We start from the raw sequence: 64,580 nt of genomic DNA on the forward strand, positions 1-64,580 counted from the left end.
GTAACATAATGCAGACACATTTTCCGAATAGATTCTTAAATCATTGTTTTTTTAATGATTTACGGCTTGAACCATTACCATATTGCGCCAAGAAATACCCTTGTGTTCCATCTTCATCCGTCGAAGTAAAAGGGATATTTAGTAAGACCGGGTTAATTATCAAAGATAGATGCTCCAAAATTAAAGCAACAACGGTCGACAAGCTGATTTTTTTACATAAAAATACTGTGCATCACAAACGTATGTAAAAAGTGAGTAGAGCGCATTAAAAGCCTTAATATGTTGATTTGAATTCGGTCAAGGGTATCGATATATCGATGGAGGATACGAATACTATTGCAAATATCGGAAGTCACAACTAGCTAGAGGAGCATACACATGCATAAATTTATGCACACGAAAACTCTGGCAATGCTTTCTACTGAATTTTGTCCTTAGATGCCTTTGAGTCCCTATTTTATGTTTTCCTTTTGTATACAGTCATTTATGGATATACTCATACAATAATACAATACATTTCTCTGCCAATTATTCAGATGAAACCTGGTAAACCACGTCGTGTTATAGCTCGGATTTATGGCAGCGGTTTTTCCAGCGCCGAACTTACACACGAATGGTATGCACTCGACCACTTCAAATGCAAGTCGTGATTTTAATGTCAATGCAACATCGATTAGATTCTACAATTATTGCAAAAGTCATACATTTAAATATTCCTCTTATACCCGAGTCAATTTAGGAATGCCTGTCCATCCGTCCGTGCGCACGATAACACGCCCCCTCCCATACAGCAGTACTTTTCAAATATATACTCAAATTAACCACAAATTATGAACCCAAGAAAAGAAATATGACGCAGGTAAAATTTTGAAATATGACGGGCACCAGGTCCACGTTTGGGTAAATACATGTATCTTGTTAATGACTTTAATAAAACTCACCCGTGGTGGCCGTATTGCTCCCCACCTAACTTAGATCCGACACAAATATTACTCAGATCGGATAAAAGCCACGTCCACCCTTATTTGTTAAGACGAAATTCCCGACCGTCTATGTGATGTTAAAAGCTAAAAAATATATTGACCCTCGTATATGCGACATTTTTGCGAGAAAAGAAAACACAATTAGAAATGAAGAGCTTCCAAATGGTACAAGAAGATTTCGTTGTAAAAGATTTATTTTTGTTGTTGATATTTAATCTAATACGTTTTTTTTTCATTTTCTTTATTTATTGAATCTTTCTTGCATAAGAAACTAACATTAAGTTAACAAATCTTATGTGCCAGAGTATTATGTACCCTTGCCAGTGCTAAGAAACTAATTATTTGTTCAATGAGATGTATGTATTTATATGTACATATACAAGTATAATTAAATCGAAAGTGATGTGATGGCGAAGTGAATGAATGGAGGCAGCCAGAAAGGGCTACTTTCCAGACTCCCATTCTGGGTAGCTGGGAGCCGGACAGACCTAATTCCCAGTCTCCCTTAAAGCTTCCGTTGTCCTTAACGACGATTATGTGCGTTTACTTTTTTTTATTTTTGTTTTTTTTTATCTAATGGAATTGGATAGACGTAGCCAAAAAGACCCAGTGACCAGTCTCCCTTGAAACTGTGTATATCTCTTATGACGATAAAAGATTACTAAAAGTCGGAATTGCCGAGACTCCGTTGCCTTCGTGGACGGATGCTAGTGTGAGATGAGATAATCAAGGTAGTGCAGACTTCAAGATGTCCTTTTTTTCTCAATCGTTTATTAGAAGTAGATTTCGGGCAAGTTTATTGGGATGATGAGCTTTTGTAGGTATTTTTTGCTCAACCGTACGATTTCATCGGCTTCACGAGGTTTGCAAATGTCTCTGGAATGTTAGCGTTCTTTATACGAGGTGTGTTCAAAAAGTATCGCGAATTTTGTGCTTTTTTGATGCAAGAGCCAATTTTTGTTCTCCCACAAATCCGGGCGTTTCTGGCGGACTGCTTCCCGCAAATTCCGCATAACTTGCAGGTAATATTCCTAACCCTGTGGCAAGAGCTCATGATGCACAATGATGATGATGCCCCTGCAATCGAAGAAAGCGGCAAGCTAAACTTTTACATTCGACCGAACTTTGCGCGCTTTTTTCGGTCTTGATTCGTGCGGCAGCTTCCATTGAGATGATTGAGCTTTGGTTTCCATGGCCGAACTCGTCGGCATGAGACATGAGTACCAACATATCGCCACAAAAAAATCAAAATTCGAATATACGTAACCTGTGAAAATTCAAAATTCGCGATACTTTTTGAACACACCTCGTATGTATGCCATGGAGCTCCCGTAATTATCCAGAAGGCTTTAGAATGCACTCTCTGAAGTTGTTCGATATTTGAAGGCGTAGCAGTTCCCCACGTTTCTTTACCATATGTCCATATTGGTTTCAGCATGGCTCTATATAGTAGCACTTTGTACTCTAGAGGTAATGCTGATTTCGAATTAAGCATCCAATATAGGTATTTCATTTTAAGCTTGATATTAGTCACTTTCTTTTCAATATGATTCCGCCATGTGAGTCTTCTTTCTAAGTGAATTTCAAGATATTTTATTTAATTTTTTTGTGATAAATTCTGACAATTAATTGTAACTGCAGGACAAGTTTCTTTCCTTAGACTGAAAATAATATGCACGAATTTGGTGTCATTAATCTTTATTTTCATGTTTTTTAAGCTATGCTTCTATTGCATAGACTTATTGGCCAGTATGAGGTCGCTTGGCTTAAATCTTTCACAGGTTTACCAATCATAGTGTTTCGAGATAATTTCCAAGCTTTCGGGTGGCAGGCAGTACGAAAGTTTGTGTTAAATATGTGTGATATATGAAGAACGGCAATATTGGGAAGCTCTTCTAGCATATTTGGGGTGATTTTGTCGTAATCTGGTGCTTTTTTGGTTTAAGTTGATTAATAACTGAAACTATATTATATGTTGGTTGCAATATGTCTAGTGGTACACAAGTACTTGCAGGAGATTGATTGGGAGTGAAGACAGTTTGCAGATGCTCAGCAAATATTCACCTCTTTTCAGAATCCGTACTTAGCCAGTCACCATTCTCTAGTCTAATTGGTGATTCGTACTGTATGGGCCGATTTATATTTTTTGTTGTTTGTTCTAATAAGTTACGTTAGAAAATAGCATCACATTGGGCGCAAAAGTATTTAAAACAATTATGAATTAGTCCTTCAATAAAAAAAATATTTAATAAATAAAAATAATAGTAGCTGAAACATGCATAAATCCTCTGAAAGACTGGTGGCTCCCACAACGCGTACCCATTAATATGCATCAACATTCACAATTTCCTCAAACCTTACTCTCCACCATTTATTCCAGCTTGTCACCCATCTACATAAGCACGAGTATATCTAATCCTGACATTCAGTGCTACAAACTGTTCAAACACGCTTGCAAATTGTTAACCACATGCCCGCTTACCGCTATTGTTTCGCTCATATGTAGCTCATCGAAGCTAATACAGGCTATGCATGTGTATATATGTGCGTACTATAGTATATATCCTTTACATTTCAACTTTGGCACTGAAGGCTGTGGAGGACAACTTTACACAAAGTGTCAAACTGGTATATCTCTTTCACAGTATACCGCGTACGCGTTTGGAGCACCGAAGCACCGAGCGCCGCGCCATTAAGCGCTTGATTGGTTTGTGGGCAACAAACGTCGAAACGACGGGCAAACTGAATCTGAGCAAAGGCAAAATTAATGACTTGAAAGGTACTAAATGGTGGTCATTGCGATGCTGTACTACCACAAATACTGCTTTCAAAAACCCTTCAGCAAACGCTTCTTCTTTTGCTAGCACTACTAGTTTGTGTTTGAATATTGGCAACAATCTGGAATTTATGGCATTACACGAAATGGCCAATCTGTGAGTGTGGAAACAAATGAATCGCTTGCAACGCCAGCAGCAACGATTTTATCGATTTGCCTGGGCAGCGAGGACTTGGTCTCGCTATAATGTGAAGTCTGCATGTTGTCATAAACTTAATAGAGTTGTGTATGTTTGCTTCTGATTGGAATTTATGAAAAGAAAGATTTTACATATATACGTACTAATATTTATACGTACATGTGAAACCGTCAAATTTGTTTGTTATTTGTAATTGATTACATAGGAGTATGTAGGTGTAATGAATATTTGTAATTGGTGAGAATAAGTAAGTGTTTGAGTCATTAATTAAACAATTACAATGGTGTCAAAAACGTTGTATTATTTATTCACTAACCACCGACACGTGCACATACATATGTACTTATATGTATGCATATAAGTTTACATGCATAGCTAACAAAAAGGACCCTGCCGGCAACTCAGCTACTTTTTATTGCACCTTAATCTAACTACTTCACAATTGGAGGTGGTTTATACTTGGATTATTTTAATGGCTGGCTGTTATACCATAGCATTGTCCGACTCTGTATGACTTTTCAACTGGAGCATTTCAGAGCATTTCTCTGAGTGTAACTTCCTGAACATATAGTATTTTAACATTTGTCCTATTTTATTTCCTTGTCTGATAAATTGTGTTCACGCAGGTGTTTGTCCCGCTTATGTATCAGTGCGATCCCGATCCAATCACATGTTTGGCGTTTAGATTTGCCTCCATGCAGAGCCTGCAAGCTCCATTGGGGTATATTCTCAGGTTAGTAAGATAATAATTCAATCTACCTACAATAGCCTGTTAGAATTCCCGTGATGATTCTAAAATTATTATTATTTAATTTCTGTCAATATTTAAATAGGTTTAAGTTAAAGCTACCGATGATTGATTTCGATTGCGATAGGCTTAGTATGTTCTTCTTCGTCTTTCCTCTACATCCTGAATAGCAAGGAAAAAGATACCCTTTCCAAGGTCTCCAAATGGCTCTGGGTCCATGAATGGGGATATGACGTCTGTGTGGATAGGACGTTTATTTTTATAATTTTTAAAGCAGAGTGTTCATTTCATACGCAAAACAAAATAGCAAATATGTAAAAAAGTTCTGCAAATAAGAAATAAAAAACAAACAACAGTAAAACTCTCTTTAAACAGGGATAAAAAAATATGTGAAAAGTAGCAAATTCACTGCACAAAATATGGCATGAAATATTTTTATTTTGGGGAAATTCTGCATTACATTGCAGTTGACTTATAATTAGGCCATAAAAGTAAAAACAAAGTCATTTTCGTAGTCGACTACCGAATTTCTTATAGGGCATATTCAAAGTGCAATATTTCTTTGCTCCTATATGGGCATACCAATAAACTGAAACTGTTATTTAAATGGTGTAGAAATTTAATTGAATGATCAGAGGTGGACGGCGTCAGTCTACTGGGAAAACGTTTATTGCTTCATATGTAGGCGTATAAAAACGTGTAGTTAATATTATTTCTATCACAGTCAATGAACTATTTCCGCTAAAAACCAGAAGAGCTGAAATAGCTGAAGATCTTTACCGACTTTCATCACGCGAGATTCGGCGAAGATAAACTCAAGTAAATTCCATCTGCAGACAAAACAAATATTTGTCGCCAGTAACTGTGAAAAGCTGTAGAAACTTAAGAGGCCGTCAAACATGGCATGGTGTTTCAGCAAAACTGTTAAATGTAATCATTTCAGAGAGTAATTGCTTTCCGAAAGTACTCAAAAAGTAACTTGCTTACCAAAGTGCAGATCGCCTCCGCTGGGCTTGGGCAGCGGCCTTAAAGCCGAACGTTAACCGCCTTTGCTTCCCATTTTGAACTATCCCTTTTTGTTTATACAAATTATTTGGATTTCGGATCTTTGGGCTGGTGGTTGCGGTATTCTGCTACATGTACATATTGGGGTGAAATCTAGCAGGAATAGCTAGTAGGTTAATGTCGTTACTGACCCGCTTGTCATAACTTGGCTGGCCTCGGAATACGTTCCAAAACCATCGCCATACGGTTGGTGGTGTAGATGCAGTTGAGATGACTCCCGCCTTTACCTCCGGTCTGGCTCAGAAAGCAAGCCTCATTAGGGCATGCGTCAACCTTCGTATGGATTGCCTTCCACGGCATAAATAAACATGAGATCATTAAAAAGCAAGAAGAATTGGCGTCCTTTATCTCCGTGGTTTTTATAAGGGTGATAGAGAGAAAGCTGAACCTCCTTGTTAAGAAAACGCAAGGGCTCTCAAACGGATTGTCTACACCGGCGAGCGTTTGGCTACTATGAGCATGTCCAGAAGCGCCTTATTTAGGGAGATTTGGAGGGCAGCTAACACTCTACCCCGGAGGAGATGGAGTAAATACTCCGCTAGTCTCGGCCTCGGGCCTCTCGGTGAAACAAATCATCATCAATAGTTGAGAGAGGGTAGTCCGTAAGGTCTAACAAACCGATGCTAGAGGTATGCCCTGCAAATCTAGTATTGTTGGAAGGAGTTAGACCCTTGGTAGAAAAAACTCCTGTGGTTATGGATGCAGAATTTGTAGCGTTAGAGGTTAACAGTGCTGGCGACGTACTTTCGTCTGTGTGATCCGTCATCAACATAGAGATTCGGAGAGTGTGAGCGTTAACCTAGGGTACTTGGGAAGATTACTACTCTTCAGATAAATGTTCATCACGCTAAGGTGGCATCCACCGATTTACTACTCCACCTCAAGAAAAGATTTAGTCCTGACTAAGGAGACCCAGCTGAGTAGTATAGTATTTCCGAAATCAGGACGAAAAGCCACAAACTAAGGGTGCCAGTAAATAAAGCGCCTCATCAGGAAGAGCTTGAAGCTTTTATTTTGCTTAATTTCAGCAATGAAAACATTGCAACTGTGGGCCTGGAAGAATCTGCCGGAAAACTATGGCTGATGTCGACCCATATTGCATGGAAAGTTAAGGGAAGCCACCTCCTGTTGGGAAAAATCGAATATTAATGCAAGAGGATCCCTTATCCGTGTAATATTTTTGATGAAATACTATTTCTAATCTTTATCTAAAAAACATAGCGATTAACATTATTGCGTTGGAGGTACCACGGACAAGATTCTAAGTGTATGCGGCTACACATTACTCCTAACTTCTTAAATAAAAAATGTATGATTGAATTTTTCCTACAATGTAATAGCTGTTCTTAATGGTTCAAACTTTTTCGGAGGTTACTATTTGGACGCTCCAAATGCTCCAAACTATTTGGACGCAGCTGAATAAAAAACCAAAAAAAAAGCCCTTAGTGATGACGAAATACCTGGTAACCCGCATAGTGATTTCATTAAAAATTATAAAAAATTGCTCGGGAAACATGATGAAATGTAAATGTGGATTCCTCAGAGAATTATGTACTCCGTTTTCACAGAGTATTTACGCCCTCGTAAGTTTATTTCAATATTTGTGCTGCACAATTTGGCAAAAAGCCATCGAGTTGATCATTTTTAGGACTTCATTTCTGGGAAAAAGCCAAACTGTTTCATTGCACTACATTTTCAGCATATTGACTCTATTCGGCGCCCTGCAACGATTGTCTTTTCCCGAAACTACAGCGCTGCAAGTCAATCTATTGAAGCCATCCAACCCACTTTGACCACCACAACATTCCTACAGCTTATTTGTGTTCGTTTAAAAACTTGGAAAAGCATGTAGAAATTTGTATCAAATAAAAAAGCGAATATACTGATTATTAAAAAATTATTTGTCACAAAATGTACAATTTTTTTCTACTTGTGAAAAGTTGAAATTTTAAAGTTAATTCCAATAATACTAAATCCGAAATGGGTATGTTGTGATAATATCTGAAAATTTACAAGTTCTCTAGCTCCATTTAATTTCAAAACCAGTATTTGGTCGATAGTTTTACCTCCTGAAATATTTTAAATTATTTTTTTAACACCATGTATAAGTGTATATATATGTGGGTACTTATATACATGTACTTTTTCTTAGTGGGGCATTTCGCCGAGCTCCTCATCCAAATTGTGCTATGCATGTTGATGTCATTCCACAAATGGGGAGCCCAATAGTGCGTACTCCGCGCAGCAGATGATTTCTTTTATGACAGAAGTACACTCGGAGGTTTGTCATTACCTCGTGAAGGGCGACTGCTATTAGAAAAAAACCTTTTCTATCCTTTGATATTTCATTTCCGCAATGTGTTTCAACAGGCGGCCGCCGTAGCCGAATGGATTGGTGCGTGATTACCATTCGGAATTCACAGAGAGAACGTTGGTTCGAATCTCGATGAAACCAAAATTAATAAAAACATTTTTCTAATAGCGGTCGCCCCTCGGCAGGCAATGGCAAACCTCCGAGTGTATTTCTGCCAATATCTGCCGTTCGGAGTCGGCTTGAAACTGTAGGTCCCTCCATTTGTGGAATAACATCAAGACGCAGACCACAAATAGGAGGAGGAGTTCGGCCAAACACCCAAAAGGGGTGTACGCGCCAATTATATATATAATGTGTTTCAACCTGTGCACGTTCTTTGCCTAGCCCGCGGGCGCAGAATTTTAAAGCTCTCACAGAGATTAGATCACACACACAGGGCAAAAGCTCTCAATGCACTCTGAACTATTAAAGTCTGTTTTCTAATGCTCGCTAAAATGTTGATTCACTACTGTTGACAGCGAAGGCGCTAAAATTTATGCATGCGATGGGAAGAAATATGAGTGGGAAGAAAAATTTGTATTTTCCGAAAACTATTTCGGTAACATAAAGTGTTTACTCTGTAAATTTAGAATAAAACGCGAGAAGTATTAGGCATTATCCTACTGGCCATCGCAGTTACGAAGCTGTAGCTGCTAGACAGCGAAAACGCCTAATTTGACGATTAAATAAGCCTTTTTCTCACAAGAGCAACATATTACTGATTCTTCGGGTGAAATAACAGGCGTAGACTGTTTTCGATGAAAGGCCAGCTTTGTTGTGGCCATAGCGCTTGCAAAACAATGCAGACCAAAACAATCTTTCAGTACTCTCGAACCTGAAAATCGAATCTCTCATCAAATTCTCGAAACGAATTAATTCTTTGACCAAAATCTACAATAAAAATCTCGGCTAGGTGGGGAAATCATATAACATAATGAGCTCTAGGGCAACACAACGGACCCAACTTGCGGTCTACGTGGCACTCCGATGCGGGGTCACCCTTAAACCAACCAACCAACCAAAACAATGCAGATGACGGAATTTTTTTAAAGTGTTGTATCAACACAATATTTTACATTCAAGATCATTGCAAAGGAGCAGAACAAAGATAGCAATTTCATCTTGACCTTTAAGAAAAATTACTTGTTTTAATGGAAAATAGGTATATTAATTTCAAAATAACGCAAATGCAATCCATTTTTGTTTTTTTTTTGTGTTTTGTGTGCACGAGTTTTTTATAAATAAAATTTAGTAACAACTGTAACAACTAATTAATAATTTTTCCACTTTTATATATTAAAGCGATAGCTTTCGGGCTTTCGACTTAATCAACAGAATTAAAATAATTATATTTAGGGACAGTTTTTCATTGCTATTTTAACTATGCTTTCCACTTAAACTAAGTTTAAATATCCAATGTCGCAGGCTCACTTTAAAAAATTCACCACAGTTAAACCAGCACAGAAAAACTACCCCTAAATTGGAGAAATTCCACCCCACAAAAGTATATCAATCCTTCTTTAAATAAGTTTATTTGGCACAGAAGGACTATTTTCTCCACAAAATGTCCGTTTGAACTGCTTGAGCGACTGTGTGCACTGCTTTAACGTCATCTAAGGTTTGAGTACCAGATTTCAGGACATTTTAGGCATTTTCGAACATTCCTGCACTCAGCAAGTTCCAAAAATATTCCCAAATATTATTGAGGCATTTTTCATGCTAACAAATATCCCTACATGCGCGTAATTTAATGAATTCAGCACTAGGTAGAAATCTCTCCAAAGGATATCGTAAAAACTGCAGCAACGCTAAGGTTTGCGTCTGAATAAAAATAAGAGTATTTTTGGGCAGGTGGCGAGGCAAAAGGATGAAAACTGCTTTACACGACAATGGCTTCTTCCCTTGCCGCTTTAAAATAACTCGCCCAATACCGCTTATCACCTAATGCTGCGAGTTTAACAAAATATTCAACTGGATCAATCGTTAAAAAAACTTGGGGTCTGAGGGCTGTTATTTGCTGGCACACAGATTTAGCCAGTGTTTACAAATTCCAGCCAACGCGTGCATATGAAAAGGAGCTGAAAAATGCATCCCACTAATAAAAACATGAAAGGCTCTATATATGCTTACATACATCTATTAGCCTTTTAAATTATCATTAAAACAAAATGTAGAAACTCCGCCAAACCACAAAACCCAGAGTTTTTAGCGTATTTCAAAATACCATTTCGAAGACATTTAAAATTTTTTTTAATTTTCCTTTTTATATAGCAATGGAGTTTGGAGCTTTTCTACATCCTGGTAGATAAGTACATACTATATCTGCTGAGAAAATGTTTTGTGAAATATTTAGTACCCATGCCGTATACGCAATATTTACAAAATTCAGCCTCTAAGTTTTTCATATAATTTCTTGCAAGAAATAAGAAAAAAAATAAATTATTGACTTAGGTCCCACCGAGACTTGAACTCGGATCGCTGGATTCAGAGTCCAGAGTGCTGGCCATTACACCATGGAACCATTTAACGGTACACCTGTTATCAAAAGTATTTATTGCAACAGATAGGCAACATAAATGTTAACGAATAGATAACAGAAAAGTGCATTCTTGCTGGTATCGATTGAGGATGCAGGTAAACCAGGATTGCCAACAATTTCAATTCACTTTCGGTCAGCGTACTTTCTATGCGCGCTGTCGCATAAAAAGAATTTTGAGAATACTGCGAATATAAATGTCCCTATTATTTCCTTAATTGCATTCTTTTTCATACCTGCCGACGTAATAAAAAAACACAAGCATTTATATTTGCATGCATATTTAATAACTTTTATTGAATGCTTGAGTATTTAATACTTTTAATAATGAATATGATTTATTAAGTGTGTTACATTGAAGCAAAAATCACTTTTTAAGTGCATTAATTTATGTTAGTAATAAATTTATGTTGGTTATCGTGCATAGCATTGCCAATTTTCAATTGGAGGATATAATTTTCAATTACTATCATTTGCACGATTTAATTCAAAGCAGTCGAGGTGAGCACAGCTACGCCGCGTTCATAGAAACTATGTTGATCTTGACCGGCAGCTACCGCCAAATCAACGGTGAACAAAAGCTCAGTTCGCGTGGAGTTCAAGTACACCGGCAAAGTAAGTTTGCTAACGCGAGTATCAGTAGACGCCCTGCAAATAGTGAACAAAACAAAAAAAAAAAATTGTTAAAAAATAATCCTATACAAAACGATTTGAAACAAAATCAACGACTTATACTTACTTGACCCATTTGAGTATAGTGAGCGGCAAGTCCATCATAATTGTCGAGGCCAATAGTAGCTCATTACTCTTGCACTGTGCGCCTTGCAATTTCAATCCTGTCACTCCAAAACTGCTATCCTTTTGATCGGGATTTAAGCCCGACTCGGTGATGGTTACTTCTAAGGCTAATTCCTCTAGCGACCAGCTGTTAGCCTGTGCTACGCATTGGCGCGTTGCAGTGATGTAAGCTTCAGGATTCAATAAGCCACCCAACCAAACAGGGAATGTCTGCAGAATATGGTGTAATATAACAACAAAACAAAATAATTTATAATAAAATTGCTTAATTTGCACTCACCTGTAACTCCTTGGCTCCTGCTTGCGACACTAGTTTGGACACTTTTTGCAACTGCTGCACACGATTACTGAAATCAGTAATCCACTGTATAACGGTGCAACCCAGTGGCACGGTATAACGCTTCCAACCTATTGGTATTATGCCACGAACTAACTCTGACAGCATTGATCGATGATGGTTGGTCTGTTTCTTTTCGCCTTGACAAATCAACACTACATCCTGCAGATCGGAAATGACAGTTGTCAACAATTTAGCTCCAGAAGTGACCTCACGTTCGAAGTAACGGTACAACGGATCTTTGATATTCTCTACAGTACGCTTAAGCACAGGTAAATTTTTGGGTAAGAGCTCTAACCAAGCAGTTGCCGAATTGTGCAATGCCTTCATCCACGATGGGCGTCCATCTTCTTGCCGTGTCGCATTGGCATTAGCCGCCTCGGCGTGCTCCTCCACACTGTAGGCCAGCTCGTCGTCATCCTCCAGCTGTTGCATCTTCAATAGCTTGCTCACCAAATTTGTGCCGCGTGTTGTTAGCAACACCTTTTCCGCATTGTTGGGCAATCCGAGCCACGAAGGCGTCTGGCGGTCGGACAAATTCTCAATCCACTTCAAGAAGTGATCTCGACGTGTGCCGTCGGGCATGGTGATATGTCGCTGACCGCCGGCGCCGCCATCAACATTGGCCACAAGAGCGAAATCGCTTTCGAAGCTGCGCGCAGTGAATAGTTTTTTCAAGAATGAGGTCAGCAAGCGCTGATCGAAGTCATTGTCAATTTTACCGCCGTAGATGGATTGCGACAATAGTGTAACCAATGCATCCCATGGCACCTTCTCCGGCGGCAAATTTGTGCGACCCATTGCGGTCGTGTCGATCCAGGTGTCCAGCGTGTCGCACGCGACGCGCAGATCCGACTCATTGAACTCGTACTTTTTGGCCCAGCCAAGTGGCACATAGCGCAGACGCTCCTGCACGATGGCATGGAACCATGCCAGCAAGAAGTAAAGGCGTGCACGTTCGCTAGGTGTTTTCATCATGCGCGCCGCTGGCACCGTCGAGAAAGTGCGCAGTAAGTTAGCGCGAATGCCTGGCGGCGGTTCGAAAACGAAAATGCGGCCGGCGCGCAACAAGTTGACCGGCACCTTGGGATTGATCTCCATGGTGAGGAACAATCTGAAGCCAGAATGTGGCTGCAGGGAGTGAAGCTTCTTCTCCAATTGTACCAACCATTGCGGCGCCAAGTGAACGTTCTTCAACAGCACCCAGCGACCGCTCTTGCAGGCCATGTTGATGGCGCGCTCGGCCTGATTGAAGCCTTCAGCCGAACCAATGGCAATGCTCGAGATCTGTTTGTTCAGCTCAGCAGCCAAGTCGTCCACACGTCCGGAGGCGTCAAAGCCGGGCACTGAGCACAGTAATGCGGGTGTGTTGCAGTTCAACTGTTTGTCCACAACAGCGGCCAAGTCTAGTTCTTTCTCGGCGTTCGGCATGAAATCAAGGCCTAATACAGCATCGACCACCTTATGAGCAGCGGCAATAACCCGATCCGGTCGGAAAGCTTGTATCAGTAACAGCTGGTGAATAGAGCTAACGATGGGTGTGAGTGCCTTTGACTCATCCCACAATTGCGGTACACACTGCTCAGGTGAGCTTTGCTGCAACCAGGCGCCGATTTCGGGCATCGATCTGAGTTTTTCGATCAACTTGCGGAAGATGGGTAAACGTGATTGTAAGCGATTGACACTTTCTATTTGCTCTGCTGAAAGACCATCTACAGGCGTCGAAGATGCAAGAAGACCCTCGCGGCTGCGTAAGAAGAAATTGAATTCAGAATCCAGATTCTGTTCGGAAGTGCCTTTAAGATGAATCTTGCACATCAGCAATGCAAAAGTGAGCCGATCATTATGTAGCATGCCACGCGCCACGCGTTCATAGCAGACCTGAAATCGAAGAAAAATAATGATTATTTTTAGAGATACAAATTTTAAAGCTCTATTTTACGAGGTTTGATCTATTTTCCCTAACAAAATATAACTAACCTGGAACAGATCTTTGGTAATGATGCCCAAACGCTCCGCATACTCGCTCTTGCCATCCAATTTCGAATTGTTGTACAACACAGTCGAGAAGATGTCCAAGAACATTTTCAGTGAATACTGGTAGAGGAAATGCACCTGATTCAAGCTGTCCATTGTGAAATAAATGTTGCTGCAAGCAACGGACAATGGCAAATATTGTTGCGAGACGGTCTCAATTTCCGCAATAACCTTATCAGTTTCATCGACTTTCTGATTGATATCGTAAGCTTCCTTCTTCAACGTCTCGAGCGTAGTAATCACTGAATCATCATCAAGAATTTTACCCTTCGCATCATTCAAAGCCTGCAACAGACTCTTTTCTAGCTGGCGCAAACGCAAACGGAATTCGCCCTGCAATTTCAGGAGATCTGAGCGTTTCTCATCGATATCTGGACGCTCAGCCTTCAGAACTTGATTTAAACATTGCGACTGCAAGGAGCTGCGCGTAACAGTGAAGTTGACAAAAGTGACACGTGAGCAAATATCCGGTGGGAACTCCACTGTTGGATCACGTGTAGACAAGAAAATGACGAATGAAGGCGATAAATCGATATCCTGATCGCCGAGTGTGATCAGCACACGACCACCAGTGCGACGCAATTCGCGATTGAGCACGGGGTTCAAAATTGGATCGTAATTCTCCACATCTTGCACTAACAAAGGATTACCGAACCGGAGCGCAGATTCCAAATTCTTCCGGAAGGAGTCGTCCAAGAAGGAGGTCTTTGTGATTTTTTTGCCAGCATATTCGTTAAGCAAGAAAGTGGTAGCTTGGCCTGAAGGATCGATAATGAGTGGATAGCGATTGAAACGCTTAAGCATGATGGCATTCTCAGTGCACAGATCATCCGTTGGTAAAGCATTGGCTTGCCAACGCAAGCGTTCATCGGGATTGGAAAGATATTCGGTGCGTGCCATATCAGAGCGATATTGTATGTTGGCCGACTGCAGATGTTGCGACCAAGTGGTGAACAGATTCAAGCGATAGTGCTGATCGAAGTAGCCGCCTGTAAGCAAGTCGCAATAAATTTAGTTAGTTTGATTCGAAAATTCATACTTTCAGAAACACATTCAGCATTTGCTGGAATCTTACCATATGCAATGAATGCTGCCGACAGTAAAACATCACCAATAATAGTAGACATTTGCGACTTGAATGTCTCGCTGGTGCACTCCCAGCGCTCGCGTTCGATATTCAAGCTCTTCAACAAAGCAATAGACCGATCGACCTTAGCTTGTACATTTTCCAAGTCGGTCTTGATGGCCTGTGCCTGCGAGATGAGCTGTGCATACTCTTCCTTGTAGGCGGCAATACTGCGTTCCAGTTGCTCAACCAGATCCTTAGTCTCTTTTGCGCTCTGTTTATTCACATCCGCTTGTTCTTCTAGCGAGCGCAGTTCTTCACGCAACGGTTCAACGCGTTTCAACATATCGGCATATTCGATCTGAAAATTACCAAAATAGATAAGTGCACGTGTTTATTTTATTATATTTTTTCACACGCATTTGTATGTACCTGTGCAATAGCCCATTTAACCATAGGGCCACAAGCCATACTGGCACGATTGACCTTCTCAAAGTTATAATCAGGATTGCTTAGATATTTGTTCTTCATCTTTTCACGCACCTCATCGCTATAGATGGTAATTTTTTAATTCAGAAAATAAATATTCTATCAGTTTCAAATAGTGGCTTATTGTTTGTAGAGTAATGATGAAATCACCAATCAAAGTGTGAGGTATGCAAGCAAAGCATTTACTACTAACAAGAATAAAAAATAAAAGCCAAAATCAAAGTGGGGAATTCAACGAAATTAATAGGCATAAAGTAGGTAACGTTAAGAGAAATTAAACCACCACCGAAACAATTATATTATAATACAACTAAAAATAAAATACATAAATCAAATTAACTCGAACCAAGTGCCAAACGCTTTTATGTACGAGTATTTCGCAACGCTAGGGCAAAAACTACGAAAACGCGTATATCCAATTGCAGAAGAAGGTGGGAACTAGACTTCGTAAATAAAAAATAAAACTACAACAAAAAAATTAACAATTTAAAAATTATAAAAATGAATATTGCTTTAACACAAACGAATGAGAGTTTGTGCGATTGATTGGAAAAGAAATATAAAAAAAAATTACGGTTTTTTTTTTTAACAACAGAGTAAACATTTTCAAGGCGAAATAGATCATACAATTTTAGAGCCAATGTTCTTATGTTTAGTCCTGCTTTCCAGCTAAGCAAAGTTAAAACTAAAAATTTTACTCTTGGAGAAGCACTAAAAAATTATTTTTCCATAACTTTACATGTCAATTAAAATATTTAAAACGGTCAATCAATTGCACAACTCATTCAAAGAGTACAAAAAAATACGAAAAACAACGGAGGTGTAAAAAAATTAACTTATTATATTGTTGTTGTTGTCATGCTTACGTTATATTTTCAGTATTGAAGTTAGATACAATTGAATTTATAAAGTTTTCTCGCATTATAACGGCACGAATTGATTTCCAGTCGGTCGCATTCTCACCCAGTAGCAGACAGATTGACTCCAGAGCCAATTTCACCACCGATGGTGGATTGGCCATGGTACGGACTTCAACAAGCTGCTGCTTTCGGATCGATTTAACGGCTAAAGTGAATTAAGCGGGGTAGGAGTGTGTGGTGAGTAAGAGTAATATAAAATTACGAACTGACTCGTTTAGTAAAATTATTAACGTTCATCAATCTAATTAAATATTAAAGTAAATTAAGAGGAAATTAAATTCTTTGCAATGATACGTTTAGTGGAGTGTTGTTGTATGCAAATCCAATCCAGTATCCTTTGTATTGCCGACGTCGAAGTATAAATAAGTTAAGATCTATCCTAGCCAAAACCTGCGGACACATACATTCATTCGTATATACTTTAGTATTAATTAATATAGACCTTATAAGAGCTCTGATGTTAAACGGTTTGCTATGTTTTCCTTCTTTTTTTGATGCAAATATACTATTTTAAGATTTTTAATATCTAAATTGCGAATTACAGAGAAACTTCATTACTTCTTTATTTTCACCCCAAAAACCTTTGTGCATATTTTGGGCTCCTTTAAGGGAGACAGGCAGCTTCTCCAGCACTTTCAAATTTTCCATTTGATTTTTTTTTTGCTTTAAACATTCATTTGCATCTGAAGAATACCTATATTTTCAATGTTTTAAGCTTAATGGAAAGTGAAGTGATGAATGTCGCACGAGAGATGCGTAAGAAGAAAAACTTTAATCGCGTTTTTCTCGAAATACGTTTTTTCCGCGCTGTTGAATATAACTCAAACAGTAATCAAGATATCAATTTCAAACTTTACAAGGATATTCTTTAGCATATTGGCCTTTGCATGTACCTCAAATTTTATATTAATTATCACTAAAAATATTGTTTTGATCAATTTGTTTTTAAAAAAGTGTAATTTTTTTCTTTTTCACTTAAAATTTACATTTTGCTTGTTAAATATAGGTAAGTGCAAGGCGGAACAACTTATTTTAATGAAAATTTTCTATTGATTTCAGTTGATTACAAGAGGCTATACATTCCACGGCACAAATTAAAGGAGCCACGTTTAAGCAGCTGTAACGCCGCCTTTTTTTAATTTTAGATTATATATTCATTTAAGCATGAATATTAATATGTAATTTATTTTAAGATAATAAATATTCAAAACTCGTTGTCTGGAGGAGTTGCCCCCTTGAATTGCTTGCCGCCATGCCTATGAGTCGGTTTTGCTTGGTGCTGATGTGAACTTAGATGAGCCTTTTGATAGCGCCTGTTGCAGGCTATGTTGTGAAATTTTAGCTAAATTTTAATTTTTTTTTTGCTGGCGCGCTAAACTAAAATGGTTAAAAGATTTCCGTCCAGCTTTTAAATATTATTTGCTCAGAACTCTTAGCCAGTTTATATTTTATAGTTGTTAAATGCATAAATTATTATTAATTATTGTATTATTAGACAAACCTATGCTAACAAAAACAAATAATATAATTAGGGTGCTCACAGTTCTACTTTATCTGGTGTGCTAATTTTGACGCATTCTAACTTTACATATTTTACCAGGTGGTCACATTGTTTGTTTTTGTTTTGCATACAAATGAAAGTAAATGCTTTGGTTTAATATTGCCTTGCATCACTTATTCGAATCTTAGACTATGACCATTACATTTACCATAGTTTTAATATATTCTCTTTACCACTCGGGCGTGGAGTTTGTTCCGTTTAATTTTCAATTTCACGACAAAGGCAAATTTATAATTTAAAATTAGTAAAGAGATGCTTACAGTTTCAACGATACCGCTTTTCCAAGTTACCACATTTTTACTTCTGGAGAAAACTGTGAATACCCCAAGAATATTAAGGAGCTTCATATTAATTGAGCTTAGATTAGATATTTATAATACAGAAAATTACTTATTATATATTCAATGTACAAATATTAAAACAATTAGGTCACACATAGCTAACGGTAATTATTTAAATTAATATTTTTGCTTAGCAAATGCAAAATGTGATGAATGCATTATTTGGTGCGTAAATGGACGATGCAAAAGTAATCAGTAAACAAAAAAAAATTTTCTGTTTAATCGGAAATCAGAGAGTAAAGCAGTTATTTATATTATATGTTTTAGAAAAATAATACATATGTACATATGTATTACACAGTACTGCTCCACAGCTAAAATATATGTATAATTTATTACAACAGCCACATTAAACCAATTTTGATGTTTGGATGAAATGAGTGAAAAGTGTGTAAACAAATGTTATATTTTTTTAATTTTTTTTGTGGCATGTTTCGGGTGTGTAGTATATATAGTTAATATATGCAGGTGGGCATGTGTGTGGGTGAAAATTTTGAATTTTGTTCCCTTAATATAGCTTTAAGTTCAGTTAATGTGTATATTATAAATGTTATATGATTTTTTTTTTCTTTAAAATATAGTAATCTGTATTGCCGTACGTGATATTCTCAGTTTTCAAATTAACAATGGACGGTATAAAACTATCTTTGACAAGTATGCCACGAATCGCCTTCCAGTCGGTGGCAGTCTCGCTGAGCAGCTCACAGACTGATTCCAGTGCCAACTTGACAACAGCCGGTGGATTGGCCATGGAACGCACTTCGGCCAAGTGTTTCTTTTTAATGGCGCTTACAGCTAAAGTAGTAAAATGTTTTCAAAAAACGCACATTGAACAGTGATGAAAAAAAAACAATAAATGTGATAAATATAAAATTAAAAAATACACCAGTGTTAAAATTTGCTGCAATATAACACACACACACATGGTGTGAGATACTTTTTAGAAAATATTTAAATATTAAATTAACCTGAAAACTATCCGCTAATCAAGTTGCCTAAATTAAAATTAACACTCTTAAGTTTTAAATCAACTGTTAATGTTTTACTTTCAACAGCTATATATTAAGCGTTTACCTTGTTGCGCGTCTATCACAGCCGGTTCTACTTGTGCCAAATCGGCCATGACATATTTACGTTTTTCTTCAATCTTCACCGTCTGATCGGCTAAGCGTATCTGTATCTCCTGTGATTGTATCTTCTTCTTTTCTGCTTCCTGTTGATCCTTAAACATCTGCTTCAATTTAGCATTGGCCGCTTCATTCTTCGCCTGTAGTTCTTGTTTCTTGACGGCCAAAGATTTTTGCATCTCCTCCACTTGCTCCACAGTTTCGGCAATCTTATTGAGACCTACGTTCAGATGCAATTGTTGTTCTTCCAAATCACTACGTTTCTCATTATACAATTTGACAAAATGATGAATGAAGTCCAAATAATGACGTGGCGTGACGGCCATTGTGCGTCCACCACGCTTGGCCAGGCGTGCGTTGGCCTGGTGGAGCGTTTGATGCACATATACGCAACTGTTGATGACAGCATCGCGATGTGTGGGCTGAGCTGGTACCAAGGGGCACACGGATGGGAAGAAGTCGGGTGCTGTCCAGCCTTGTTTTTCCAGGTCCACACGTGTTGTGAACTCTTTGCCCACCTGGAAGAGCGCAGAATCGGACCAATCGCCGAACCAGTTGAGTACGCAACGATTGAAAAGAGCTGGTGAGGTGGCAGCACGATCTTTTAGGCCGTCTGTAGAGGGGTTCATGGTGAAGACCACATGCAAGTTGCGCATAACTTGTTGAGTGAACCTAAAGATAGTATAAAGAAAAATCAATTAAGTAGGAAAAGTATCAAGTTACTTCTTCTTTGAGGTAGTTAATTAAGACATGCTTAAATTCAGAAGAAAAAAATTGTATTTTAAATAATTTTCCAGTCCTACCATTTGTATAACTCGTCGCTGGAGTCCAACATTAAGCCCTCGCGCTGGGCGCCTTCTTTACATTGTGTCATCAGCGTAGTGTATTCATCACCCTCGAACAAACCGGGCACTTCTCCGTTAGCTAACAGCGTATTCATGCGCTCCAAGAAACCAGAATCTAATACATTCGACTCGTCCAAAATGAATGCAATTTTCTCATCCTTGCAACCAGAACGTCTCAGCACACAACGCAGATCCTCATCGAAATCTTCGCCAGTATATTTGTTATGCACCTTAATTTGGAAGATAGATAACCCATTCATCCAGGCGACGAAACGCGAAAGCGTAGTTTTGCCTGCGCCAGACACACCGATTAGTAATAGATGACCTTGCGGCTGACGGAATATACGATCAATACGCAAAACATGCTCCAAAACTTCGTCAAACAGTACGAGCGGCACATCGAGCTCCTCTTCGTAGAAGACCTTTAAGCGTGCACGGACATAGTCACGCAATTCTTCGCGATTGACTGGCGTATAGTCCTTGGATAGCCAATTACTGTAAAGAATGGGGCGTGTCAATGCCTCCTCCTGATTGATACCAGGGAAGTGTTTAAGTGCCACAATATCGATATTTTCATTGGTCCAACGACGTTCTGATTCTTCAACCAGCCTGTCTTGGAACAAACGTAACGCCTCATGCGCCCACAAACGCACCAAACCCTCCACTGGTAACGAATCAAGCGGACGTATGGCCTCGCAAATACCGCGTACCCAGCGTGTCATCTCACGCGGCGAGTACACATAGTGCGGCTGCATATCCTGTGTAAAGCGATCCTGTGATGCCAAATAAAATTCAACCATTGCGTTGGTGAGTGGTTCAGCGTAACCACGCAATGATGGCATCATGCGCAACATGGCGCGTGAAAAAGTGCCATAGATTTGTTTAAGCGAAGTTTCGCCCGGATAGTCAACATAGATGATGGGTACGTGACGTAGGAAACGATGTGAAAGTGGTTTACGCCCTGGATCTGTGGGAGGATTACAAGCGCCCACGAATTGTATGCGCTCCAAAGAGACCCATGCTTGGTCGCTGGCGCGATAGAAACCTTTGTGTTCGACCAGCTGACGCAAAAATGAAATGACACGTTGAGTGCCATAGGTGTCCATATCGGGTAAATTGATTTCATCGCAGAAAAGTACTAGCCATTTACCAATCTAGATTGAGTATTAACACGAAAAGGTTATTATTATAATTATTAGTATAAAAAACAATATGTCCGCCAATTATGTATATACCTGTACAGGGGAGAGTACAACGCCATTAGGTGTCTTACGGTATTCGCAGTAGTGATCGAAAGTTTTGAGCAAAAGCTCTGGTGTTGTGGCTGATGAGAAATTCAAACCAACCACTTCCATGTCTGGTAGAGCACGCAATGCTGAGAAAAGTGTCATAGTCTTACCAGAACCAGGCGGTCCACATAGTACTAAAAAATAATAAGACAATATCAGTAAATAAAAAATATTTTGTTACTTTTTTATAACCAACCCAAAGGCTTATGTTCTGCCAGCCAGGTGTACAACAACGATTCGTGACGTACAGTATCCAAAGTGGGCACAACAATATCTGGTGATGCCACTTTGTGGGTTTCGACCTCAATAACCGGCACTTTGTTCGACCATGGAACCCATTCCCCATTCATGCTAACTTCGTAGTCGATAATAGGTGCGCCAGCGGCTCCTGGCAGTGGTATCGTAGTAACACTACGAACAAAATCACCCAAATCAGTGCGCACTTTGAGCTTAGCATCACCAGCAAAGGACCAGAGGACTGAGTAAATAAGTGCCTTCGGTATATACTGCTCCAGTTGGTCGGCGGAGCAAGGAAAGTCTGGATGTTGTGCATTGAAGTCGAGCACATTTCTGAAGAAAATAAATGCAGCAATTATTTAAAGCAAATTTTGGTTGTTGATATTGTTATAACAGCTATGATATTCGTTTTTAAATAATTCTGTTTAGCGGCTGTGCCAGTGACCAGCACTATGACCCGACTATCATTTGCTTAAAAAATGAGAAAACAATTTTACTTACCTTGCGGCTTGATTTAACATTGAAAAGAGCGAACTAAGTGCACGCAAGCGTGTAAAGTCCATAATATGCTCTTGTTCCATAGCGTACTCCAGACTGCGCACCACAATGCCATCTGCCGAGAAGTATGGCTGCAACAACAATGCAATATCGCGCTGCACTTGCAATGAAGGTGACACCTCTTCTTCTTTATCTTTAGTAGAAGCTGACGGTTTAACAACGCCCACAAAATCTTCATCGCCATCTTCCAGTGGAATACTGCGCAATCGTGAGAGATAATTCTCGAATATCATCTCTGTGGACAGGACATCCTCCGAGAACCAAACCATGCCACAACGCGAAACTGTAGCGAGTGTTGCGAACTTCAAGTCCTGTACTTCAAACATTATGCGCACATTGGGTGGTAGTGAAAGGCGTTCACCATTTGGCAATGTCAACAATTTGTTGTCATCCAACACGGAGTTCAAGTTCTCAACCCATTCGGGATCGACATCACCATCAAAAATTATCCACTGACGCTTGTTGATTTCACCGCGCACGTTGTCGATAATTTTGCGTAATACATGTGTGAACAGACCGTCGGTCCACTCGCGTGTGTTTTGATCCATGACACCATAAAGTGCCTCCTTCGAAATTGCTTTGGGATCAATGACATGTGCTACGCCTTCAGTACCCTCGAAGCGCTCTAAAGCCTTGAGCAATGTACGCCATGCCGTCGATTTGCCTGAACCGGATGGGCCCACCATCATCAAACCGTGATTGAGGTTAGAGATTTGGTATAATTGAAGCACCTTTTGGTAAGGAAATTATCATGTTATTAGTACAAGCGCTTAGCATATAGGATATCGAGCAAGCTTAAATTTCTTATAGATCAATTTGGCAAGCAGTAAAAATATCAAGGAATCTCAATACAATTTCGTCTAATTAAACTTGCTTAATATAAAATTATAATTGGAAAAATAACTTAAGGCATTTGGAAAGGGTTAAGCATCTTACTTTTTCCACCCAGGTTTCACCGAATCCTTGCGCATTCTGTTTTATACACGTTATTCATTGTGATTTTCGGTAATTACGCGTGAAAAGCAAGCATTAATTAAATATTAAAGTGCATACATTAGGAAAGTTTTTAAAATTAATTTTGAATCACTAAGTATACACATCAATTTACACACAATACAAATAGCGCAATCTCAAATATTCGTGCGAAGGAGGTGCTCCAAATAAGTCTTTTTTCGAAAAAGCATTAAATCATATTCCTAATAAAAAAAATTTAAATCACTCCTTCATAGCTTCCACACGCTGCACCAACACATTAACTAAACATAAAAACTACACAAAAAATAGCGTCAACGTCATAACGTCCTCATTTACCTTCTCCATCCAAGCAGCACCCTGTTCATCGCCTTCGCCGCACACCAAATAATCTTCTTGGCACACTTTGCGTATCTCTTCTTTTAGACCCTTCATCTCAGCACGTGTGTAGCCAACATTCGGGAAGACATCGCTCAGCAACGAGAAGAGCAAAGGAATATCCTCTGCCACCAACTTGGGAACCATTGTCTCGCACACCGATTGTATTAGAATCTCTTGCTCTGGCAAATTTTCAGCCACAGAGGCTTCATCAATGTTTTCTTCGCCGCGTTGACGCAAGCTTTCCTTGATTTTCATGATGCGATCACGTTTTACATTACCAGCGGAGATCAATACCGACTTGAGCGCACGTAAGCCGAAATCGTAGTGGCTTTGATTGGAAAGTTGTTCATCGCAAAGCTTAAAGAATGGTACGATCTTGCAGGCCAACTTTTCTGCCGAGCGGAAACCTTGAGAGAACAACATAACCTCAGCGATCAGCTGGCGATCGGGTGTTGTCATAGCCAATGAACGGAATAATTTCTTTAAGTTATCGGGCAGATTGGAACGGCCTGCGTAACCTGGATTCATGGTAATGAAGATGGCCATATCGGGAGAGACGCGCACCTGCTTGCCCACCAGCTCAACGGTAATACTCTCCTTATTGCTGTCCATTTCATATTTCAGCGCCTCCTGTATAGTTTGAATCTGTTGCGAACAAGCCGACAACATACGCTCTTCTAAACGATTGAACTCATCAAAGCAACCCCAAGCACCGACTTGACACAGACCAACAAAGATACGACCCATAGCTTGGAAATCGAAAGTCTCGTCACAATTGAATACGAGCACAAAACGACCAAGCTGATTGCCAAGCGCCTTAACAGATTCAGTTTTGCCAGTACCAGCTGGGCCAAAAGGCGAGCCACCCAAACGTGACTCCAATGCTTGTGTCATGGTCAAGTAGCAGCGATCAGTGAGTGGAGTCTGTACGAGACGATCCTGTACGCCTAGATATTCAAAGCCATAATAGAAACGAGCATTGGCCATGTGAATGGTAAGTTGTTGTAGAACCTGTGTGCGAAAAAAATTTCTATAGTATCAACAAACATCTTTCTCAACTAGTAAAGGATGTAAGCAAAGTTCGCAAATGCTCACTCACGCGCTGCTCACGAGTCGTTCAGTTTGAGCAGGCAGGGCGAAAAGGCGCGAGTACTTAATGTTATGCTTACAGTCTAGCTGCAGTGAACAGCTTGAACGCAAGTTTCGAGCGGCATAAAGAGATATTTACCTCAGTTTGTCGTGGGTCAAAGTAAAAACGCATCTCACAAAGCCATTGGAAAGATTTGGGGCTGGTGACGCCATTAGCAATCAAGCGGCGTGTAACTGTACGCTTATGGACGAACTCATTAATCTACAATAGAAATAAATATGAAATGATAAATTGAAACTTCTGGAAATCTGAAAAACCCATGGCAAAAAAGGGAAAACGTACCAAATGTTCCAATTTACGTCTACGCAATGGCGGCTGTTCTTGTAACACGGAATCGGCGAGTACATTCAATGTTGACTCCACGGTGCACAGCACACGTTGCATTGGCTTTGAATTGTTGCTCTCTGAGGCTTGTTGCAAAGCTGCCTCCACATCCTCGGACCAAAGAATTTGCGCAGCCAGTACAATAATCTGAGCCTGATATCTGTCACACCATTCCATATATTTCTGTGGATCAATTTGACCTTCACGAAATTGTTTGATGTCCTGTACGGCTTGTGCCAGAAGCGATGCCAAAGTAAAACGCATTTGTTTCTCAACCAGGGAAAGCCATTCGTTTATTTTCGGGTGTTCCACGGTCGAAACTGGATTCATGAATTTAACTTCCTCGCCTTCGCGTGATGAAATACCTAAAATGACGGTGTTGTCTTCGTTCAACAGAATAGCAGCAACGCCAGCAAACATTTTTTTGAAGTGCTTCTGCAGGCGAGCAATATTTTTGCTGTTGCCAATAATCTCCAAAAGATCCTCATCGCCCACGAAGTAGAAACGAGGGAAGGAGGTACGTTCACGCTCCAAATATTCGCCCAAAGCCTTTTGTATTTTGCCTAAAAGGTCAGCCAGACGTTCAAGCGAACGCTGTACGGCAGGTATATTCAATACATCCATTACTTTCGGTGACTTGGTTACTTTCTTCATTAGACCTAAGAACTCAGAGCTGATGCTTTGAAAGCGTGAAGTTTCCACTGGCAAAAGCGTTTTAATATCAGCACTACCAGAGAATATGCCTTCCAAGTAGACCCAGCGACGCTGCACATCAATCCAAACATCGAACAGCGCATTTATACGATTCAGTTTCTCTTCCCAGGTAAGCGCTTCTTCCTCGAAGACTTTATAGTAAGGCGACAGTTTCATAGCTGCAACCGAATTTATGTGTTCTTTTACTTTATTGAAGAGATCATCCCAACCCCTTATGATGCGACATTTGTTTTGATAATTGATCAGGTCGAGTTCATAGCTCAGCCAGGACTCACGCACCTGTTTCAAGAATTCTTCCAGAGCCATTTCACCCTGGGCAACAAGTATTATGTCCTTTACTACATTTTCATTTTTCTGCAAATTCACATCCCACACTTGTCCAAGCGTAAGATCAGAAATGACCCAATTCACACGCAACTGTTTGGTGAGTTGTTTCCAGTGGCGTTCCTTTAGAGCATCCGACTTTAACTCTACGATTAACATGTTCACCTTGATATAGCTTTGAATTAATTTCTTTACGTATTCGTATGATTCGTACATGCGTAAGCGCGCAGGTAATTCTTTCAGTTGTGTCATCATTGCCTCGAGTTGTTGCCGCAATTTGCGTGGCTGTACCGAAAGCCAAGGTTTTTCTCTGAAAGTCCGCATAAATTAAAATATGTTTTATTGAACCCTTAATCAATTAAAAGCACTCACCTAGTCTCGTCAATTTGGGTCCAAACTTTAGAGAGTTCACTCCAGACACCACGCAAGTCTTGCAACTCCTCTAAAGCGACATTCATACGCTCCGAACTATTATTGGGTATAGCGGACTCCTGCAATTCTAGGGCCTCTTTGGCCTTGGCGACATTATCGCGTTCCTCCTTCAACCGAGAATACTTAGTTTCAAACAACTGCAATTGTTGCAATGCATCATCTGGCCGTATTTTGCCGCCAGTTGGTTTGTTCTTTTCCCAGTCGTTCAAAAAGTCTATAGTACGCGTTTCAACAGCTTTATCTTCGGCCACAATCTTAGCTTGCAAGCTGGCCACTTGGGTCTGTATGGCTGTATCTTTACGTTTGATGATCTCATTGAAGGCTGACCATTCGCCTTCGATGTTATCGACATGCAACCAGTTATTGGGAAATTGGAAGCGTTGACGCTCGAGTATGCGTTGTGCCTCACGGAATACTTCCACTTGTTTGTCCCAAGCAATCATATCTTTCTTGAGCGATTGCACATAAGTAATGAAGCTGACGGCATCAGAAGTGCTGGCGGCTTCTGCAGAGCCAGAAAGAAAGTTTATGGAATACAGAAAATCTATAAATAAAACTGCCACACACTTTATCACACTTACCAATGCTTTGCATTTCCAAATCAGTGCGTGACTTGGAAACCTTCGAGTGGAATGTAGTCATTTCATTGCCGAGTAGTGTGCCGAATTTGCCCAATGCTTCCTTATGCCAAGAATCGTACTTCAAAGTAACCTTCGCCTGCACTTTAGCATAATCAATTACAATAGGCCCATAGGCGCGACGCGTATCGGATGTGTCGAATGTAGTTCGTGATTTCTTAATGTCATTCAAACATTTAATCCACAAATTTACATCTTCACCTAAACGACCATACAAAGTATCTGCTTGCAAGTCCCACAGGCTCTGGTAACGCAACCACTCTTCCACATAATTGCGCACTTCACTAATTTTGTTCTCAATTGCACCATAGGCATTCTCCAAAATCATGGCTTCTGGCAATTTAGTCAATAAGTTGCGGTAAGTTGGTGGCGCATGTTTGTCCAAGCCCACTTGGTATCGCGTGCTCTGTAAGCGCACCTGAGAGGTGACTATTGCCTGCCAAGCGAACAGCTGTTGCATGATTTGAAAGCGTGCCTCCTCGATTGAGGGATACAAATACATCTGTTGGTTAGTAATACGAATTTCATGAATGGCGTTCTGGATCTGTGGTTCACCGCCGAGCTTGTGTGTTGGCTGAGCTGGGGCATCAGTGTCCATGGAAAGATCACGTTCCTTCTTGCTGCCAGTCAACGCCTCAGTCCAGGCTTGAATACCAGCCTGAAGTCGCATCGCCAACTTCTTTTCAACTTCTTCATCGAGGCGTGTTACCCAAACGTTTAAGTTAGAATATTGCTTGAGTGACAATGCGTCAACGGCATGTTGAATTTTCGATAAGATTTCGGTAAAAGTAGCAGCACTGTAGGGGCAAGTCTCTAAGGAGCGTACATCAACGTCCAACTGTTCCTCGACAACAAGCAAGTCCTCAACCTTTTGTGGAAGAAAAATGCTTGAATGACTATTTCTCACGGAAAATGCATAAACTCACCTTTTCTTGGAACTGAGTGACACATTCTGACAAACGCAACACATAAGGATCGAGCTTGTACGACTCCCAAACCAGTCCAATGCCTTCGGAGATAAAGTTCAGCACTTCTTTGCGTAAGCCAGCCACAAGCGGTACAATGCTGGCACGATCTTCAATCTAGCAATAAGAAAAATGAATTAAATATAGGAAAATCTGCAAAAACACACATAAAGGTGGTTTTTGATGTACTAAGCATGCGATTGCATTAAATATGGAATATGAATATTTTGTTGGACTTTTTTACTACATGTAATTACAATAATAAAATATTCTAAGTGCAAATGATTATAGAAATAGTTTTATTTTAGAGACATTTATGAACATCAACACTACCTTGAATACTGAATTTTGTGCTAAACTCCTATTACTTAGCTGCATGTAAGAAAGGGAGGTATTCGATATTGGTTGTTGAGACAGAGTAGACTCATTTCGCATTTAATGCAAAATTTAGTAATATAGCATTTGATTGTTACGAAGTAATATCAAGAACGAAGCAAAATTGAGATTGAATATGGAACTGAATTGAATGTCAAAACTAAAACTAAGCAAAACTAGATGAAGTATGTTTTTGTTATAACTAAAGCTTCAAAATATCAATGCATAAAAAATCAGCTCGAAACATCGCTAGCATTTACAAAACAAATATGTATACATTTTTTTTTGATAACGTCGAGTTTACAAGCTGCGCACGATTTCAAGTACATGCGTATTTTTTGATAAGTGTTGTGAGAAAAGTGTTGAAAAAATTAAATGATTTTAGAATATTTAGTGAGGTAGGTGTAGTGGCATATGTTTGAGTGTAAAATCAGTGCAAAATTAAAAACAATACATAATTATACCTTTTCTAAGGTGCGCTCATAAGTTCGAACGCTCTCAATCAAAGAAATGGCATATGGATAAATCTGATTCGCCTGGTGTGCCTTGTTAACAATCGTAAGTGGAACTCTAAAATGGAATTTGGTAAACATTAAAAATTTGCAGTAATCAAAAGATATTTTCTAGCCACTTGCCTGAATCCTAGATTCTTAATATTACGCACTTCTTTCGAGAGTGTAATGATTTCCGGCAAAAAGTTGACACGTAACTTAAGCACGTTGCTGCGTCCGGTACGTGAGCGTGAAGATTCAATTGTGAAAATACGCCCCGAATTTCCGAAATTACGTTCCTGTACTTTACGTGCCCATTCCTGGAACACTTCGGAAATGGAGAGCTTGGTGCGAAAACTGTCTCCATCCGCTTTTAGTTTCTGACCCTCCAAATGTGTTTCCCAACCTTTGCCTAAAACATCTTCTACGCGTTTCAAATACATTGTCAATTGATTATCGATTTGACGTGCCCAAATGATCGAACCAGCTACTGGCGGCAAATCGCGCACTGTTGAAAGGCGATAACTTTTGCTTTGTGGATATTGAACCTAAAAAAGGGGAAATATAATGTAATATTTTATTGTTAGAAGGATTTCATTTATCATACCTTGAATTTTTCATGCAACGCATCAATATCATCCTTGACACGTTGTATAAGCTGTGTTTGATATTCGCGAATAGCTCCGCGTATATGCGGACGCACGAAGAGCGCATTGAAGCGCGAGAATATACGAAACATTTCGTTGGCATTCTTAGCAGTGCCAAGTTGATCGCGCAAATGTGCTGTGATGCGTGCTTCAACTCGATCTAAAAGAACGTAGCAGTTAATTAGTTGTTAAACATCTCAGATTAAAAGCATTGTTTCGCAACCCACCTATTTTTTCTTCATAACGTTTAACAGCTGCCTCCCAAGCTTCGGAACCCTCCTTGGTTATATCTAAGCAGTCCACTTCTTTCACATTCTCGTATGCCAAGTTCACCTCCTCAATAGCATTGGCATCAGCCGCTTCCAAGCTATACGGCTGTTTGGTCTCAACAGCATTAGCATCATTATTTTGTGCTTGCTTTGTTGGACGCAATACGCGCAAAATTACGGTACGCAATTGTTCATGCTGGCGACGGAATTTGCGCATGTGCTCCATACGTGTCTGAAGCTTCTTATGTGAAGGTGATACACGCCACACCATCTTCAAATGCTCATCACGCTTCTTCTTTACAATGTCACGTAATAAACCTTGCAACTTATCATACTCGTCGTCCCAGCAACTGAATATTTCAAAACATTGATTCATTACACGCTCAAATTCATCGAAAGGAATATGCATCAGACGACGTGTGCCCAACACTTTGAGCAATTGTTGTGAAAGATCACGTGAAATAGCTTCTATTAGTTTGAGGCAACGCTGAATTGGATACTTGGTGTTTCGTACCTTGCGCAAATGTGAGAATATTTGCTGCACTGCAGGGCGTATCTTCTCCAGTTCAGTAGCCGACAGCAAGTCATTAATCGGAAAGTCTTTCATTAAGGGATTATAATCGGCAACCATTGCCAAGGCCTGTTTGAGGCCAGTGTCAGTATCAAATGACACTGTGGCATGGAAACGTTTGCCATGTTTCAGTATGTCCAGTGTAAGGGCAACCTCCGGTGATTCACGCTTCTCCTGTATGCGATACAGAGCGCGTTCCAAGTTCAACCAAAATGAAATTTCCTGTTTATAGAAAATGAAAAATTAATATTACTATAACTGCCGCATGCAGATTACTTTTTACCTGTAGTGCTGTTCCTGATGATGGATCACGGTCCAATTTAGTCACCTTCTTGATTTCCTTAATCCAACGATTTACACCATTTTGTAGCTGATTAAGAAATGATGAATCCTCTACTTTATCACCAAAATCAGCCACTTTTGCTTTGCGATTCTCATCGGCACATTTGCGTATTACGGCATTCACAGAAGGGTGGGCTGTCAATGTTATTTCTGGTATATCAATATTTTGCTGTAAATGCAGGAGTCCCATCTCCAGTTCGGCCAATTTTTTTTCAACAGATGGTGCCATCTTATCACCATCGCGATCTGCACGCCCCGATTCCTTGACGTAAGACTTGAAGTAGGGAGCCAAGGACTTGGAAATAAATGCATGCAACGTCTCATAAGGGGAGCCATCGGAGAAGTTAATCAAACGCAACTGGGAATGTATCGATTTGTCTGCTTCAATCACAGCGCCACGTTTGATGCACGCTAAAGAAGCCATACGGCTGTTGGTGAAGTGAACATCATTACTAATTTGATAGTTGACCAACTCTTTTTCCTCTTCCCCTTCAGCTGGTTGTTCATTTTCATCTTCTAAAAGAAATTATGTACTTAATAGTAGTGCTACAAACGTACAAGGAAAGGGAAATTGAGAGCGCAAAATGATATTTAAGTCTGAAGGAAGATATTTTATTGGATAAATTTTTACTTGTAAGAATTGCCAGTAAGAAAAACAGGTATTTTCAAGTATATTCCCATTCAAAGCATTAAAACACTTTGTGCTCATACAATAAACAAATAATAAGATTAATTTTTAAAAATCTGTAGTGAAAAAGTTTGATTAGAAACAAGTTAATATAAGAAGAGTGCAGTTTTGCTTTAATCGCAGTGTAATTAGCAATTTCCTTTTTTTACTTTTTTGAGTTGCGCGCCATGAAAACTTGCAAGTTCTTAAAAGTTTTCTTTCTTGTACTGTTCAATGTGCATTGATCCATATGAATAAAAAGTACATACAGGTATGCGCAGAATTTTTTGTATACCAATTCGTTGCCTATGGCATGTGCAGTGCGCGACATACATAAAGCAGCTGTTTAAATTTGCATCCACCTTCGGATTGTAAACAAATATCAGCCGTTATTTGTTTACTAAGAAAATCACCGAGCAAAATGCCGGTTAGAAGAAAAGATCTTCCAAAAACAATGTAAATAGTAATAGAGTTAACGAGCTACTCTGTACTAGATTCACATTGATGACTCATGCCAAAGTGACATCACAATGTCTAACCAACAAAGCACATCATCCAAGCGAAAAAATTGATTTTTATTGATTTTGCAATTGGATTTCATCTTTTTCTTTTCACCTTTGATAAAAACTTGTTGCAAAAAAAAATATCCCTGCCTAAATACAGATTGCCTTAGTTATAAATGGATCGTTTTAATATTAAATGGAACGTTAAAAGAACCCAATCTTTAGACGCCATTTTCTGTACTTTGGGCGTTGGCATTCCCTATCTAATACACTATAGAAAGCAAATGCCGTTAGCTTATTTTAACACCAATTACCTTTTAAGCAATTCCTTTGAATGTACAATGCTTGCACCTGTGGATCTGATAAAAACTTTTTTATGCGTTCCTGATTATCTAGATCCTCTAAAGCAACATTTAATGCTGGTGGTACAACATCTTCCTCAGGCAGCAAAATCGTCACTGCTTTTCGTATATAATTAGCAAATGCACCATAATCGACAATGGTCACGTTTACCACCGCCTCCACAGAGGTGTCGGGGTTCTCCAGCGAATCTCCCATAATTTATTTGCTAGTTTATGCACTAAATATTCCGTTTTCTTATAATTTTCAAAGAATTCGCAAGAGTTAATCTGATTACGTCTGCAAATAGCTATTGAAGAACAAGCAGTGGTGAAAAAAGTGTTGTAAACGCAATTGTGTGGATAGGAGGTCAAAATAAGGGAATACCATTATATGAAAACTATGTTTGTAAAATACTTAAATATGTACTGTATCATAAGTCTGAATAGATATATTTCAAATATAATGAAAATAAATATTGAATTGATGAAATACTATTAAAATTAAACAAAACATGTGTTCTATTTTTACCCACTTCTGTGGTCGCAAAAGGCAGGCAACACTTATGTATATTTGCGGTTGCCACATGCTTAAAAAAGAAATTACCAAAAATTCCAATAACAATTTTATTGATTTCATAATAAGATTTAATATATAAAAAATATGTACTGAAAATATATAGCTGATACACGTTTTGATATTTTAAACTTACACTTCAAGCCATACCATACCATAAAGTACTAATTGTCAAACAGCTGATTGTTATTTGCCAAACATGTCGCATCGCTTTAGTTGGATTTACAAAAAACAAAATATAGCTAAAACTGAGAAGTAACGAAACATCGTGTAAAGACCTCTTGCATACAAGTACACATTCCCACTTTTGGCACTGAAATTTAATGTTGCACTTACCCTTACAAATAAATTTATGCTGAGATCGATAATACATATTAAGCAGTACTATCTCGACTTCGTTACAATGAGCATTCAGTCGAAAATTATGGACCTTTTTAAAACTATTAAATAAGGAAAACATATTTAGTATAAATATGTAGAGCCCAATGAATGAACCAAAATGCAATATAACTGTTTATTGAATCTGAATCAGTGTATTTGAAATTTGTTGGAAATAGATAGATATAATTAATTAAAAGAAATCAAATCTGAATTTGGTTTTGTTTTAATTGGAAATGGAATTGCTTGTGCTTATCAGCGGGATTCTCATATAAATCCTTTCTGTTTACAAGCATCGGGTCTCGGCAATGAGTAAGTAAGTTCGTACATATCTGATGCTATATTGACTAACAAATCAACCAAAACACCTACATTTTTAAAGTAAATCAAATTTTTTGCACTATATATTCTACGTGTTTGTTTTAGGATTATGTCATGTTATGCTAATGTTATTTAAAGAACATTAAAAATATTCATTTCAGATACCACTTGCTGCAAATATCGGAAAATGTGACAGACAGCCTGATATATAGACTAGATATGCAATTTAGCAAATAAAAGTGATATAAGCCGTACACTGGACTGTACGTATTATCCAATTGACTTTTTTGTTTGTTGGAGTTTTAGTGAAAAAAAAAACGCATCCGCATAAAATTGATATCGGAGTTGGATAGAACAGAATTTGTCAATATATAAAATCTTTTTTTTGAAATGGAAAAGCTAAATCACTAATTTCTTTTAGGGGTAAAATACGGTGCACTAGACAGGGCTAGTGTACTGAGGCGGCAGCCCTTGGTCGGGAGTAAAAACCCAAGTCATTCCGGTAACGTAGAACCGGCTGCCATGGGAATGTAGTATAAATATACTAATTTCTTTTCGTGTAGGTTGGTTCATCTATTACAATTTTCATATCAGCTGTGTATAAAGCCGTGAATATTTTTCTCCGGCATCAAAAGCAGCATAAATACTAAAAGTGTCGTATATTTTGTATCTCCTTCCAATAATAATTCGATATCATAAATCAAAATTGTGACATGCAACTCTTACTGCGGCCTGGTATGCTCCAGCAACTCAAACTGTTTTTTGGAAGGCGTTTTCTAACACAAAGTGTAACCGGCATCCAGGTAAAATTTCGCTTACCATGGTCTCATTAATAACCTACTTCTATTTTTTTAATAGGTATCAGAGCTTACAAATGATGTGAAACGTCAAATTGAGATCCATTGGCGCGCGCAAGTTTCACAGGGACAGTTTGATCCATCACGTAGTGATAAGTTTTATGTACTGTCAATGTTTCCATACCCATCTGGTACCTTGCATATGGGACATGTACGTGTCTATACCATTAGCGATACTGTAGCACGCTTTCATCGTATGTGTGGTAAAAATGTGTTCCAACCTATTGGTTGGGATGCTTTTGGGCTACCGGCTGAAAATGCTGCTATACAGCGCGGCGTAGAGCCAGCCACATGGACAGAGGCAAACATAGCACAAATGAAAGAGCAATTGCTAGCACTGAGTTGTTCATTTGATTGGAAACATGAAATGTGTACTTGTTCACAAGAGTACTATAAATGGACGCAAAAATTGTTCTTGATGCTTTATAACAGCGGATTGGCTTATCAAAATGAGGTTATGTAGAATTTAGCTTGAACAAGTAGTGCATATAATAATTTCTGTAATATACTAATTATAGTTTATTACAATACTTACTAGGCTTTAGTCAATTGGGATCCAGTCGATAATACTGTTCTGGCTGATGAACAGGTGGACTCAAATGGTTGTTCATGGCGTTCAGGTGCAAAAGTTGAGAAAAAATTGCTTAACCAGTGGTTTATACGTACCACTGCGTATGCCAAATCGTTATTGGATGGACTGGAAGATCCAGTACTTCAAGACTGGCGTGATATCATAAATTTGCAGCGCCACTGGATTGGTGAATGTGATGGTTATGCATTTCAACTGCTTACATCGGATGCAAACTCCTTACGTGTTTGGACAACACATCCGGAACATTTAAAAGACCCAAATTTATTTATAGTTATCAAACAAAATCATTACCTATCGAAGTTACCTAATGCACCACGTTTAACGGTCGAAAATCCGTTCGCTGGTACAGTCATACCAGTAATTTTTAGTGATGCACCTAGTTTTGCTGAGCACTGCGACGTATATTTAGCTGCGCCAAGTTTTCGGGAGCAGGACAAAGAATTGCAAGAAAAATTTGGATTGACCTTTTTTGCTCATACAAATACTCACCTCCCATTGAACCCAAAACATGCACGAGAAGAAGTACTAGAAGCGGCGACACGTTTAAAGATAGGTGGCTATCGCGTTTCTTCAAAATTGCAAGATTGGTTGATATCACGCCAACGCTATTGGGGCACTCCCATTCCGATAATTCATTGTAATAAATGTGGCGCTGTGCCTGTACCTGAAGAACAGCTCCCTGTAGTGCTTCCAGAGAAGAAAGTGCTTGAGGAACAACGTGAGGATGCATTGCGTTGCACGTGCCCGAATTGTGGTGACACAGATGCGCAGCGTGAAACGGACACAATGGATACATTCGTCGATAGTTCGTGGTATTATTTGCGTTTCTTGGATCCAAGCTATAACAAAGATATGGTAAATAAGGATCTCGCCAAAAAATGTATGCCTGTTGACTTGTATATTGGTGGCAAAGAGCATGCGGTGCTGCATTTATACTATGCGCGTTTTGTAAACCACTTCCTGCATGATTGTGGACTATCACCGACTCCTGAACCGTTTTCTCGACTGCTTGTGCAAGGTATGGTTATGGGGCGCTCTTTCAGGGTTAAGGGTTCAGGACGATATGTAACAGAAGATCAGGTATATAAACATCAATTATTAAACGAAATCAATTATTATAAATAAATATATTGGTGTATATCGATTAACAGGTTGAAATTGTTAATGCTAAAAAGAACCAGGCGCGACTGAAAGATACCCATGAGCCTGTTGTGATGACATGGGAAAAAATGTCTAAGTCGAAGTTAAACGGTGTCGATCCAACAGATATGTTCAAGGAGTACGGCACCGATACCACACGTCTCATATCACTGGCTGATGTGGCGCCCACATCGCACAGGAATTGGTCCAGCGCTAGTACGGATATACGATAAATTGTGACAAACATTTTTCTAATTAATTTCATTTCATTCATAGCCTTTCCTGGAATACTTAATTGGCAAAAGAGACTTTGGTTAACTGTAAACGATTTTCATGAGGCACGTACTGCGGCTAATGAACCTGAAGAACAAAAAATTGACACGGAAGGTGAATCGTTCAAGGCCGAAGATGCTAAGTTATTCGATGCGCGTAATTTCTACGTGAAAGGTGCCACATTTAATTATCGCCATACACATCAATTAAGTGTCGCCATCTCTAAAATGCAAGGCCTTACGAATTCTTTGCGAGTAAATCAATTCTAAAACTTATTTCACTCACTTTTTATAAACTTTCCCGTTAATTCTTTTATTAGCGTGCTCCCAAACATATTGTGCGTTATAGCCCACAGTATGAACGCGCATTAGCTAGTCAAATTATTATGCTCGCGCCGATGGCACCACATTTTGCTTCGGAGTTGTGGTCGAAATTTGTAACTGTGCCGAACAGACTGAACTCATCAACGCCAGAACTACAATGGGAACGCAATGTGCTGGAACAAAGCTGGCCCGATATTGACGCGGACTATAAACTGGATTTAACAATCAAGGTAAAGCAATGCTTTATCAATGTTGTAATTTCTATTAACCAACTTTTTTATTGCAAAAGGTGAATGGGTTTGAAAACTGTGCCATAAAGATAGCGCGCAATAATTTGGATAGCATCACATATAACGATGCAATGGACATTGCCTTCAATACACCATCGGTTACTTCATATTTAACTGATAAGAAGATACGTACGACAAATTTCGTTTTATATCCGGGGATAGAGGCTATATTAAATATTTATGTCGACAAAATTAAACAGTCCACTGCGCAAGCAGCTAACTCAAATGAAGAGGTTTTTAGCAAATAATTTTGTATATAAGTAGAGGTGTTGATATGGTTGTAAATAGGCGCAATACAAAAGTACTAATAGTTGCATATGTAGAGTTAGTTATAATGAGTCGAAATCTTATTTATTAATTTTGTTGCTGTTAATTAATTTAAAAAAATGTATTATATAAATGGTAATCATGGTAAAGGTAATCATGGTTTGTTTAATAAATACGGATTTGTTACTGCTTTAACTTCTGCTTCGAAGTAAAACATTCCTGCGGCTTTAAAAGTAAACAAGTTATGTTTACTAAGTTTAGATACATATTTCACTTAATTTCATTATTTTGAAAGATTCTATTTAATTGCGCTAAACCCATATCAGATAGGGTTTTTAAATTTTACTTTTTTGATTTTCCTAAAATTTAGTTTAATCGAATTTAATTTAATTTTCATATGATTTAATCCCATTAAGTTTATGTTTTCGCTTACGTACGATTTGGTTTGATGCAAGTTTGTACAAGTTATCACATAATCGCGTTCGCTTACGCAAACAACTTGGAGCATTGCACGGAGAGCGCCCAATTTCGGCATTTCGTTTGGAAGGATAATCACAAATTTTTGCTTGGAAAATTTTAGCCTGCAACAACTTGCAAGCAGGAGCCGATGGTGGCAAATGGTTGCTTTTTTAACAACAAAAAAATCAGTTGTTTAAAATTATAAAGGTACAAAGACATAAAAGGGTGATCCAATAATAATGGAAGAAAGAAAGAAGATGATTGTAATTTAATTAAATTTCTTATCGATTTATCTAATAGAGGTACCTGTTAAAAGGAAATGTGTTCGTGGTAGCACAGTGGAACTGTGCCCCACTCATGGCATGTGTGGCATGTTCAACAAGAGGCAAGTGAAAAATGTAAAATATAGGCAACCCCCCAATTTTAGGAGTTGCCTTCGATAGTTTGCTCTTCTTTTCTGCGCACACAACCGCAATTGCTACTAAAGTCCAAAACCGCAACAAGATCGTCAAATCGCTAGCCGGCAGTACTTGGAGCAAAGACAAAGAAATGTTGCTGGCGACGTTTAAAGCAATTGGCCGGTCAGGTTCTAAATTACTCTGCGTCTCTCTGGCTGCCTGGAACTAGTGATACGTAGTGGGAGGGAGTGATACTCTTAGGACAGCGACGGAATGACACCGGATGTCCCCGCGTCAAGACCTTCACCACGAAGCACGGATGCTACCTATAAAAGAGCACAATAAAGTGCTCAGCAAACAGTTTCTACTAGGGTGCTATCGTAGTTTTCACCCATGTAGACAACTGCTTGAACCAGGCACATCAGGAGGCATCTCTTCAACTACTCCGACGAGATCCAGGACAAAACAAAACGACAACTACTGGACCGGATAGTGTTTAGACATACACTGAGTCCGACTACCACCCACAAGACATGAAGAGCTCCAGCTACCTCGAAAGACCCGTGTAACTTTGGTACAATTACGTTCTTGAAGCAGGTTAAACTCTTACTAAGGCACCTTGCACGCTACTAACCACCTTTTCACATGCTCCATCAAGCCCACTCATCTAACACCCCTTTCCCAACCTGTCGAAACAGCAAGCTTCCTGGGCTTACCGTTAGATGAGTTATGGGAGGGCGATTGGTGACTACACCGCACAGACCTAAACCCTGTAAGCTGCTACAAAAACAACGAATAAGACAATCGCTCCAACGAGAGTTGGTTCTACCTCACCGGAACGGCCCGGATTTATATTGGGCCAGGAACTGTCACCTCGGCAGCATTCCCCGTATATGTATGAGGAATGCTTATGCTGCTACAAAAACAACAACGAAAAAGACAAGTTTTCTTTAACACTTTGGTGGAAAATACTAGTACTTGCTATTTTTTTAAAAGGAACACTCTTGGTACTAAATCTGTTTTTTGGAAAGTTTTGATTTCGATTACAAAAACACTGCTACAGAATAGTGATTAATTTTTCATATATTTTAAAAATTGGGCTACAAATTTTCATAGTTCTACATTCTATAATACTAACTTAATATACACCTATATATGTGTATGTGTATGTGTATATATATGTACGCTGTCCCTTGTTGTAATTTTCTAAAGTGTATGTATGTATGTATGTATATGTGTTTCTATATTCGAATTCACTAAATTTATTGCACTATCGTATACTGACGGTGGCGACTCCCATCGAATTGAACACAAATCCCGTCCTCAGAGACGTCAATAATTTCTCCGGCAGGCGCATAGTTATGTAGATACTCCCGCGCGTAAATAGTGCCTTTGGCCACAGGCGACTTCGCTTCGTTCACTCTCCCCATCAAAGCGGCACCCATGTTTGGTGTTGTTACTTCATGATTTCCTCCATTTCATTGCGCAAATATTCGTCGAGATGCGAGTAATCGAGTAGTGCATTCCGCACGATATCCAGCAGCATACTTGACCACAGCGATTCCAGCATACGCATTTTCTCCATCGCGTTCACAGTGTTCTCGAGCATGGTGGCAAAGTGCAAGCGGCCCCGTTCGCGCATACTAAGCGCATTGAAGTTGGTGTTGGGATTGACGCCCACGACTACACTGGCCTCTTTAACGGCATAATGCATTGGCTGTTGGTGGTGCCCACTAGTATTCGCGACGTTGCCATTGTTGTTAGTGCCATTAGTAGGTGTTGGCTTTTTCCATTGCAGCGCCTCCTTGCCAACGACTAGGCGCAATGATTTGTTTTCCGGCTTCATTAGCCACTCTTTAGGCGACATTTTACTGGCCGTACATGTTTCGTCTAACCGTAAACGCGCCAACAATGGTTGCAGCATCGTCGCCGGCATCGCCCACAGCACTAAATCGGATAGACCTTCATACAATTCATTCGATGTCTCGATTTCTGCCTCCGTGACCGTGACACCATTGATCAGCTTAAGCCCCCAGTGTGACAGTCGATAAATGGCATATTCACGCCACAAATCCTTTGTGGTAATTGCATTTCCCTCCGGATCGATGGTGAGCGAACTAATGCCTTGCAGTTCGGCCAATGCGTTCAGCTGGCCAATATATTCGATGTTCGTTTCACGAAATACAAAATTTTCAACATTTGGAAATCGCGACTTGACGCGCGCCAATATTGTAGAGGCGATATTGTTGAAATTGATGTAGCTAAAATTCAAGGTATGCACATCTTGCGCTTTCGTTGCATTCCACTGTTTGTCGATATAGCGCAATGCGCCCTGGCCGTACACGTTCAGGTAGCGGCCACAAATCTCGATGAGATAGTCACCGCCCTGTTCGCGTTCGCGTTCGCGCACCTCTCGTTCCCCCTTGCCAGCAGTCGAAGCGCGTGGGCCGCCTAACAGCGAGTTGTTCGCTGCGCTGAGTGGTGTAGGCGCCACTATGCAGGTGACAGTTGGCTTTGTTGGCGCTTGACCGTTGCACGGCGTCAACGTGGCATTTGCTATCGCTTTACCATTATTGTTGTTGCTTTTGTTGTTGCTGCCGCTGCTTGTGTTTGCTGTGCGCTTACCGCTGCACACTTCATTTCCGTTAATGGCTGCGGCTGGTGAGCAGTTATTTGTGCCAACACCGCTGGCGCCCACAATTGTCTGTGACCTCATTAGACGACGACACACTGTGCGCGTTGCCGCTCTTGCATGTCCTGTTGGTCCGCCATTGCCACTGCTGGTTGTTTGTTGTGGCGCCTGCACAGGCATACACAGGTGCTCTTTAAATCCCAGACTTAGTGAGCTACCTCGGCTTGTAATTTGCGCTGTGGGGGTACTTCCAATTATGGCTGTTGTGGTAGCCACTTTTTGTTGTGCCAATGTTGTTTTGCTGGCATTAGAATTGCGGTTCGGCGTCAGTATTGATGAGTTATTGTCCACCTGACTGACAGACTCCAAAGCCTTTACTGTAATATTTTCTTTTACGTTTGCTTGTGATGCCTGTTGTGTCGACAAATTGACTATGTCGGGGCTCATTGCATTGGCATACTTTGTGGTTATTCTATTTGCCTCCAATTCTGACCCAGTGGTCACAGTGCTAGTGGTTATGTTAGATCTTTGTTCGTCCCTCTCAGCTTCGTTATTGGCTTTGATAGCCATTTCAGCGTCACTATTGGTAGATTTTGCGTTTTGCGCCGAACTACTCTTTTCTTTTACTACAGAATTTTCAATCCCAAATTCATTCGTCCCACTCCGTCGCTGTTGTTGCCCCGCTGCCTTTTGGCGTTTGTGAATGCGTGTGGCGCGTTGGCGTAACTCAGTGGAGTCCTCGTTGTCGGAACTAAAGCAACTAGAAGAGGATTGAATATTCGGGCCTAAACTAGACACTGATGAGCCGGAGTTACGTGCGCTGTTGCTGCTGTTGTTGCTATTTTCAACATTATTGTTTTTGTTTTTATTGCATTTGGCATTGCTGCTTAAATTATGTGGCTGCTGTGCATTAGGTTTTGTTGTTGTAGGCGTTGACGTAGTCTGCTCTGGTTTTTGTGGCTGTCGCAGTGTCTGTTGCAGTTCATGTTGTTGTTGTGGTTCTGGGTGCTTTTGTTGCTGCGGCTGTATGGGCGGCACCTTAATAAATTCTTCTAATTCTGACACAAATTCAGCCACGAGCAACCCACCCTCTTCTGTGGTATTTCCTGCCACCTCAGTGGATTCGTTTATGCAGGCCAATTCGGTGGGTATTGCGATGCGTGGCGCTGCTGGGTATGCTTGCGTCAGTCGTTGCTGTGTATGTTTTTGTGTAAAACTGTGCTGTTGCAACGACTTTTGTGACCTTAACAACTCCCAATTTGTGCGTGCATTCGAGATTACCTCCTCTCGTTTAATGCTCTGATAGGCGTCAGGCGAGAGGTGTGCATAATGCGTGTCCGAAATCTCTTTATTACGTCTCCAAGACATAGCGGCACAACGTACCTGCTCGGTAATGGGCATCTGACTGAGCGATTGCAGGCGCGGCAAATGGCTGACAAGAAATGAGACACAGTCACCTGCCAGAGAAACGGGATTATTCTCGATGGCTATCTCAAGTAAATTGGTTGCCCTGGCAATGGAAGCCATATCGTCCACGCGATGCAGCTCATTGTGACAGAGCCACAGCCGCTCCAATGCTACGAGATGTTCAAAACCACTAATGCGCTTGATTTTATTGCGCTTCAAATTTAGCTCTCGTAACTGCCCCAGGCCACTAAAATCGTTTGGTCCTATTTGCCGCAATAAATTGCCAGCCAAATTGAGAGACTTGAGCTCTTGAAGACAATTGAGTTTATTAGCGATGTTGGCGATTTTATTGCCATGCAGATCGAGTACACGAAGCGTTTGCCTCACTGAGCTGAGTCCACCGATGTCGGTCAAACGGTTTTTACCCAGCAACAGCACGGAGAGCATAGGCAAGCCGTCCAAGTTGCCTATGCGTTCGATTTGATTGTCGTAGAGGTCGAGAAAGACTAGATCTTGAAAAATCATGCCATAAGAAGCAACAAGTTGTCTATTCTTAACAGTCAGTTGTTGTAGAGGATTGTCTTCTTCGAGCTCGCTCACAGCAAAAGTTGAGCCATCAGAGTTGCTCGTTTTATTGGTGACAATTGTATTTGTAGTCGAAATTTCCAAAGTAGATGAAGACGACTCTGTAATGTTGGTTAGCGCGCTGGTGTTCGAATCGAAACTTTTTAGCCGCGCTTCTGCACCTGTCGTGCTGAGTTTAACACGCGCTATTTGCGTTTTCAGCAAATTTTGCTGAATGATGCTCAGATGGCGTGGTATGTTAGTGATAAAACTTTTGGAGCGTTTAAGTGCAAAACGACAAGGCATCGGCTGACGTACCAGCGGCAGCAATGGCGCATTATACTGCAAATTTTTAATCAAATTATTACTTGCACCGGTAGTTAGACGTTGCTGCAGCAGTTGTTGGTAAAGATGAGGAGGCGGAGGACGTGGCAGTGGTTCTATCTGTCCCAGCGGAGAAGGCGGTGGGGCCGGTGGTGGCGGCGTTACGGTGTTGCTATTCAATTGACGTGCATTTGTTGATGCCAAAGCAAGCGTCAAGCGTACATTGACACCGTTAGCAGACCGGTCTATCTTTCCGGCACCAACACGCTCACTTTGGCGTCGTAGTGGTTTCGCTAAATTTAGGTCATTAGCTAGAATGAGCGCATTTTGTTTGCTTCTACCAAACTCAGATTGAACGTCTGTTGGTGCTATCGTGGGTACTGAAGTGACCAGCGGTGGTGGTGGTGGTGACGGAGGCTCTTCTTTTGGTATTTGAAAAATATTGATGAGATTATGTTGTAGCGACAGCAGACGCAGCTGTGTTTCATGCTCAAATATCGGTATCGCACTGAGCCCACGTCGATCATAATTAATTCGATCCGGTTGCTTTTCGCGCTCTTGTGAGGAACGAGTTATACGGCAAATACCATTTGGCTGCAATGTAACAATAGCTGCATTGGAATTTCCGCTGGCGCTGCTATTAACACTAGGACCGCCATCACCTGCGGCATCAGCACCAGCAACAGCGCTCGCACTATGCGTTGCCGCGATGTGTTGGCTATTCAATAACATATTCGGTGATAAATTTCGATATTTTGGTGGTCGTTGATTCGTGGCGGAGGTGGATTTGGAACGTTGGCGCGTGACTATTGCCCGAACAGGATTGCGTCGCAGATGGACAGCGAGTGTTGCGCGCGTAGTTGTGGCGTTCGCTTTGACGTGGTTGCTATCAATTGCTGCCCCCAACAGTGGCGAATTGAGTGCGGTAGCAGCATTTGTGTTGGCTGGTATTTTACGTTTATGATTGTTGTTGCTACTGGCTGTTGCAGCTTTCGGGGTTGTGGTGCTTAGTGTAGTATAAGAGCGTCCAAATGGATGCCGCAGCCGTGTAGTAAGACTAGGAACAAATGGTTCAATTTTCAGCAGTGATGTTTGAGGTATATAGGTTTGTGTGGCTTGTGGAAGTTGACTTTGTTGTTGCTGCTTCACCATTAGAGTGTGTGCAGTTGTCACAGCAGCCGCATTCGTTGGTGCAGTATTCAGTTGTTTTGTGATCGCAGCGGGTGTTATTGATTTGGCAGTTTTGTGTGCATCAGCAATGTTAGTTCGACTAACACCACTGCCACCGCCTCCATTGGGGCTTCTTACATGTTCCTGCCGCTTCAGAATTGCTGGCCGGCTGCGCAACTTCGATATGGACATGATGCTGTGCGTTTCCGTCATCCAATGCACCTTTGTGCTATGCCATGCATTTCGAGTCCGCCATGCAGCGCCCGCTGTACCACTTCCGCAAATATATTTCTATCAAATCTCAGCCGATCCTTCATAGTAATTCTGAAATTTTGCTCATAGTTCGGCTTTGCTTGAGCTGCAATTGCTTTGCCTGTTAACGTTATGTGATAGCTAACTTTGTACCACTCGCTCTGAACTTGTTATTACGCAATATGAGCAAGTACTTTGCGTACAAATAGTAATAACTCTGCTTCCCTTTGCAAATTCTCTGCAATAAAAATTTGTATAAAGCATTCAGTAGACACAGTTGACATTTCTATGTGTTCAACACGAAACCTATCTTAGTCATGCACCACTGCACCGCACTGCCGAGCAACTCAAATGCAATCCAGCATTTTTCATTAGCAAACAACTTGCAATTGGACAGAATTTTTAATTTGGTACGCACTATCTACTTCGATGTATAAAATTTGTCATAAACTTGAAATTGCCTTCGAAAATAGCCCTATTCGAGCTCACTTTCTGTTTGCTACCGTTCAGCTATGGTCCTGCATTCCTTTTTTCACTAGACTTGCGAAGCTCTCATTGCCTATCCAAGTGTATATTTCTCATTACACTACTTTCTTGGCATGTTTTATTAGTTTGTTTATTGGGGTTATATGCGGTTGCTATAGTCAGTCTAGTCAAATTCAATACAAATCCAAAAGCTGCTGTCATTTGTTCAAGTCAATCGGCAAATCCAGCGCATTTCGTGTGCGTTGCCACGACAGTTTTAATAATTTTCTTAACATTTCCATTTGTATGTGTGTATGAATGTATGCAAAGTACTACGCTTTCGTTATTACTTAACTTGAAATCGTTGCCTGTGTTTATTTCACTGAGCTATTTGCCCAGATACGGTAACATATCGACTTGTTTGCAAATACCGCAACAGGCATAGAAATGGCGGTATGCAAGTGTTTGTGCGTGTGTATGAGTGGGGGTGTGGCTTACACGTTGTAACAGGGAATGACTTACAGTGGTAGTCCATGTGTTAGTTATGAACTAACTAGTTATCATATTTGTTAGCATTCTGGATGTTGTAGCAGGTTAAGCTCCCACCTATCCAGAATCCGCTCCGACGTACTCAACATATGACCGGCTTGAGAAGGTCCCCCCGCGACACTAACCACCTATTCACATGCCACCACAACCGGTGGGCATTGATAACGACCAGTAATCATCGAAAACTCCATCGAAATTCTTCGTAAATTTATCAAAAATGAACTGAAATCATCATTGAAATTCATGGAATCGGAGTTTAATATCTCCAAAACATCGATTTATCGTATTTTAACTGATCATTTGGCCTTACGAAAGGTCTGTGCACGTTTCATTCCGCACAAGTTAACTGAGAACCAAAAATTGCTCAGAATTTAATATTCGAAAGACCTCATTAAAGAGGCGAGAAAAGACGAGAACTTTCTTTGCAACATTGTAACTGCTGACGAAAGGTGGTGTTTCCAACATGAACCTGAAACTAAGGGTCAAAGTGTAGAATGAAAGGCCCCAGACAAGCCACCACCCAAAAAATCGCGTTCGGAGAAGTCAAAAATCAAGTCGATGCTCATTTATTTTTACGATTCCAATGCGATTTTCTATCTTGGCGTTTTTAAGCGTTTATTGCATGGCATTCGTCGAATTCGCCCTAAATACCGCGAAGGAGGTAGCTGGCGCTTATTGTATTATAATGCACCATCTCGTCGATCCACTCTTGTGACTGATTTCTGGAGTACAAATCGCATTTAACCATCAATCACTCATCGTATTCATCTGATATGGCTCCCTGTGACTTCTACCTATTTGGAAAATTGCATTTGTCCATGAAAGGAAAACGGTTTGCGTTCGTAGAGGCCATCCAAAAGGCTTGTACCGACATCCTGAAGGACATTCCGGTCAATGACCTGAAATACTCTTTCGCGCAAAACAGTGTATGGAGACCAGAGGGGACTAGTTTGAATAAATAAACTCGAAGTTATCAGAACAAAGCTCCTGGCGTTTCTATTTTAACTCAGTCTTGTTTATTTTGGGCTTCACCTTGGAAATCCATAGTAAAGTCACCCTTTCTTACAGTATGGTAGCAATGTGCACTTTTCTATGCAGGCTAGTCACAATTCGCGTGTATTAGGCAATGCATCAGTGCGTGCGCTTTATTATTTGCAGAAACTAAGTTTTCCTACATCTGACCCAATTGTGTCGCAATTTCAGAAAAGTAAAATGTGGGTGATAATTCTTAGTTTTGGGGATACAGTATAAATATATGTGCGATGGTAGAGCAGTTTCTGTATGATTTTACCATAGAATGGTATGCGGATAAGTAACATCGGTGATGAAGTAGTCTAGAACTCATTTAACATATTCATCCGCCATGGGAAACTGGTGGAAGGCAAAGGCGCTATAGACATTAATAAATAATTTCAAGCAATTTTTCCGAAACCAAACGTCTAATGTACATAGAGCAATAGTTATAGCACTACTAAATCTTCACATCACCGACCATATTATAACATGTACGACAATAGACGAAAAAAAAGCAATTTGGGCACAGAAATAGCTACACGGTAGACACTTACACATAATGCGGGACCAAAATATTTACCAGAAGAACAGCTACACCTGGCTACAAAAGGGAACTGAAGGATTTCCGATCGCCATTCAGGATCATGTTAACCTCACAAAAAATTACCAAAAATAGATTTTGAAAGATCCCAAGGCCTCAGATGATAAATGCTGCAGATGTCAAATACACGCAGAAACAATAGACCACATAATCACCAAATACACAGAAAGGCCTAGTATAGTCGCAAAAATTCTACACCAAGAAAAAGCAATCAAATTACAACTGTTGGAAAACGAGGAACAATTTTATAAATACACATCATGCAATATAATAGAAAATGAAATATACACACTATACTGGGATATGACAATACATACAGATAAAACCATAATTAACAATAGAACAGATATTGCACTTATTAACAAAACCAATAAAACCACCTTCTTTATTGAAATTAGCACCCCAAGTAATGAAATATACAGAAAAAATAGAGAAATACATTGAACTTGCACCAGAAATAAAACGCGTATGGAAACAAAAAAGTGTTCGAAAAATTCCATTTATAATATCAGCCAATCTGAAACATTTAGAAATATATCCTAATATTCATCACAGAAGTCAAAAATCGGTGATTCTTAAAAGTGCAACACAGCAAGAAAATAAATGAACAAATATTAAGTTATATAGTAATTAAAAAAAGAAGTGAGATAGGTATCTTCCATACAACAGCAATATTTTATAATTCTATATAAAATAACAAAATAAAAAAACACTAAACACAAAAGTGCCCACACGACTTGCAGTTCGAAGCTGCCGTTGTGCTTGGGGGGAGAGTGGCGTGCGAATAATAATAATAGCAAATAATAATAATAAACTAATGAGCACGAAAATAAATAAATAAATGCATAAAATATTGCTATTTTTAATTTAACATAAAAAGTGGGTAACAAAAAAACAAAAAAATTGTGAAGTAATGAACAGAATGAGTTTATGCGCCATTCCGTGAACTATTCGGCCAAGTGTTACTCTGCCGTTAAGTCAATGTATTTTATTGTAACGGCTTAGGATATACTTTAAATTTAGTTTTTGCATAATCTGTAAAACTAAATACATTTTTTAGATTTCCCACGCGAGAGTAGGCGACATATATAGTATGTAACTAATCATGAAAGTAAAGTTTTTTATTGTGCGAAGTTTTCATAAAGGAAAGAAATACATTAAAGAAATGTGCTCTATGAAATTTCCGACTTTCTTATATACATATAAGTATTGCATTCTCATTTGCCTATTACTCGTACGTAGATCTATTGGGTTTACCAGTTCTTCAGGCGTGTGGTAACTCTATACGATAATTTTCATGGGAATATATTTTTAAGAACCATTTTCCAATAACAGGTGTTATGAATGAATGGATTGCGCTATCGAGAGATGATTAACAACTTTTTATGGCCAGAATTGGATAGTATTGATCTGAACAACGTTTATTGTCAACAAGACAGCGCTACGTGCCACACAAGCAACGAAACCATTGATCTTTTACGGGAAAAGTTTCCAGACTGTGTTATCTCTCGAAGAGGTAATCACAATTGGCCACCGAGATCTTGTGATTTAACACCTTGTGACTTTTTTCTTTGGGGCCACGTGAAAGAGAAGGTTTACGCCAACAGCCCAGGGTCGATTCAAAACCTTAAATATGGAATTCGTGAGGCTATCAAGACATAGGACAGACACTTTGCAATTCGGTTTTCATGGAAAGGATATTGTCCTGTAAGCTTGGCCGTGCTGGTCATTTGCCTGATGTTATTTTCTATTATTAATAGCATACCTTTCTCTTTGTAATGAAATAAACATCCGATCATTTATATTTAAGAATATCATTTTTCTTTGAATATCAAAATAATACCTCTTATTAAAAAACCCTTTATTTGCAACCACTATGAATAAGCCATTAATAAAATGTATACTTATATAATTTGGAATATTCGAATTTATTTCTTAGCAAAATTAAGTTAAATGTTAGCACACACACTCGTACGTATAAAAATATAAAAATTTGCACATGCTTAAGGGTTTTTTTTTACATTTTACTAGCTACTGGTTAATGTGAATCAAATTGGGTCAGGGACATCTGCAGAGCATAATTTGAAGGGAGAGCAGCATTTAAAGCTGATAGTACTTGAGGCCATTAACAAGTGAGACACTTGGCACAGTTTTGCATTATAAATGAAGTGTGTAGATTGTAGATAATGTATGCATACAGAAACGTACATATGCAACTGAATACAATATGCACATTTTTAAATGCTTATGCACATTTGTGTGAGTTAATATCTACATACATATGTAGATATGTATATGCGACAGCCTAAATTAAAAATCATCACTCGTAAATATTTAATTATTTCTAGAAGCACAATAAGTTACCTGTTGCATGTACATTAGGGTGGAGTGATGCTATTTTAATTTTTTTAATCGATTTTGGCAGACCTGCAGAAAGTTTTCTTTCTATACCAGAAATAAGAGAAATATTTAGTGGCTTCAAATGATTTTCAGTGACGAGCTTGTGTTATGGGTAATAAGTTGAGTCAATTCTTATTATTTATTTTTTAATATAATAACAACTATAATTATCTTACTTTAGAACTGCAGTTAAAAACTAGTTACAACATAAAACTTAAATTCTTTGAGCTGTGTAAAATTTCGAATATTTTTCCGTTTTTGGTTGAATGGTTTGGAAAAATGGTTGACCAAATAATCAATATAATAATAGGAAATATACCGGCGCACCAATTTGGATTCCTCACGAAACATTCGACTATTATCCAGTACATGGATATATGAAAACGCTTTAAAGAACGAAACACTTGTTTTGCGGTATTCTTTGATATCTACAAGGCGTTTGACAAAGTATGCCACTATGGCCTACTGATACAATAAATAGGGAGCATACTTGGCCCTTTATTATATTTGCTCTTTAAATTTGATCGTCCACTCAATCCAAACTGCGTATTAGTACGTCTGCCGACGATGCTGTTATCCTTTCGATAGGAAACACGGAAATTAGCCATAATTTAAATATACGACTAGACCAATAAATGGCATATTAAATTAAATAAAAGCAAGTCTGTGCATATAAACTTCACCCAGAACAAAATCAAATATGTTCCGATATATGTAAACGGTACAAGAGTTCCCTACTCAAATACTTACTTGGGGACAGTGGCGTAACTAGGGTATGGCAAGCAGGGCGTGTGCTATGGGCGCCACTCTAGGGGGGAGGAAAAAGAATACGATCTCAAAAAGGTGCAACGCAATTTTGTCGCTGCCATGGGCGCTACGTTTTCCTGGTACGCCTCTGCTTGGGGATAACTCTAGACGCCAAGTTAAGATAGAACGCTTACGTAAAGAAAAAGAAAGAAGAAATGTAATTAGCACTAGCCCACTAATAATAAAATAATAAATAATATACATAAAAAATGTTGAAACCTATATGGATTTACGGCGCACAGTAATGACGCTACCAAAGTAACATTCAACTTAGACGAAGGCGCCAGAATAAACTTATTAAATGTCTAGTCGATGCTCCTTGGTTTATTCGTAGCTTCGATCTCGAACGCGACCTAAATATTGACTCGTTAGCAGACACAATAAAAATTGCCCACGATGAACGATTAAAACTATGTCAATACGGAGGCCTCGATTCTTGTTAATCCAACTAATTGGAGAAGAAGATTGAAATGTAAAAAACCTAAAGACTTAAGGACTAAACAGAATCACATCTCAAGTGTTGTGTGCACCTCATATTATTAATTCAATACAAATAGCTCGTCAGTATTTTTTTTTGTAACTAGTCGCAAATACACAAGATAAAAAATATAAAAAAAACTATTATAAAGGAATTTTTTAATTGCTATACCATTACAGAATAAAATATATACAAAAAATATTTATGTATACTATAGCTCCACCTTAATGTATGTATATATGCATGCAATTACAATACAAACAAGGGCATGGGCATAATAAATGAAGTATGTATGTAGATAAAATACTCTGAACGTTTAGTGTAATGTTTTAGTGAGCCATATCTCACTATGTGTATATTGGATTGGACCACTTTAATTAAGCAATTGTGGTGGCCATCGTAGACGCACATATCGGGGTTCCCGAGCCGATCTAAATTGAAGACGTAAAATGCTAAAATATTTTTTTCAAACAGCAATAGACCTTCAGTAACCAATAGAAAAGCTTTTAGAGATTCATTCAAACAAAAGTCAAAATTTTCGCATCAAAATAAAATGGGTGGTCATCATACTTTTTCCTCGATATTACTGAGCCTTGAACCTGCACCACTTATGCAAGAGCATTATGATATGCCTTCTCGTAGGAAGATCGACAGTATTTCTTGACCAGCAACCGTCGGTTTGTTAAGGAGTTTTGAAATAACTTGGAAAAGCCCCGATACCAATACAAAACATATTACATCAATATTAATTCCATCGTAATACCCCGCGCACGGATGCAAAAATTATGGTGAAGAGATTTTTAGAGGCGTCCTATTTATGGTAGCAGGACGTTATTAGGCTCTTAGCGAATTTGACAGCATCAACTGATAGGCCAACGTAACTGGGGTCACAAAGCGGTTTGTTTACGAAAACTAAGATTGTGTTAGTGATATACGAAAAAAATCATCAACACAATGGCACTTCGTTGTCGTCGGAATAACGATGATTGGAGGAGTGTGAGAATGTGTGTTTGGACGAGTGTGTGAATACATGTGAAATGATCTTGCATAATTCGGCTGCAAAAACCCCAAGTGACAAGGTAGCCAAAGTTCCCCTCACAATTTTTTTCACCATAGTTAAAGAACAAATCTGGTAAATCTATCATTCTTGATTCATAACTAAGTTGAACTGCTTTGGTACTGCCAAAATGGAACTACCAAAATATTAAGTTTACCCCTAGAATGGCTCAATGCCGAATACACAGCATAAATAGTGATTTACCTTAGTATTCTTATGCTCGTATGTATATATGTATGTTCTATTATAGTTCCGTTTTAGACTTAACATTCATTTTCAGACTAACAGCTCAGAGTAAAACAAGGCAATTAAGATTATCTGTGGTTACCGTGACTATAGTGTAGCCTATAAACTTCGATGTTCTCACTTAGTAAACTATAAATATAACTCTATTTTTACAGGGTCCATACGTTTCTGCAAAAAAAAAATCGTAAAATAATTCACTTTTATTAAAAAAAATTAATTTTTATACAATGAAAATTCAATCCATAAGTACAAAGCATTTAAAAATTGAAATTGAAATTAGGGAAAAAATTAATTTTCCAACAATTCAGCTGTACCTGAAAAGCAAAAATACTGTAATCAGTAGATATGTCCGATATGTCAAGCCCATCTGTTAGGTTTCTGTCAAATTATTAACGGCTTTTGTTGGTTTTTTCATTGCACAAAGTCTGTTATTGGCAAATGTTTTTTGCTCTCTCGAGTTTTTTATGCATGGCACCCTATCGGAAAATTTATAATTCTTGCAAACGGCGTTGTACGTCAGTCATATTTGACACTTGTGAGGTAATCAGCTGCAGTATGCAAACGTACAAGCAATGGGGTGCGTAAAGGTCAAATAAAGATTTCATCGCTCAAAATTATTATTTGTTATCCAGGAAGAAAATTATTAAAAAAAGCAAAGGATGATTAATTTTGCGCCACCTTTTACAAATACTTAGCTGCCCACGACCTAAAGATTACGATGAAATTTTAATGCACAGTCAGATTTCGTTAGTTCTAAAATACACTTATTGCATCGTTTTTGAAGGAACATATGTATGCATGTATCTTTACTTTACACGAAAAACTTTAATTTTATAAGGCCTTCTTTAAGGAATTATATTTTGCTTAGAACAAATTCCCTTCTCAAAATGAAACTTCAAAATTTATCCTACAAATGTAAAGGCGAAATAAGAAGCTGTTTATACAACGAAGCTGACATCTACATTCTGAACTGATGACGTGATGAACATGATATGTGTAAATCCATCCATCTCTAGCTAGCGTGTTCCCTCACTAATATTTCCGCCATACATCTGCATATCGTTAGCTGTACAAACACTAATATTAGCATCATTCGGACTTTTATGACAGCAATAGCCAATTTTCCTCTCATACTTACTAGTTATTGCTACTGCTACCATTCATTAGTACTAAAGAGAAGTAATGCTGAACATGATGCCGTACCAACTACAACAGCAATAAAAAAATCTCCACCTTTTTGCGAAGAAATCTACTTATAGTACGAGTACAGTTTGTACGTAGCAGCAACAAGAGTTGCACATCACGCTGGAGGTGAAACAAAATCCGTCTTGTTGCATGTAACATTTTGAAAGGAACAATTTATTTACAAGAACACAATCCAATGGTATCCCAGACAGTTTACGGGCGAGGATTTGCGTTCGTGCAATTTACAACAGTTTTAATACCCTGCCGGCAATTGTGCGGTCGCTGACTCGCTTAGGTTTTTGTAGCAGTTGGTTTAAAAAAAAATATCCAACTCATTTAAGCCACGTAGGTGCATTGTGGTAAAATTGTGTAACACGGGAATTCGCCAAATAATAAATAAATTTTAATTTAATAATATAAAAAATAATATAAAATATATAGAAATTTATTTGAAAACACATTACTAAGGCAAAAAAAGTAAATTTTCCTACTAGTTAATTAAGCAAATGGTTTTTGCAGTAATTTTTTAAATTTAAATTAGTTTTTTATTTCTTATTTATTTCAGTTGAATGAAGAATAGATTCGTACTGATTATGAGAGAAAAGGCTTAAAGCTATTTAAAATAATTATAAAATAAGGTTCGAACTGCTCAACAAGATAGCGACAGATCAAGGTTTTGAATGGTATAATAGGTTCACATATAAGTAGATTATCTATTTTTCCGAGCTTAATTTCCAATCCGTAATTAAAAAACGAGATTACTCGTACGAAATTTCTCTTCCGAAATCCGATATTGCAAAATAATCTTAGATTTTAACCATACTTTTCCTCATATAACTTTGTGTTTCCTCTGTTATCGATAATTATTATTACGAATGTAAGCAGAAACGTCAAAGTAACAACTGAATAATATGGACACCGGCAAAGAAAAGAGGTTTGTGGACATAATTCTAACAGAATGTTTGTCAGGTATTATTAAAGGGGGCCTCTTATCAGTCGGTTTCAAAAAATCGATTTTGTTTTTACTGCAATCGATAGATATATTATAGGAGAATATGCCCTCAAATTTTATAGTGGAATTCAAAGGGATTTCGGAGTTACAGGCCTGTGTACCGTCCCTCGTAAGAGTATACTGTCTACCTTCTGAAAACTTTGAAACACGTTTTCTTAAAACCATGTTTTTGAAAATGGCGGGTAAGATTAAAAAAACGACGAAAATTATCGTTTCAAACCAAAAATCGATATAAAGGTAATTAAAATGCGCAACTAATTAACTAAAAAAATACAACAAAAATTCATTTTTTAATGTTATTTAACACATTTTTTGAAAAAAAGCGAAAAAAGCACTTTTTTTCAATAATTAATTGTGTGTTCATTTTTTCATATTTTTATACAAGAGTAGTTTATTATATGCGGGAAAGTTTTCTGAATAAGATAATATTTTTCTTTTGTGTTTCAGGTGAAAACTACGACCGTAATCTTACACGCCGTTTTACTAGCGCGCAACGAGAAGCTGTGCGAGATCCCTCATACGTCCGCCATTTTTTTTTTATTTATGTTAGAAAATTATTTATTACTCTTCAGTCATGCAGAAGATTATACCTGTGTGTCGCATTTTTCGCCTCGAAAAAAAATTGAGAAAAAACACCTTTTTTTGAAGCCACTGATAACTTGACCCATTAACTTGACGAAAAATTTGCATGCGAAAGGAACAACAAAGGTATCGAGTAAGATCCGCCGTTAGCGAGTATGGCTATAGCTCATTAGGCCGCGCTGCCTTACCAGCACATGTAATTTAAGGCAGCTCCTATGCGCGTTGTTGCTTCATCTATTCGCCACTTGCTAAGTCTTGGCGAAAATAAGAGGCCCTATGTCTTTATATTACAGAAAAAAGTGTGTGTCCATAGTCGTCATAAAATGTAATTTTTGTATTGCTGCCATAACTTTTTGCAACCTCAGTAGCCTTCGCTTACTGTTTTCCTCCAACTGCCTATTACAGCAACCAATTGCGCAATTAAATTAACTATTGATTCCCTTTGCCTTGACTTCATATCATTAATAATAATTAAACAAACCGAAAACGCTGAATTATTCCACCAATTTATATTGAGAACAATTTTTCAAAATAATCAATCAGCTGTCAAGATTGTTAATTTTGAAGCTAATTTTTGTAGATTTATTGTTAATTACTGCATATGTGAACGTTGGTTAACTCCGTTAAGGTTCTCATTTTTTTTTAAAGATGTCAAATGCGAGCTAATTGAAAAGTAAGCAGACTTTAGTTAGCTGACAACACAATTCTCATAAAAGCAAGTACAGTTACCTAAGTATCCCTGACAAATAGTTCGTTTAAAGTTAGCTAAATTCCCAACATGGATACTTGGATACTTACAAATTGTGTGTGCGTCTATACTTCCTTCTCCTATGCACCTGACTCGTAAATACAATTGGTTACAAATGGTAGCAACCCAGGATGGATTGAAAAGGTATCATGTGCTCTTTTTTGGTTGCGGTGCCACATCTGCTCATTCCACCTAAAGAAGTGCATACATATGAATTAGGTGAGGAATTACTCTTCGCTTTGTCGATACTTTTTCCGTATACTACTGTCCCTAATTTGCACTTACCAGTACCTATGTGTAAGAAAATCATAAACTACAACAACAATATCAAGTAAGGAAGCAGTAAACTCGGTCCGAACCAAATTTGCTGTGGCTGTTAATGTTTAGAATCAAGTAAACTTAAACCAAATGAACGTTGTAGCTGCTAGCACCAGAAGGCAGACGGAAATTTGGCCTTAACATATACATTCAATTGTTCATTTAAAAAGCGCGCGTTACACCTATGTCTATTTTTTTTTTTACTGAAATGTTGGTACAACTGTCCCCTATAGTTTCGCAGAGTTTGAGCGTGATCTGTCAATTAGCTTGTTTTTGGCATTTAATTATATCAATCAACCGCAGATGTGCTCTGCGATTTTCACTATAGATAAAAATATCGAACAAAGAATTTTTCTTAAATTTTGTGGTTTGAACGGGGTTTCGTGTGCCGGATCATTGGAAATGTTGCACAAAGCCTATGACGAGTGTGCTTTATCAAAAACAGGGGTCTACGAGTGGTATATGGCTTTTGCACAGGGCCAAGAAGTCGTGGAAGATTTGCCTCGATCTGGTCGCCCATCAACGTCTTCAACGGATGAAAACGTCAACAAAGTCAAGGAAATGGTGCTGGAATATAATAATTTAAGTTTGAGAGAGGTAGCTTGTGCCCTTAGCGTGTCTCACGAATCAATTCACAACATTTTACATCATCAATTGGGAATAAGACGCGTGGCTGCTCGACTCGTTCAAAGAGAGTTGAATTTCTTTAAAAAAAAATCATCGGACGGAGGTGGCTGATGACATGCTTAAGCAAGTGAATTCGGACACAACGTTTATCCAGCGCATCATAACAAGAGATGAGACGTGGGTACATGAGTTTGACATGCAAACAAATCAACAGACGGCTGAAACCCAAAAAACCACGTCAAAGTCAGCCAAAAGTGAAAGTCATGCTACTCGTTTCCTTTGATTGGCATGGTGTTGTGCTCTCTGAATACCTTCCAAATGGCTCTACGGTAAATAAAGAATGTTATTTGGAAGTTATGCGACGGCTGAGAGAGAGTGTGCCCAATTTGTGGAAAGGAAACCCATGCATCTTGTACCATGATAACGCACCGTCGCACAAGGCCCATATCATGAACACGTTTTTGACCCAAACCTCGATAAACATCATCGAACAACTGCTGTATTCACCGGATGTAGTCCCCTGTGACCTTTTCCTTTGCCCAAAACTTAAATTGCCACTCTGCGGACGCCGCTTTGAGTCGATAGAGGCCATTAAGGAGAAAGCTGAAACGCGTTTAAAAGGTGCTTTGATGACTGGATTACTCATTGGCATATGTGTATTGCTTCGAATGGAACCTACTTTGAAGGCGGTAAAATAAATTTTGATGATTACACAATTGTGCGTTTTTATTGAGCAATTCCCGGTACTTTTTTACTGAATGCATACTACTCTTGTGCATTCTTGTGCACACGTGTGAGGGTATAACAAAATATAGCTATTGTAATTCTGCTTATTTTGCAGTAATTTCCAGCGTGCAGATAACCTTTTACAAGTGCAAATGAACAGCCAACTGGTCTTCCACACAGTAAGCAATGATCATTTCCGTAAGTGGCTAAGGACATCTGCAGTGTTCTCCAGTTTTGGTCTTTCCTCTGGCATCTTTTTTATGTAATTCTAACTAGTATCTCCACATCTCGTTGTATTGATGTTGCCTTAATTTTTCCGAAAGAAAACCATACATCTCAGTTACGGAGATTGTTGAGTGGCGGTTGATATGACTCATTGATACTCGTATATATTTTTTTCGAGTATGTTTGTACGTAGATTTGCAAAATATTGCAGGATATTTACATGCTCATATGATAGGTCTGTGGTGCGAATATTTGCATGGATTTCAGTATTTCGACATCAAGAAACCCCGGAAGTTGCTCCTCTCCTGTGCGAAGTAGCGTCATTGATTCACATAATGTGCGTGCTGCTCTTTCTGAGTTTTGCCCTTCTATTCTTCGGTTTTCTAGTTTTTTATACGCTCGTCTTGTCATTGTTACATAAGTGTAATAGATGTTTTTTAAATACTCTGTTTTCCTTATAATCACTCTAAACATATTTTTCACTGAAGCCAATATAAAATAGTTTGTCTGGATAAGTTCTATAATGCGCAAAGAAGATGTTAAATAGACCTTTACCTCTTTTCGGCCACTTAGACCAAGCTACTAAGAACTACTCCAGCTTATTTCCCTAGAAATATCAAATAACGACCTTTCGAAATATTAAATCTTATTTTTTATCTAACTTTCTCATTTTAGCCATTGTAGTTGTTTCAAACCAACCAGTTTGCTACTTTAAGTATTGCAAAATCTTCTAAGTGAAAGATTGTTGTCATCATACCTAAAGCAGTAAAGCCTCTGACATTACTGTCCTAATACCAAGCCACTCTAGTACCATTTACAGTCCTGGAGTCCCCGGTGTAGAAAATATCTCATTTTAGAAAATATTCTCTTTTAGAAAAGCATACGAAATACTTTATTCCATAAGTGATTACAAGTATCCATTTATTATTTGATGCTAAAAACGAAGTGTACTATTCAGACAATCTTTTAAACCACTCTTTGTGCCCGGTATTCCCATCTTCGTGCCATAATCCATAAAAATGTAGTCGACACATCGCGAAGTTCAGAGGTAGCAAATGAAACTAAGCATTAAGAAACTCTTCCCACCTTTCTCTCCCACAGTTAGCAATCTTCCAGAAAGTATGTCAGAAATTTACCTTGTGATTGTTTCGGCAAATCACATATGCACATACAAACAAAGTTAGCACTATAAAAAGTCCCCTCCATGTCAGCAAAGACTCCCATTGTGTACTCACCTAGTTCCAGTCCTTCTTCAATCTTTGTCACATGGTCAAGAAAGGGCTGATTTGCAGGACTTTCTGCTTTGGGTTGCAAGTTGATGAACACTAAGGTGCCCACCAAAGCCTTTGATCTAACATACTTACCCATCCTGCCTTCCAGACCCTACAGCATGAAGAATGTCGTACTTAAGATTATGTCTTGTATGCCAGTGTATAGTAATCTCTCTCGATTTTGAAATGAAAATTACCCTGACCTTCCTCTATGAAATAGAAACGTTGCCAAATGCTACACAAGCCCTAAAAACTTTAATTAGAGCCATCTTGAGCTTGCCTCCCTTATAATTAAGGTATTTGGATACACACCATCCGATTCTGGTGACTTAAAGCCGTCAAAAGTGTCTAAAGAAAACTTTACAAATCACCACTAGCAATGCTATGTAGCAGCTTAGTTTGGGGGCTCTTCTCGTCGCGATGACCACTTATGTACATATTTCTGTCTGCGTGAGGAGCTAACCTGCTGTCTGACTTCCAAGAAAATGTTGAATGTTCCCAGCAGCGATATAATATAAGATCCATCAGTACAACCATTAGGTCCGGTTGAAATGCCTTGAACAACCTAGCAGACCCTTTCATGTGGTCATATCACTTTAAGAATATCTATAAGGGCTTACACGAGCTACATGGTATTCGAACCCATTAATCCACCTCTTTTTGAGTTTTTAATGGCTTGAGCCTCCTCGACCTTTTACGAAATTTGGGACTGCCATGCGACCGCATTTCCCTGCCTATTTCTTCTTATTTATACTTGCTCCGAACAACAAATCAAAGTACTCACGGCCTTGCGGTTCGCATCTTTATTTGATTGAGGTTTTTAAGTTCAAGAAAATTTCGTATTCTCCGATCTTTCCGACCTTTTGGAACTTAACAAGTCCGAATTTAGTCAATCAGTAGAGATTCCTCTTCCAAGGCCAGACATCCTTTGATGTGATTCGCCCTAACATAGTTAGTTAAGGTTAGATCAATCGCTTCTTTCCTGTTGTTGGTGACAAAAGTAGGTGTTTTACCAACATTTTATCTTGCCAGTCCAGAGCACAGAATAAAGTACAGCAGGTTCTTCCGTCGAGAGTTATACCTTATGAATAACCAACTTTATGATCAACTATTATGGTAGGTCCATACTATTCCATTCTTTCTTCAAGGAAAGATCAATATAGAGTCGTATGCAAGTAGGCCAAAACTACAATGAGATTGGTTCTTATCCCGACATTATTGCAAATAATTCTAAGAATCGAGCATTCGGCCTACAATGCGTGCGCGCGGTCCTTCTGTTTTCCTGAGGTGGATTATGTGGAAAATTCCTGAGTTATGGTAATTTGTAGACATACATATATGCAGTTTTGCATCCCTATTGGGACAGTAGACGATTTCTTTGTTATCCATCTATTACTTTTAACATTTTTCTCTTTACTTATCCCTGACTACGAAATGATTTTCGAATCTAGTACGGAGTACTTCCAACGAGTATATGTCAATGCTCACCATCAGAAAAGAACTTTCTCCATTGTTGGAACTTGGTCTTCCTTTGGTGTATGAGAATTTATGCCATAGGCTTGTACTCAGCCCTACGTTTTGGCTTCTGATATCTTTGAGAATTTCACTTGTTTCTCACATGGCCCCGATATCCAAGCGGGGCCTCCGCCCTCCTAAAACTGCTTTTGCCTTTTAGAAAAAATTTGCAGTTTTCGCAGGCTTACATTTTTGCAATAAATTTGATTACCCACTCTCGGGAAACCTCATTAAGATATCACCTTCTATATACATTTCCTCAAAAGTCTGTTAATCTTTTCATTCGCCATTGCCCTTCCGCTGTCTGTCCTTTGGATAAGGAATCGTCTCCTCATGTACATGACGATGTTGGCAGGTGAATTGTTTCCTCCAGCGTGTGTGCGTCTGATAGTGAGACCTCCAACTTCTTTGCTACCATTGCCTTTTGGTCGCACAGATATACCTATATGTTGGGTTGTCCGGAAAGTAATTGCCGATTTTACATATAGATGGCGTTGATAATTGTTTGAACAACTTTTGACTATTTATTTTAATTTTTTCTTTTGACAGTTATTAGTTGTCATTTTTAGCTTGCTTTAGAAAAAAAAGTGCGCGTAATTTTGTTTATATTTGTTTTTTTGGTGTCAATTTTAATATGGTGCCCACAAAAGAACATTTTCGGCATATTTTACTTAATTATTTCCATAAAGAAAAAAATGCAATGACGTCAATCCGTTTTTGAAGCGGATTATCACTGGTGATGAAAAATGGTTTGTTTACAATAAGCATGATGAAGCGCCACAAACCACTTCAAAGGCTTCAAAGGTTTGGTGGGACTGGAAGGGTATGGTATATTTTGAGCTGCTTCAGAGGAATCAACCGATTAATTCGGATGTCTACTGCCAATAATTGGACAAATTGAATACAGCCATCAATGAGAAGTAACCAGAATTGATCAATCGTAAAAGTGTCATATTTCATCAGGAAAACGCTAGACCGCATACATCTTTGGTCACTCCCCTAAAACTGAGAGAGCTTAGCTGGGAACTTTAGATACATCCACCATATAGCCCTGGCCTTGCACCGTCAGACTACCATTTGTGTCGGTCTTTGCAGAACTCCTTAAATGGTAAAACTTTCGGCAATGACGAGGCCGAAGAATAATGAATTTGTTGGAAAGATGGCAAAAGGTTATCGAACAAAAGGTTTTCGAACGAAAATACATAATTGATTAAAGTTCATTCTAAGTTTTAATGGAAATGTATTTACTTTCTTTTAAAAAATCGGTAATTTCTTTCCGGACAACCCAATATATATATATGTATACATAAATAATTGCCGCTTAAACCTTTTTTGGCTGTTTGGCCGAGCTCCTCCTACTATTTGTGACGTACATCATGTTGTTCCACTTGATGTTGTTCCACAAATGGAAGCACCTACTGTTTTAAGTCGACTGCGAATGACAGGTACTTTTTTATGAGGAGCTTTTGCATGGCAAAAATACACTCGGAGGTTTGCCATTGCCTGTCGAGGAGCCCTTCGAATCTATGTTCTCCGAATGGTAGTCACGAACCAACCTTTTACAATAGTAAGCACTAGATATCTCCCAAAGAGAAGTGAGCATAATTCTTTAAAACCAAGTGGTCGTATGACATACTGACAATACTTTCAGTAGTTGCTGTACATTTTGTAACACGTAGACTTTTATTTATTTATTTATTTGAATTATTATTTTTTATATAAATAAAATATACAATACTTCCCATTTAGGGTACTATCTGCGGTTGATTTTATCTGAAAAAACTTCCAACGAAAAATCTAGAATGCTTACGAAGGAATTGTTCTCTGCTTATATTGCATCTACTCGTAAATGAAGTGAAGGCAAATAGTGACTCTTTCATCATTATCTATTTGGATTTCATTGGCACTGGTGGCCGCATCAAGCGGAAGCTTCAACTGTCGCGTCGACTGTAATGTAATATGAAAGGAGACAAATTCAAGAGTCTTGCTGATAATAGTGTTTTGAGCATACTTTTTAAATATCTTTATCTCAATGCTTTTTTATTTATTTAAATTCAGACCGTATGGTGAAGCAGTGACTCAGCTGATATGAAGTCAGTTAAACATTAAAATGTAAATATTGTTTTTTATTGGTTATTATAATATAAATATTTATTATTAATTGAAATTTATTTACTAAGGTGATAAAATAATGCATGTTCACTGATAATCATTAAATTTATTTAAGCTGAAAATAAATGAAAAACGTAGTTTGATAACAACAATACCTCTTAATACAGAAATTGCAATTTTATTTAAAATTTTCGGTATAATGTAAATATGTAGGGATAAAGCACTTTTCGTTTCCTAGAGTTACAAGCTGTTGATGGAACTAGCGAAAACTGGTTCAAGGCACTTTTGGATGATATTTTTGCAAAAACCTCTTCGAATTGCCATGGAATCGTTATGAAATTTATATGATGATGTTGTCACGGTTTCAGAATTAAACAATAATTCGGGAAATAGCACTATGCAATATTTTGAGTGTTATTGCCAATGAAGTAAGCATAAATAATTGTTGCATATTCTTATAGAAACTATGAATGTGTTTGAGCTTGATCTAAGCGAGAATTTTGAATTCAGTCCGGACCAAACTCTATATACCAGTGCATATTTTAGTAAAATTTAATTTGGGCTGGCTGTTAATTTTTGTAGTCAAACCAGCTCATAGGCAATGAGAGGTAAGCTTTTAACTTCAGACAAGTGGATGGAAATTTAGTCTTAACACATAAAAAGCGTTCCTGGCTTTTATTCGATCTGAATAATAAGTATGCCGGATATAAGAGATGAGTTCAATAAGTGCACGTGTTAGAAATGAAGACACCATTTTTCAAAAATTTTAATTTTTCCAAAAAATATTATTTGTCGAACTCTCCAAAATACGCGTCTGTTTCGGCGCCAACTTCCTCGATTTTTGACCAAAATTTCGGCCTTAAATTGTTTATAAAAAAAATATATTTATCGATGAGAAAAAATCTTCGATTAATTACTAGAAAATATATTTATGAAGCTCATGTTAAAATTTGAGACTAATCGGTTTAGCCCTTTTCGAGTAATGTAAGTCATCGACTTTGAAAACACCATTTTGAGAAAAACGCGTTTAAAGTTTGAAAAGCACTTTACTTTACTTTCAATCACTCTGAAACGCCTTTTCAAATTTTCGTGTAGCTTCGAAAATATACACCTGAACGATATTGAATTTTCTGTGTGTAGGTATTCTTAAATATATGTAATATACAATAAGAAAATAAAATAAATTTTTTTGGAAATTCTAACTGTATACTACAATATATAACCCCTTAACAGCCGTATCCTCTTGTTGTTGTTTGTGAGCAATCGCGGCACCCATCGGGCCGACAATTTTTTCATGGGCAACTTATCATGTAAAATATTAATTGCCGTTCCGGTCGACTTACATATGGCCTCTGATACTTTGCGCACATTTGCCCGTCAATCAGTGAGAATCATGTACAATGATTTCCTCGGTAACCCTGTCCGCCGGACGTCATTCCAGTGCCTTTTAGGCGGAAGTATTGGAAATAGAGGAAGCTTGAAGCTGCAGTCCAGACATTGGATTTGACTACAAAAACCTCGAAACTGCTAGAACAAAACAGGGCAATCGCATAATTGAAGGAAACGAAAAAGGGAATGGATCTGCCATAATGAATAACATTCTTGCGGAATCGATATTCAAACCACCGTGTTCAATCTAGAATGCAGTCTCCTTCAAATTTCTACGAGTCGCGGATTGTAGATGGAGGGATCGGAAAAACCTGTAAAGACAGCAGAACGTTATGGCCATCTACAAACAAGCGTCAAACTAATAAATATGAAACGATGGGCTGCCTCTTGGCAGTGAAAACTGGCCCATAGGAGAGCAGGCAGCCAAATGGGCATCCCTTATAATATATACTGCCATAGTTGTTATCAACCGGAGAAAAATTAAACTATCATCCACTTCTTCTGTGAATGCGCCCTATGTAAGGCAATATATCTTAACACTTTGAAAACTGCTTTTTGAAAGCCTCGAAGAGCTGGTAGGTATAAACGTAAACAACCTTATAAGGCTTCTCAATCGGACAGACTGGATATAGTAAATGCTATTTAATGTAGTTGAATAGGT

General features: G+C 38.8%; 3 protein-coding genes and 1 non-coding gene across 12 annotated transcripts; 1 reads left to right on the plus strand and 3 right to left on the minus strand.

Moving 5' to 3' along the window:
• Positions 1-10,573: 10,573 nt before the first annotated feature.
• On the minus strand, positions 10,574-10,645 carry Trnaq-cug (transfer RNA glutamine (anticodon CUG)). Its single transcript has one exon. It is a non-coding gene; the product is annotated as a tRNA-Gln (tRNA).
• A 279-nt stretch (positions 10,646-10,924) lies between these two features.
• On the minus strand, positions 10,925-32,668 carry LOC129241376 (dynein heavy chain, cytoplasmic). 9 transcript variants are annotated; one of them, XM_054877652.1, is made up of 26 exons: positions 32,345-32,668; positions 30,802-31,373; positions 29,906-30,740; positions 29,639-29,838; positions 29,176-29,579; positions 29,005-29,110; positions 28,499-28,537; positions 28,127-28,282; positions 27,144-28,068; positions 26,503-27,067; positions 25,051-26,440; positions 24,847-24,969; positions 23,577-24,629; positions 23,202-23,237; positions 22,209-22,996; positions 21,667-22,040; positions 21,417-21,604; positions 20,140-21,335; positions 19,284-20,008; positions 16,254-16,452; positions 15,331-15,448; positions 14,908-15,259; positions 13,776-14,821; positions 11,739-13,676; positions 11,400-11,668; positions 10,925-11,308 (listed from the first exon to the last, which is right to left on the minus strand). In XM_054877652.1, exons 1-26 carry the CDS (start codon positions 32,586-32,588, stop codon positions 11,143-11,145), a joined length of 14,007 nt encoding a protein of 4,668 aa, XP_054733627.1. In that variant the 5' UTR covers positions 32,589-32,668; the 3' UTR covers positions 10,925-11,142. The 9 variants fall into 9 exon arrangements, with proteins under 9 accessions (XP_054733627.1, XP_054733625.1, XP_054733626.1 ...); XM_054877650.1 differs by having other exon boundaries at positions 30,802-31,376; XM_054877651.1 differs by lacking the exon at positions 16,254-16,452 and adding an exon at positions 18,809-19,004 and having other exon boundaries at positions 30,802-31,376.
• Positions 32,669-34,249: 1,581 nt separating this feature from the next.
• Positions 34,250-37,483, plus strand: LOC129241972 (leucine--tRNA ligase, mitochondrial-like). Its single transcript, XM_054878519.1, has 7 exons — positions 34,250-34,447; positions 34,503-34,955; positions 35,040-36,173; positions 36,245-36,449; positions 36,510-36,760; positions 36,826-37,059; positions 37,119-37,483. The coding sequence occupies exons 1-7, from the start codon at positions 34,358-34,360 to the stop codon at positions 37,365-37,367; spliced, it is 2,616 nt and encodes an 871-aa protein (XP_054734494.1). The 5' UTR covers positions 34,250-34,357; the 3' UTR covers positions 37,368-37,483.
• Positions 37,484-39,496: 2,013 nt separating this feature from the next.
• On the minus strand, positions 39,497-44,660 carry LOC129242523 (uncharacterized). Its single transcript, XM_054879206.1, has one exon. The coding sequence runs from the start codon at positions 44,551-44,553 to the stop codon at positions 39,700-39,702; it is 4,854 nt and encodes a 1,617-aa protein (XP_054735181.1). The 5' UTR covers positions 44,554-44,660; the 3' UTR covers positions 39,497-39,699.
• Positions 44,661-64,580: the final 19,920 nt, after the last annotated feature.

This window comes from Anastrepha obliqua, chromosome 3 (assembly GCF_027943255.1).
Source record: "Anastrepha obliqua isolate idAnaObli1 chromosome 3, idAnaObli1_1.0, whole genome shotgun sequence".
NCBI classification, from domain to species: domain Eukaryota; kingdom Metazoa; phylum Arthropoda; class Insecta; order Diptera; family Tephritidae; genus Anastrepha; species Anastrepha obliqua.

What these genes read in the sequence shown, in the direction of transcription:
- LOC129242523 (XM_054879206.1), bottom strand. Translation starts at nt 44,553, where the DNA reads ATGACGGAAACGCACAGCATCATGTCCATATCGAAGTTGCGCAGCCGG.
- LOC129241376 (XM_054877650.1), bottom strand. Translation starts at nt 32,588, where the DNA reads ATGGGAGATTCGCTGGAGAACCCCGACACCTCTGTGGAGGCGGTGGTA. An exon ending in GACGTAAATTGGAACATTTG is followed by an intron (nt 24,970 to 25,050) that starts GTACGTTTTCCC and finishes TTTCTATTGTAG; the next exon opens with ATTAATGAGTTCGTCCATAA. An exon ending in TTACCAAAGATCTGTTCCAG is followed by an intron (nt 13,677 to 13,775) that starts GTTAGTTATATT and finishes CTTCGATTTCAG; the next exon opens with GTCTGCTATGAACGCGTGGC.
- LOC129241972 (XM_054878519.1), top strand. Translation starts at nt 34,358, where the DNA reads ATGCAACTCTTACTGCGGCCTGGTATGCTCCAGCAACTCAAACTGTTT. An exon ending in CAGGAATTGGTCCAGCGCTA is followed by an intron (nt 36,450 to 36,509) that starts GTACGGATATAC and finishes TTTCATTCATAG; the next exon opens with CCTTTCCTGGAATACTTAAT. An exon ending in AACTGGATTTAACAATCAAG is followed by an intron (nt 37,060 to 37,118) that starts GTAAAGCAATGC and finishes TTATTGCAAAAG; the next exon opens with GTGAATGGGTTTGAAAACTG.